Here is a 72,089-nt window from a genome sequence, read left to right as displayed (position 1 = left end):
CTGGCACTGGTGTGTAACATCCTTGTTTGAAAGAAGGGGCTCAATCCACAACCTCGGGGGAAACAACCATTACAACGCAGTCATTACAACGCACTACCTTGACAACGCGGCTGTTACAGCACAACTGCATTTACATCGTATGCCATTACAACGCAAACATTGCAACGCATGTCAGTACAATGCATGTCATTACAACGCATACCATTACAACACATGCTATTACAACGCATTATAAGGTAAGTAATGGAGTTTTCTTTAGTTTTAGGGTGGGTATGGGCTTGGGGGTACATGGGGATAGTAATTTTTACCCCTACACTATCCAACACTTACCCTACTATCTCACTCACTGGAGTGGGAATAGTCATTTTTACCCCTACACTATCCAACACTTACCCTACTGTTGCACTCACTGGAATGGGAATAGTAATTTTTACCCCTACACTATCTAACACTCTACTGTTGCCCTAAAAGTATTATACGTTGTAATGGTATGCGTTGTAATGGAATGCATTGTAAAGTTAGTTTCTAAAAATGTGTTGTAATGGTATGCGTTGTAAAGGTAGCTGCGATATAGAAAGCGTGTATTGTAAAGGCATGAATTGTAATTGTTTGCTTTGTAACGTCATATATTCCAACCTCGGGTGTCTTCCTCTCAACTCCCCATGCACCTCGATTTAAGTCACCAAGGCATTGGAACATTTGCACCCATCATATCTGCAGTTCATTGTCATGTTTGGTGGTAGGCCTGGCTGCAACTCTTCTACCACTAGAATTGACAGGGAGACACGCTCGAGTTTGTGATTGAGGGGCGACTCTGTTATCGGGCCGCAGATGCAGGGTCTGGAGGGATTGAACTCAGGCCCTTCCTTCCATTGTTAGATGCAAGTCTCATCACCGATGCTGTGTCTTTACACACCTGTATCCCTTGGACGGGTGAATGTGAAACTACTTCCTAGAGCTCCTAGCTCCACTCTGGACGCCCACCAAGCCTCCCAAAAATGTCCAGATGATCGAGAACAGAGTCATTATGTGTCTTCTTTGTAGACTGGATGCAGGTAATGCAGGCAGGTAAAGGGTGGCGCTTGACATTTTGACTCCATTAGTTATTCCTAAAGTATGTTACAACAACCGCTTCTGGTCACAGCTGCTTTCTAACAAAGCCTGGTAGGCAAGATGTCCCTCCTTGTCCCAACACTCCATGTCCCCCTTCCCTGAAAAGGTGACGAGCCCCTGTGGTGACTGTGTTGCATGTGTGTCTGTATGTGTGTTGGGGACAGGGGTTGGGTGATATGTGTGTCCGGCTATATGTGTGTGAGTGTACGTGCGTGTGTGTGGTACAGATTAGCATGTGTAACTAGGTGTGTGTGTGTGCATATGCTCTTTGTGTATGTCTGTGTGTCTTTGTACATGCCAGGAGTGCATGCATGTCTGTATATGTGCACATCTGTAAGCATTTGTGTCTGTGTGTGCATGTATGTGATGTGCATCTGTAGTCATTTCTGTGTATGTGTGTGTGTGTGCATCTGTAGGTGTGTGTGTGTGTGTGTATCTGTAGGCATTTGTGTGTATGTGTGCATGTGTGTGCATCTGTAAGCATTTGTGTCTGTATGTGCATCTGTAGGCATTTATGTGTGCGTTTGTGTGTGTGCATCAGTAGGTGTTTGTGTGGGTGTGAATCTGTAGGCATTTGTGTGTGTGTGTATGTGTGTGCATCTGTAGGCATTTGTGTGTGTGTGCATGTGTGTGTATGTGTGTGCATCTGAAGGCATTTGTGTGTGTGTGTGTGTGCATCTGTAGGCATTTGTGTGTGTGTGTGTCTGCATGTGTGTGTATGTATGTGCATCTGTAGGCATTTGTGTGTGTGTGCATGTGTGTGTGTATGTGTGTGCATCTGTAGGCATGTGTGTGTGTGTGTGCATGTATATGTATGTGTGCGCATCTGTAGGCATTTGTGTGTGTGTGTCTGCATGTGTTTGTATGTATGTGCATCTGTAGGCATTTGTGTGTGTGCATGTGTGTGTGTATGTGTGTGCATCTGTAGGCATTTGTGTGTGTGTGTGTGTCTGCATGTGTGTGTATGTATGTGCATCTGTAGGCATTTGTGTGTGCATGTGTGTGTGTATGTGTGTGCAACTGTAAGCATTTGTGTGTGTGTGCATGTGTGTGTATGTGTGCGCATCTGTAGGCATCTGTGTGTGTGTTTCTGCATGTCTTTGTATGTATGTGCATCTGTAGGCATTTGTGTGTGTGTGTGTGAGTGCATGCGCCTGTATGTTTGTGTATGCAATAATGACATTAAATGAGAATAAACGAGAGACATGATTATGTGTAGTGTTGCCCAGCTCATGTTGGGAGTTCTGCCTGTGGGTTTCACTGGTAACCCCTGTGTGTAAGATGTTGTCTGTGTGTTGGTTTGTCATCACTAGCCAGCATTAGCCGGATGCTGCTCATGAAACAGAGCTGTGACTTTCGGGACTCTTCACTGTGAACAATGGGCTCTGTCAGAGGTCCACAGACTGGCTGCAAAGCTTCTGCTGGGCAGTACCGCAGGCGCCGACATCCAGAACACGCACAATCGCCTGTTGTTTCCTATATGTCAGTATAACTCAGCCGCCATTTCCATTAAAACGATGTCAAGCATCAAGTCCTAACAGAGCGCACACTGGAATGTCTCTGAGCAAGGAAGTGTCTCAGCACTTGATTAAAAATATATATCAAACACGACGCGCGTGTCAGACCTCCGCGTGGCCTGTGACGGAGAGGCGCGAGCTGTTAAAGGCACTCATAGGAATGTGGAAGGTGCTTAGAAACCGGGGAGATGAGTTAAATCTGCTTATCAGGCTGCGGGTCCTCCGCAGTGCATCTCTCGGTGTAAGCCCTCTACCTCTGGCGTTTATCAAGAATCCCAGAATCCACTGGTACCGGAAGTTCAATCAGCATTAGTGAGGATATGGGTTCTACCGGGTAAATTACTAACCGTGAAATGCAGAAACCTCGCCCCTTATGTATCAATGTATTCCCCCACAGACACAAAGGGACGGATTTAAGAAAAACAACAAAAGTTCAGGGCCTGATTGGCCGTAGTGGGCACCTGGCGTTTTCCCGGTGGGCCGGAAGTATGGGGCCCGATTTTGGACCCCTGGGGGCTGGTTTTGCAGCAGTGCTGCAATATCCACCACCTGTAACAAAAGCGGGAGTGGTGCTTCACGCTACCCCCCACCCCCCCAACCACCAACCCGCACCGGGCCAGTAGAGCTGATTGGCAGGGCTGGTTTCAGTTCCCAGTCCAGCCGTGCTAAAGTTGCTGCAATGCGTTGTGTGGAAGAGAGAGAGCAGAACAGCGCCATGTCCTCTAAGATATGGTGCTACTCTGTGCTGGCATACTTTAGGCTGCTATGCGCCAAAGCACACATCCGTGCACCATAATGCAAGAGTGTGTGCATTCTGTAAGGAACAGTTTTTGTACTGGAAGGGAATGCTTGTAGGACAAAAACTACCCTTTAAGAATGTTCCTGTTCTGTATGTGTGCTGCACAGTGCAGCATGTAGGCAAAGAAGGAAAAAGAGTAGAAATTTAAACATTTCTCCTGGTTATGTCTGCCTCGAGGAGGCGTAAGATTTTGGCACAGTTCCCCGTCATGACAGTCTGTAGATAGGGATTTGCGTCAAAACCCTTTGGTTGGTGCATGGGAATGCCAATGTCCCACCTACAGAATGCCCTGGTGATGCAAAGTAATGCAAATGCAATAGCGCAACTTTGCAAAAGTAACACAAACGTGGCGCAAAGCATTATTAAATCTGGGCCAGAATATGCAAAATACTTTCATATGAGAAGCCCTTATATTCTAATCCTGGCGTAACACTTTACCGAAATAACTTTATGAATTTATGCAGGTCATTTTACCTGCGTCTGGAATTGTACACATATAAAACAGATTTTGCAGTGTGCAGTAAAGTCCCAGTTGCATGTTCCCAACCTTTGCCCATCACAACCTTGTTTCTGTAATCAGTCGTAGCTAAAATCCAATCACCATACTGGTTGGTATATTGTGCAACATGCCTCAGGTGCGCCTGCTACATTAAAATGTTCTTTCTAAGCACTCTGTTGTTCATTATATTATACTGTAATACTGTAATTGCATTTACATAGCACCTACTACCCCCGACTAGACATTAAAGCCATGTCGATAGTATATCAAATGTCTAAATGCATATATTCTTGAAAAATGTTTACAGCAGACACTGTGGTTCATACAGTGCAATTATTGACTAAACTTAAAGAGATAACCTATGGAGCATTAGAACATTGGAATGTTGAGTGCTCCATTGAAAACAATGGAGTGCTACTGGCTTCTAATGGCTGGTAGAAGCCCGGAGCATCAACGTTCGAATGTTTAACAAAGGCCTCACAGAGCCCGAGGGGATTTCAACCCCCTCGGGGTCTGTGAGGCCTTTGTTTTACAAATTAGAACATTCTGCCCTCTAAGGACGTAATGTTCTAATAGCCTTAGAGCCCTCCGTAGCTGGCTCTACCAGCCATTAAGGGCCAGCTCTCTTGCTAACGCTGGAGGGTGCCTTTAATGGCCGGTAGAGCCCACTACAGCGGGCTCCAAGGCTATATGAAGATGTTCCAAAGTATCCAAAAATCAATAGGTGAGTGGATCACTAGTCCCAAAGAACCAGGGTGTGCACGGGCAGTATAAGGTACTGTTAAAAAACCCTCAATCACGTTATACAGAGATCGATGTTAGCGGTATATTTTCATTCTCTGCTTCGTTATATGTAACGTGACAGCATCATCATTGGGTTTTGCTGTAATGCTTTCTCCACCTGGAGAACATACCACTGGTTATGTTGGTAGTGATCGTAGATAAAAAAGAGAGTGAGTTTTTGTGAAGTGATTAGTGGAGAAAAGGATATACTTAAAAGCCCACAGAGCCAGTAAAAAATCTTTAATCGTACGGGATGTAGGGGGATTCGTAGGTCTTTGATGTGCACTCAGGGGTGAATTAGGACCCTGTGCATTCTAAAAAAGTGTCCATAAAAAGGTCGACATGTTTCAGCCCTTCTTATGCCCCGAGGGGTCAAGCGGGCTTTCTTCAGGACCTAAGTAGTGAAAGACCTGAATATTCACAGGGTCTTTATGGTGAGGAGAGTTGGGTTAGATAGTCCCAAGAGTAACTGTTCAATGGAACCTGTATCCCCTGATTGCGGGCAACAGCGGGTGTTGTTAGGGCGGTCACTTACGCTCTCTTCGGCGCCGAACGTTGGTTCTGTGCTGACTCTGCCCTCGGTGACCCGGTACCCTGGTTCTTTGGGACTAGTGATCCACTCTCCTATTGATTTTTGGATACTTGAGACAAGGAAGTCGAGTGGATCAGAAGCCCTTCCTTCTCCCTCCTGATTGATTATTATAATAATGATGTTCCAAAGTAGCCACACTTCAGTGTACTAGGCATTATTGTCTGCAGAAGACACTCACTTCTGCCTCTTCCGATCTTATCACACTCTGCCTTCCCACCAGTTTTGCTTACCGGTTGAGATGTCCCAAGGTGACAGAGGGGTTGTTTTCGGGGTGGGGGAAGGGTTTAGTTAAATCCACCTAGTGGGGCATATTTGGGAAATATCGGCTCCCCTTGGTAGTCTTGCCAACTTTGCCAGAGGCGAAGTTTAAGCCACTCAGAAATCTCTGTCCTGGATTCCCTGATGCACAATGACCTATGTTTGGACATAATTCAGTAACGCAGGCCCATGAAGGGTGTGCAACAGAGGGGAGTCCCCACACCACAGGGCGTCCCATTCAGACCCAGGTCTATGATTTTATATGCGATATGCGAGCCTCAGGGGGCCATCACCACATTCTGCAGGGGGCCACATCATTTTGCATAATGTGGCTGCTGCAGACAGGTGAGATGTGCTGGGACACGAACACAGACTGGGAGGAGCCTGGGGCCTTAAGGAGCACTGTGAAAGAAGGAATGAGGGCGGGGCTATTCTGTGCTCCATGGGGCAAGCCTAGGAGCATGGTGCACTGGACCACTGCAGTACAGTAGGGGTCCACCTTCTGTCCTGTGCAGACCTTTCCCAATTGCAGGAAGGACTTCTCGCTGCTTCAACGAGCACTTTCATTTTGCACAACTTTTAAGATTTTTTTTTTAATTACATTGTTTTGCATTTGAGGACAGAAAAAGGATTATTTTTAATACAGAGGGCGACATAGTGGTTGAAGAAAGAAATGGCATTAGGCATCAATGGTGCGAGGCGGACGGGTGACGACTTAGCGGTAGAGCCACAAGAGACATCATCATACAGTATTGTAAGCTAATCATTCGAAGCAGAGCCGTTAGCCTCACTTGACTCCTTAGGGTTCTACTCATTTTTCGCCGCATAGTCAGGTCATCTCCCAACTTGGGGTCTATTCTTACAGCAGCCAAGCACATCTCCTCAGCAAACATCTACTCCAGCATATCTTTCTGCCACAGGTCGTACACAGGACTATTGTCTTGAACCCAATGGAATGCTGCATGACTCTTTCCTACTAATAGGCCTAATGCGCCCAAGCGACAACCCAGGCATCTGTTCCCGAGTTTTGATACAAGCCCAGCATCCAGTGCAAGGCATCCAAGCCAATCATACTACCCACAGCCCCGAGCGGCCAAGTCAACTCTTGTTTCCAATGGACCTCCATCACTACGCGTGTGCACAACATATACATCTAACCCACTTCAGTCTCTCCACATCTCTGGCATAAATCTTGGTGCATGTAGGACAGCAGGAGTGATGTACGCTAGGTGTAAAAATGTAATATGTATAGGACGAAACTGAGCATTGCTCATTGCATTCTTGGTGTTAGGCAGTGCTCTATACCACACCCAACCAGAAATCTGTAGACCACAATCCTGCCTCCATTTATTTTTAACACTCAATTCAAGACTTTGATCTTCCGCACATGCCACCACATTCATGGAAGCAACTGGGTGGCTACCTCAACCAAAGCTTGAACTAATTTATAAAGGAATCACAACTGGTGAGTCTAAGGAGGTCACAAACATGTTTCTGATAATGGCTGAAAAGTGTGAGCGAGAGACAGTGTAGGAAATGGACCCCGCATTCCTCTCTCACCCCATCAACACTATCTTACAACACGACTCTGGGAGGAGATATGAGTGAGGCACAAAGAGAGGGGGAAGCCTGCAGGCAAATGTGGGATGGAGGTGTGAAATAGGAAGTGACCTGAGAAATTGAAAACCGGCAGAGATACTTCTGGATGCAAACATAAAACTCCTACGGAACTTTTGTTTCCATTTACACTGTGCAATTAAGATATGTTTTGAAACGTGGAATCTCTATTTTGGGTAAATGGAGGCCATTGACGGGGAAGTGTTGCATATTTTGGAAACTGTGAGATGAACGTTTTGGGACAGCAATCAATGGTACCTTCATTCTTTCTGTGTCAACCACAATTAAATTAGCCATCCAACATTTTAAACTCTACGACCATGAAACGATCCTGAACTACTTGGACTTCACTGGACACCCATCACAATTTCCTGACTCGATGCCAGGTCAGTGGTGCATCCACTGTAGGTGCCTGTGTTTTACCTCAATGTCACAGGTTCAAATCCCGGTGGGTCCACTCAGCCTGTCATGCTTCTGAGGTCGATAAAATGAGTATCATTCATTTGGGTAACAATAAACATCTACTATTCAGCTCCAAGATACCTTGGGTTAAGAAGGTGTGCTTTACAAATACATGTTATGTTATGACTCCTGGAAACATGGAAGTGAGAGCGACTGGTTTGGCTATTTGTGGCTCAGTGGCAATGTCCTTACCTGCCTAGCTTTGAGGCAGTCTATATGTCTGAATGCCCTCATCCTATAGTATCTGGCTACATGACGAACCAATCGCTGTCTTGCTCTGCTGCATAGAAGACGACGAATAGAAGTGAACATGGAGACCACATCCTTGAGTAGATGTGGACTCCGCCTGTTTGCTGGCAACACGTGCTCTCTTCAAATTGTAACGTAACAAAACTCAAGTGCCAATGTATCATATAAGTTCTTAAGTAAAGCACTCTGACACCCATTGAGTCTAGTTCATGCTATTTAAAACTCAAATAAATAAATAAATAAATGAATAAAATTTTGCAGTCTTTTTCAGATATTTGGCACACACGGCTGGTAAACTGGACGTCCTGTCGTGTGTGGCACTGCAGGTTTCTTTTTCTGATTTACGGTTAAGTGGCGCAGTTTTCCTGTTATTTTCAGTCTAAAAACACAATTTCACAAATGCAAATGAAGTTACTAAAACGATATACTTTTTAAAATAGTTTTTTCAGATAAAGAGCCAGACCCCGTGTGCATTTAAGATATTGACATCCCTAACAAAGCTGTATGTGTGTAACATTCTTTTCACCTTTATCTTAAGATGCACAATTGCTACCTTCTTTTACTTGCCTATGTAATTAGTTAATTTATTCTTGTAATTGTTTCATATATTTCTGTTCTTCCTCATTGTACTTTATATTTGTGATCTGCTTTTTTTTAATTCTTACTTGGAATAAATGTATATTTGTGCTCTCTTTGGTGTAAAGTGCGCTGATGCCCATTTCAGTCTCATAAACCATATATAAAAACTTAAAAAACATAACTACTTCTTTCAGTGAATGAAGCGACATCTCAGATGCTGGTTACTTAGTCAAAGAAAAAATAATATATATTGATAAAAATAAAAGGCAGAGTAGAGTCCACAAACAAGCACAAAACACTGTGGCATTAACCGGCTGCTTTCTAAATTACATAAGCGTTCCGCCTAAAAGCTGAGCACTTTGGTCCTTATTGACTAAGGGATTCCTGTTATTTTGTGACCCATAATTGCTAAAAGCCTTAGCAAACACAGCCTTTTATTTAGAATGTATGCGGATTAGTATTGTTCCCCCTTGCTCGTGAACTTTCATGCAGCGTGCACTTGCAGGCCTCGCTGGAGCGAACAGTTACATTAGTGGCCTTTCAATTCAGCGACAGATCGCAATTTTGTTTCAGTGTATTTGACCCGTCCAAAATATCCATTTGCCCATTGTATTCATGAAGGCTACCGAGACAGAGCGCGGCCTACTGCCAGTCCTCTAAATATTGGGCCGCTCTGTTTGGAAAAGAGCGGGACCACCAAGGGCTACGCCGCGCGCCCCACCTAGACCATTGGCCTGGTATGCCGCCACTTGAAGTAGAAATACCCAAATACTACTTTCTCAGACAAAACAACCAATGTCATTAGCAGGACCCATTCCAATCAGCTCCATAAAATATTTGCCTCTGTTGCCTTTATAGAATTCCACAGCATGCGTCACTGAAAAAAGGCCAAAAGCTGTTGTCAGGGCCTCGGAAGCAGCGGAGTTGCCTTCGCCCCACTCCCGCGTGGTGAGAAAGACGCAGCTGTCATAGGAGTGAAAGCTTCCATCAGGGCCCATCCTTTCAAAATTCAGCGAAAACATTTCATCCCCAGTGAATGCCCCATTTGGATGATATTTAGCTGTTTGTCTTTCAGCCGGCCACTCAGCGGCCTTCTCTTCACCAATAATTACCGCCTGGTTGACTGGTTTGGGAGGTCTTCAAAAAGTGACACTCGACGAAGCCTACCCTTTCATGGGCTCTGAAAGGATGGGACTGGGGCTCCTTTCTTTCCAAGCACCACAAAGACACTCGAGCACAGAAGGATTTGAGGCACAACGGGCAGTCCATTTGAGCGAGTTCTAGGGGGGGATTGTTTAGGGATCATCATTCTGCTACCCAACCGCCAGTTCTTGAAAGCCGTTGAGCATGTTTACACCAAAACACAATATACATTCGGTAGCCATGAATAGCTAATCTACTCGAAGGCTCCTTAACCCGGCCAGTTCGAGAGGATAAGGCCGCCTTATTCCCGTTGCAACGTCATCGTCTTCCGCGTGCCAGATTTCAGCCCCATTCACAGTCACTTCAAACACTGCGCTGAAAAGTAGGCCGCGCGCTCGCTGTTTACCTCACGTGTGGAATTCGAAACGTTCCCGGTTCTGTCACAAGTTTAACTTCTGCCATTCTGTGTTCTTCTAGTGAGAAGGAGTTGCCGTGCGAGATATTTGCAATCACGTGCGCGCTTGGAACATAACTCGGTTCGAGCGAATTTAACAGACTTTCAGATTTCCAGTCATGGGGTTTGTGGCTGTGACTGGGAGTGATGTTCTAAACAGCATGTTCTTGGGGCTTCGACAGATATAAATATAGAAACTGTGAAAGTAAGAGAAGATTGCCAGGTACAGCCTGCTTAGCACTTCATCATCTGCAGTGCATTAGACCACACATTACCTCCATTTACCTCGAGTCCATTCTATACAGCAGCTGAAGTGGCAGTTATATATATATATATATATATATATATATATATATATATATATATATATATATATATATATATATATATATATATATCATTTTTTTTTCTTTCTATTCACTGAAAACTGAAAAAGCCAAAGGTTACAGGGACGTTATAGTAAGGAGGTAAAATAATAGAATAAAAAAAAAAACCTTAAAAATTCACTGAAAAAACAAAAGGCCTCATTTATGAAGTTTTGCCATAGGGCCGCGCCGCAGTCCTTCCTGCTGCGCATCCCTACGGCAAAAGAAAAGGGCAGGAATGTTCCTGCACAAAAAACAATCACAAGAGGCTTTTTCCTCTTTCTATGCGTGCTGCAATATTTCTCCTCATTGTGCCTCCCTTACGCCTCCTGTACGTTTTTGGCTCTGCCTCAGATTTATGATTGTTCGTAAATCTGCGGCAGTGTCAAAAAGCCATGGATGTTGCTGGGAACGCCCACAGCAACACCCATTTACGCCCCTTTAACGCAGAAAACTGTGTTAAAGGGAGCCATATTTACGAGGCAGCACTAAGCCAAAGAAAAGTGGCTTAGTGCTGCCTCGTAAATATAGAGCAGGCTCCTGCACCACGGAACGTCACAAAAAGTGACGTTCCGGCAGCTCAAGGGGTCTCATACTTGAGGCCCAAAGATTACCGGGGCGTTGCTGTTAGGCACAGATTGTACATGGACAAAATCATAGAAATTCAGCAATTATAGTTACCTGAGCTAACATGCGCTGCTTATGACCTCACATATTTCATCATTCATGAAATGATCAGTGATATCACTGAAGACATCATTGAATTCTATTTCCTAGGTATAATATCTGTGTAACCTTTGGTTTTTTTAGTGAATTTTTATGTCTAAAAAATAATATTTTGTGGTTGCATGAGTGTCTTAGTGAGTCTTTGATTGAGCGTGTGAGTGTCTGAATAGGTCTCTGAGTGGGTGCATGAGGGTTTCAGTAAGTGTGCCTCCCCATCAACATTATCATAGATTATCAAGGCCTCCCTGGTCTTGTCTGGCAAGCGTCTGAGCTCCAAGGAGTTAGCGTACATGGTGGTCAGCCTGGGGGCCAGCTGCGCAGCCCAAGTCTGATAGAGTTCAACCGGGCAAGTCATCCGCCCCGGGGATCTTTCCGTGTGTCAGGCCTTTGCTGGCCTTTCTGATTTCCAGCTCCAAGACAGGACCCCCGAACCACTTCTGAGCCCCTTCCAGCAGCTGCTGCGGCTGCACCCTTTCCAAGAAGCTGCCAAGAAGTCCAGCATCTTTGGAGTCTAGTTCTATACAGTTCCTGATAATGTATCGTAAAAACTTAATGAATCCCGGTTTGGGAGTAAATAATTTCCCCCATTGTACCAGCAATTTGGGTGTTGGGGATTCCTCTGCCCTCTAAGCAGGTCAGCCCTGTCCACAATCTGCCTGTGCGTCAGTCCTCCATATGCAGAGCTGCAGTATGTTCCCGTAAGGGACCAAGTTTTCCCAGTGCTGCAACATGCTTCTCTCACTCCTCCCACAAAAACTCTGTGACATCGGGGTAATCCAAGATTGTGGCTTCCAAGCAATGTATTTCAACATCTAAAGGAGTTAATTCAGCACAAATCGCCCACTCTATGCCCACCAACTGGCTGAGGCAGTACCCCCGTACCACAGCCTAAAAGGCATCACATTCGACATTCATATGGGACGCAGTCTGAACATTAGTATCAAAATAATCTACAATCCGGTCTCTCAGGGGGTATTGGAAGGTGGGTTCACATAAATAATTGGGTGAGAGCCTCCAGGTGAGGATTGGCGACATGCACACTCCCCATCAGGGCTCAGCTAAAAGGGGGTTATGGTCTGAGAGCATGTAGCCTAAATACTTCACAGGTGCAACCCTGGCCAATAAGCTCTGCTGAGCCCAATATTTTGTCTAACCGAACATGCAGATCATGCATTGGTGAATAGAAGGAAAATTCTCTACATTGTGTCATGTGAAGGTTTCCCGTGATGGTGACTGCCACAGCAACCATTGTGGAGGACTCACAGTCTCCATCTCACCTGACACAGGGTGATTAAGGATTGAAGTTGGTGCAGCAGGGCTGCCCTAGCTAATGGATGAGTTAGATGTGTGGGCATGTCCAAAGGTAGTAAGCTGGCCCGCAAGTGCAGGCAAAGTACCTCTGTTGGTGAGAAGCTAAGGTATAGCGGTCAAAAAGCAGAGAGGGGCCTCCCAAATCAAAGATCGCCCATCAACCTAGAGTTTATAGAAGGCTCTGATGTCAGGGTCTTCAGGTAGTGCATCAGAGTACAGGAACTCGGAGGCAGAGGGGAATCGGGTTGGCTTAGGGGAGGTCTCCAGCTGGGCCCTTAAAGAAGCTGCTGCATCTCACACGGCCGTCCTCTCTGTTTCATCTGTCCCCTTGTCTGGTGCACTCCATCAACACCTTCTCTCCATCCTCAATGGTGATGTTTCGGCTTAGGTGGTTGAAGGCTCCACCTTCCCCTAGTGCCCCCTTTAAATGTCTCTAACCAGTTTCATGATGCAGGTGGGTCATCAAAGGATATAGTTTGTCCTTCTACTATCCTTTTGAGACGGCAGGGAACATGAACATATGGCGCATTACTGCATCCGTCAGTTCCCTTTTAACAATGAGGTATGAGGCTCTCCTCTGCTGAACAGCCATTGTATAACCCAGAAATATGGTTACTGAAGCATTGTTGATATGGAAGAATTGGTTCCCCATGGCCTTCTGTAAGCTCAGGTCTCTATCCCAGTAGTTCAGCAGGTGGGCGTTCACAGGACGCGATGTCCCGCCTGGTGGGGGCAGCCAAGCAAGGACTCTGTGGGCTCTCTCCAAGGCAAAAATCGGTGAAAGACCCCAGGTTGCAACCTCCTCAGTCAACCAGCGTTCTATGTAGGCCATCATATCCAGCCACTCTGCCCCTACAGGAGGCCGACAATCCAAAAGTTATTTTGATAGCTTCTCCCCTCATCATCCTTTGCCCTCTGGTCCAGCAGGGCCAAGCGATGAAGCAAGTCAGATACTTTGTTCTGAAATCCTCAGATGGTGAATTACCTCCTCTAGTGTGTCTGTGTTGTGCTTCACCTTGTTTGCCAGTTTTCAGTGGTCTTCCCTGAGTATTCCAAGGTCCACTGATAGCTTGTCTGTCTTGCTCTACAGGACCTCATGAGGAGCATTCACCGCATTAAGGGTTAGGTCCAGCTTGTCAGTGCGGTCAGAGGGAGGCCATGTCTCTGCACCCTGCAACTCGCCTGGGGTGTCCTGGTGGTCCCCCACCGATGGGGTCTCTGACAGACCTAGAGCAGCCCATGGCACCTACCAAGCCCCGTGCTGATGAGTCATGCCTCGTTCAGCTGTGTATTAATCAACGGGGTAGGGGTGTCCCAGACAGGGCTCGGATGGAAATGGGGCTGCAGGTCACCCAGCCCCAATCACTACTGTAAAACAGCAGGGATGCCTCAAAGCAGAGTCCATCTCGAAACGCAGCTGCACAGCCAGTGTCAACACAGGGTCAGAGGTGCCACACACCGACCAGTCACTCAACATGCACCAGTCCACTGTGTCCCCACGACAGCAGAGGAGAGAAGTGTGATCCTGAGGAGTTGCAGGCTCGTCCTTCTCTTGTTGCAATCAGGCGGTCCCACTTGTACTTCACCAATGGTCATCTCCACACTGGACCGAGGGCCTCCAACTAGGACGGCCTTGGGACTCCGTTGTTAGTGGCGCACAGGGTCTCCCCAGCAGTCCAGGTTTAGCTGGGCCACTGCAGAATCATCTAGTCAACAGTCTATAATAACTTCTCCCTTCTCCTCTGTGCAGGCAAATCTTGCAGAGACAACTTCCTCCATGTGTGGGATGCCACCTTCCCCTGGGGCCAGACCCCCAATGCCACTGTAATGGCAGTGGGCTCCCGCACTGTATCCTAGAACCTCACTGTGAGGAGAAGCAGCTATCAATCACAGGCCGTGCTGGTGCCCACGGCTAGGCCAGACCGCCTCCCTCAATTTCCTCTGTCCCCCACGGCTGGTCCCGCATGCATCTGCTGGGCAGCCTAGGCAGAGCAGTCCGCTGTTCAGGATGGAAGGGGGCGGCCAGGCTTGTCAGAAAGAACAAGAACCAGGCCTCCGCCATCTTGTATGCTGCAGTGTGGCCAGGATTTGTTTTGGGCCAAATCAACACTCAGAACTTGGCCTGCTGCGCCCTGCAGAGCATGCTCATGACTGCCGGGAGCTCAGCCTGCCACGACATGTATGTAGGGCAGCACCAGACACTGGTATTGCACGAGCAGCAGAGGCGGCCAGTGGAGATCTCATAGATTACAGCCATCTTGCCATGCAGCAAATCACCCCACCCCCCACCCACAGCGCCATATCTTAGTCTGGAGCTGTTATTTTTTTCCCCCCTTGATGCAACCCAGCACAGCAACTTTAATTTCTGTGCGAAGTTGCTTCATATTTTAGTAAATCCACCCCTCCACCAGGGTCTACTGGCCTAGGGCTATGACAAAGAGCAGTCTGATTTGAAGCACAGACACTGAAGAAGCAAGCTGGAAAAATGCTTTGATTAAATATTGCTTGAAGTTCATAGCTGGCACACGGGAAAATAGAAGTGGCCATCTGAAGCTACAGTTTAGAAGCATTAGCAAACTTATTGATGTGTCTTGTGTCTTCTGCTTTATGTGATATTTGTGAATTTTTCTAAAAATTTGCATTATGGAATTTTGGCTGATAGCACCTTGTGTAGAAAATTACTTGCATAAGGGGTATTTTCTACGTAAAGCAGTACCTTGCCAGAATCTGCTCAACTTTTTTTTAAAGTATTCTCTTGCTTGCCATTTTCACTCATGATACTGGTAACCCAAATTTCATGCAATTTTGTTTAATATTAACAACCTTTTGTGTAATTTCCTGAAGAAAAATCATGATATTTTGCACACCTCTACTTGTGATGACAATGCTTCCCCATCTCATGTGCAGTCTGGATTCTTTCTTTGGGGCCTTTTCCCCTTGTAGACCTTTGATACTGGGTCTGCTTCATACATGTAAGTCAAGAGAATACATATAAGAGCTGTCTAGCAGGCTGCCAGAAGTACTTGCTGACTCCTCATTTACAAACTCCAGGTATGACATACGCTCTTCTCTTTATCACCTCTCATGCTGAGAGATCGACAACATTCCACATCCGATCCAACCAACAGCTAGCTTTTCGGAAGATTCTTTTAAGAACTACGGGGCATATTTACAAGGAGGCGATAATAAATTATCGCCGCTTTAGCGGCCGTTTTCGTCCGAAAAGCGGTGATAATTTTATCGCCTAATTAGCAAGGTCATGCTAACGCGTGAAACCTTGCTTTAGCGTGGGGATTCCTAACGCCCAGCTTTGCATCTCTAATGAGATGCAAAGTGGGCGTTCCTGACCTGACATGATAGGAGAAATGTCGCTAAGCGACATTTCTCCTATCATCAAGCCCCACGCTATGAAGAATAGCGGCAGGAAAAGTAGCGATAATCCCTGTTATCGCTACTTTCCTTACGGCTGCTTCAGGACTGACTTAGTCATGATATCCTATGGAAGGTGGATATCATGGCTAAATTTGTGAGTCCCTATAAACAAACTAATGTGAGATTATCGCTGGGTTTCCAGCGATAATCTCACGTTTAGTAGTTAGCGTGAGGATTTTTATCGCTTTTGAGAGAAGCGTTGCTCATAGCACACTATATCCGAGAGAAAAATCCACGCTAGCCGGCGATAATTATCCTAGCGCTAAGTGCGCTTAACGATAATTATCGCCGGTTGTTGTTGATATGCCCCTATCTACCTTCAGAGTCACAAGGCTAGAACTATCATGCCCAACCCTGTAAACTCATTTCCATGAATAATTAATATATATGTAATTTTAAATATGTTTACCTTTATTCATTTTATTCTATATTTAACTGTTTTTTAAAAACATTTTGGAGTTGGAATAGTAAATCTTACCCCTCTGAAGTCCCCCCTTTTCCCTCATGTTGCTCAGATTGGAGTAATTCTAACCCATCAAAAGTCTAACAAATTCCCTGCTTTGCTTACATTGGAGTCGAAACAGTAAATCAGATCCCTCCAAAGTCCAACACTTTCCCTACTGTTGCTAAGACTGTAGAGGGAATAGTGAATCTAACCCCTTAAAAGTCCTGCACTTTTCACGTTTTTGCTTACGATGTAGTGTGAATGGCAAATTTATCCCCTCCAAAAACCAGCGCATTCCCTTTTTCTGCTTACGTTGTAGTGGGATAGTACATTTGACTCCTCGAAACATTAACACTTTCTCTGCTTTTTTTACATTGTCCTGCGAACAGCAATCCAAAAGTCCAACACTTTCTCTACTGTTGCTTATGGTGGAGTTTGAATGGTAAATTTGACTCCTTCAAAGTGCAACACTTTCCTGCTCTTGTCTAGTTTGGATTGTTACTATTTATACATTTTTCTGTATTTTTACATTTTTTAATTATTCATAAAAATATATATTTTGTAGTTGTTATGATTTTTTTCATTTATGTTTTACTTTTGTTGGTCTTGTATTAATTTGTTTTATAATTTAAATTTGATGTATGATTTTGTATGTTTGTCATTTTGTTTGTCATTATTAATAATTTTAATGTATTTTTTAATTGTTTACATATTGGTTTTTATATATACATTTATATTTGTTTTACTTTATATTAATTGATATTTGTATATGTATTTTTAATTATATTATTTTTAGCGTTAATATTTTAGATACATTATATATACATATATTGATATATTTAACTTTTGTTTGATGATATGCGGGTCCACAAAATATTTTTTCAAATATTTTTGTAGTTTACACACATGGTACCTATAATAATCATTTTGTTCTCAATATGTTTAATGCAATTTTGGTGAATCACAATATTTTTGTCCCCAACATGTTTTCATGCAATTATTGCCAGTTATTTAGAACTAATGCCCACTTGGGTTTTAAAAACTCTTGGAAATAGTTAAGTCAGATACCTAGTTTTCATCATAGTTCTTAGATTCCAGTGAGAAGCAAATAATTTCTACTTAGATCTCAATGGTTTTTGCAACTGTGTACAAATACATGACAACAGTTTATTTTGCCTCTTTCAGGCTGGCAGTTGTAAACCTTTTTTTTTTGCATTTTTGGAGATGATGTTCACTGGCTGCATAATGGTGTGATTCATTCTGAAAATTCCTTGAGGCATATTCCAAATATTCTGACTTCTTGGACACTGAAGCCCTAACTAATTATGGTGTATCACTGCAGTCACATATATTGAATTGAAATTGTGGTTTGTGCATTGCTATGCCGCTTTAATGACCCTTGTTATGTCGACAGCAGTAAAGACTGTAATAGGCAAGATGGGATCGAGTCTAATGGCTTTATTATTTGCTGTTAATCTTAAATACAATGTGTTTTCTCTTCTAGTTTGTTACTGTCTGCCAACGAGCAACAGTACTGAGTTATGTAGGAAGGAGTGGTGCAAGGAAGAGTTGTGCAGATTGCATTCTATTTCTTTACATTTCATTTCAGTAACAGGAGGACTTGCTAACAGGTTAGCAAACGTTTTACCTTTGCCCTAAAAGTGTAGAAAACTTGAAACCTTTTGATATGCAAAGCAAAACTAGTTTTCCAATTCTTCACAACCATGCTAAATGCAATCTTGTCCTGCCTTGGGCCCAGTCACAGGAAATTCATTCCATGACTGGAAAACAGCTCCAGGGTGAAGTATTCACAGGGACAGCTGATGGGGTCAGTGAAATGACAATCTGGAATCACGTCAGGGGGGGGGGCTCAACCTGGACCAATGGGGACCTTGCCCAAGAGGAAGGCCAGTGTGGAGTTGCAAGTGGTAGCAAGAGATATGTCGAGGTAGGGGCCTTGATGGGGGACTTTACCTCAGAATTAATTCACCCACGACCACTTGGAGCCGCAGTTACTTTCATTCAACAGCACAAAAGGCTGTTGAATCTGACTCTCTGGGGCAGATTTATAAGCCCCTTGCACCGTCAGTGCGTCACGTTGCGTGACGCACCGGCGGCGCAACCTACTGAGTGAGATTTACAAGCACAGGTAAAGCCACCCTGCGGGACTTTACCTGTGCTTGTAAATATCGCCCCTTTTCACACAACACTTTGCGTGTTAGGGGCGAGATATGGGTGTTGCTGTGGGTGTTCCCACGCAACACCAATGTCTACTGATGCATTTCCAGATTACCAGCAATCGTAAATCTGGAAATGCGTCAGAATGCTACGCCACCCTAGTGGTGGCGTAACAAGGTGCAACCAGGAGAAATGTTTTAATTTCTCCACGTTTTTTCCTCTTTCAATGCGTGCTGCATTCTACAGCACGCATTGGAAGAGGAAATCACCTCAATTGATTGTTTTTGTGCAGGAAGGTGCACCTTCCTGCACAAAAACAATCTCCCCCTCATGATGCAGGCATCTCCGCACCATGGTGCAAGGGTGCCTGCACTGGCACGGGGAAGCACAGAGATGCGACGTATTGTTGTAAATATGTTGCATCCCTGTGCTTCGAAACTAATGCAGCACGGCGCAGCAAAATGACTTGCAGCACCGCGGTGCGTTCATTTCTTGTAAATCTGCCCCTTTTTTTTTTTTAAGAACTTTGGGAAATTTGCATTATTTAACAGCTTGAAATGATTACAAAATAATATACCGAGGCCATGGGCTTTTCAATTTCCCATACACCTAGTGAGTACTAAAGGGGTTAGTAAGTCAGAGTAGAAAGTCAATAGCCTGAAAACACTTTTAACAGTGTAATGAAGATTACAGGCACATTAGCGTACATTATATGGCAAGGTCTTTAAAAGGCAGTTTTATTACATTCAAAAACTCAAAGACAAGGGTATAATCTTACAACTCATCGAGCATGTGTTTATTGGCATTTTGGACCAGTTACATCTCATAATTGATCAACAATACTGCAAGATTATGGTTTGAAATTTTATCTCTTGTGAATCTGGGCATGTATACTCAGTGACATTTTTTTTTAACATATTGTGAGCTCTGACTGGTCACTTATGTTATACTCGTTGTCAAGAGAACATTGGAAGTTTTGCTGTAAAAGGTTCAACATATACACTGCTGGAGAAAGTTGTTTTAGTACCAACATTACTTTTTTAGGTCTCGCCTGACCCAGCGCATGCGCTGATCTGGCGAGACTTATTAAGAGGGCTCCAAAAAGTGCTACCAGGCCAGCCTAGAGCTGCAGTGCATGTGCGCGGCGCGCGCGCCCGCGCTTTACCGCGATTACTTTCATTTTCGCGGCCGCGCGACCGCTTTGATGTTTGATCGTGATCGTGATCACTTTCACTTTCACGGCCGCTTTGCATAGTCAATAGGTCTCGCTTTTGGGACCTTATAAGTATTTAGTTATGCAACTGTTGCATGGCTAAACACTTATAAGGTCTCAAAGGCGAGACCTATTGGTTATGCCAATGCTTGTTTAACATTTCTTACTGGGGCATTTCTTGCAGCTTGCATTTGTAACGTGTATTTTACTGAATGGATGTTACAATAATTGAACATTTTAAACAATTATTTATTTTCAAACTTTGTTTTATGATGAAAGATTTGCAGTTTCACCACCGCAGACCTCTGCAAAGTTGCCACATTGCATATTCTGGCATACATTCCTAAATTTTGCATTATGCGAATTGTGCAAAATTTTCTCAGCTTCAGGCAACACAAAGTGTTGCATAATTTGTACTTGCCAAGAGATATTTCCTTCTCAGACAAGACATTTTCTCCTAAAACCAGTCTATGCTGGCATCTTGCATGACTTTTGTGTGCTAGGTGTAACCCAGACAAAAAAGTTGAGATGCCAGCAAAATGTTTGTTGCTCAAACATCGCGGAGGGAAAGAATGCTAATTTTGCGCTCCCCCAGTCCTTAATGGTATTTAATTATATATGTTAAAGGGTAATTTGAAATGCCGCTGAGAATATCAGGCAGGTACTTAAGAGATGAAACTTGGAATCATGTATATATTGGCCAGCGCTATATAAAACTTCATAATAAATAATAAATAAATACATTTTGCAAAATGCATTTATTGGACTGACTAAAAACGGTTTCAAACTTATGCGAACTTTTCTCTTCACAAACCTATTTTGCAGGAACATTCATATACAATAAGCTATCTTGATAGTTTCATTTTTTCTGTGAAATAAGTCAAAATACCTTCTGGGGAAGTTTAAACTGTTGGACTCCTCAAAATGGGAAATTACTGTGTTATTTGTCCAGTAAAACAACTTTTCTCTTTCAGTTTAAAAAAAAAAGATTTTTCCCATACAACCGATAGGGAAGTTGTGGAAATTTCCAGTGTCTGGATGATGGAAATCTTCCAACTGCCCTGAGGAAAAATTCCAACAGATTCCAGTTTGGGCTGATCCAGCTACAATCACTGTTTGGTCAATGTATTTGCGATGGAGTTTGTGGGCCTTTTGGTTTTACTAGTGCAGCTTCCATTTATTTTGCCTATGGATACACCTGGTGCAAACTCAAAAACACATATATGATCTAGTCTCAACCAGTTGTAAATGGGCAATTGGAATTTTCGGCAATTGTTCACAGAGAAACAGTAGCCGTCTTTAGGTCCTCCCTGAGACAGAGCATGCGCTTGTGAGGCATTTTGTTTACTAAAAGGGTCTTGGAGCCAGCCCATTACTTACTATCTATTGACTCATTATCACTCTTATTTGCTGCTTCCTAATTGGCCAGTGCCTGCCGATTTCACGTCCTCTTCTTTTGTTCGAAATTTGAACCAAGTACTGATTGATTCATCTGGATTTGTGTCCTTCTGCTGCTGTGATTGAGGTACTATTTTCTCTTTTCTTCCCCTCGTGTTGCTTCTTTCTTCTTCCTCCCAAGTTGCTTCTTCCCGTGTTGATTCTTACCTTCCACCCTCCCGTTGTTTGTTTGACTTCTTGCCTCCCACCTCCCATTTTCTTTGTTCTTCCTGTTGCTTCTTACCTTGTTGCTTTTTGCATCCCACCCTCCCATTGTCTATTTTGTTTCTTCCCCCCACATCTTATTTTCTTTCTTTCTGCCACCCGTGTTGCTTCTTGCTTCTTTCTTTGTGCTGGCCACATCATTGCGCTTTTTGTCTAACTTTTAGTCATGCTGCACAGAAAGCTGCAGTACAACATGTATCAGAGGCGCAACTAGAGCTATGTATGCTGACAAAGGGCCAGATGTAGGTGGCTAAATACCAGTCGGTAACCCCGAAATTCGGTAAATTTCAGGGTTACCGACCGGTATTTAGCTATTCCTAATGTAGGTGATGATTCGGTAAATACCGAATCTGTATTTACCGAATCTGTATTTACTGAATCGGTATTTACCGATTCGTTAAATGCAATGTAGAAAGCACATAAAAGAGTGCTTATGTGCTTTAAGAATTCGTTAATTACCAACAACTTCAAGTTGGTGGTAATTAACGAATTCCTTTAAAAATTCACTTTTGAGTTTTTATTTAAGTGCCATGTGGCACACATCCATGCCCTTAGGGCATGTATGTGCGCCACATGTGCACACAGGCACATTTCAGGGGTGCAACAGGGTGTCCTTTGGACACCCTGGCACCCTTGAAATACCTCCCGGTATTACCAATTTGGTAATACCGTACCGCTAATACAGAATGGCTTAAGATTCATTCCTATGGGCCTCCAAGCCCATAGGAATGAATGGGTAGGTATTCCTTATTACCGAATCGGTATTATCGATTCGGTAATAAGGAATATTAAGGAATCTGTATTTTTTACCGATTCATTACCTACATAAGAAATACCGATTTCTTAATACCAAATCGGTAAAATTTGGTATTAAGAATTCGGTATTTGTGGATTACCTACATCTGGCCCAAAGTCTTTTATACATGTCAGGCGTGCAACACCCATTGGACTCAAAGGGCTTCAGCCCCCCTTGTCGTGTGTGGCAGCCCGGGATGAGACAACTTCCCGGACACACACACAGCCGCACCCGAGTACTTCACAGGTTTTTAAAAGACCATTTACTTGTTGATGAGGCTTTGTCAGCATAAGCAAGACCTATTGGATTTGCCGATGCTTGTTTGCATTTCAATTATCCTTCTAATCATTTATTTCTAAATATCACAGTAAACCAAACATATTCCTATTCGGAAGCGTGTTACTTCACTTTGGAAATGTCAGATAAGCATCATAAAAGTCTGCACAATCATCTATTAAGCAAATTACTGTCCCTCCTAAATATACCATAGGGTCATACCAGATAATATTGTATCTGGGGAAAACAAGTCCAGAGACACTGACTAGACTAAACTAGAACCCAGCTTAGCTGTTCCACAGGTTGTTTCCCTTTGGACAGATCAGGTTGTGCTGCTGTTGTTTGTTTCAGTTCATTGTCCTTCGACACTGTCAATATCACTACTAACATAGCATTCTTTTGTATTTTTGTACTCATGGGAATGTTTTCCCTTTTTTGTTTGTGCATTATTTCATTAAAAATCCAATAGAAAGCCATTAAAACAGAATAAATGGGGAAAAAAGCCAGACAGACATTTTTCCTTCTACAAACATGAAAGCAAGGCACATAAATAGCTTTCTTTATATCATTCGCTGGGGCTAAGTGAAGTAAGTGCCAGCATGCACCTTGCTTATGAACTCCCCTGATGGCACGAGAAAAAGCACAGCAGGAAGGAGACTTCCTGGAAAATCAGCACTGGCTACATTTACTGCAGATGTAGATGGTGGTACTGAGCGCACTGTTTCAGATCAGCGCTAAGGGCTCCAGTCTGACTCAGGCGTAGTTCTGCGTGGAACTGTGTAAGAATAGTTGTGCTGTAACAGGGACGGCTTTGGGGGGTGTGCGGCCCATGCAGCCGCATCTGGTGCTGACTTCGGTGGGGGGCACTGTGTTTAAAAATAACTTCTGGGTTTAAAAGTAAGTGAACTTGCTTGTGTGTCCAGCAGCTTTCCGGCAACAATAAAAATGTGAAAGTAACTCTGGTGATTAATGTTCCTACTGGTCAGAGATCAGAATTTTGTCTAGTGGCAATTTCAACTCGTCATAAAGTAGTGCAGGCAGTTAATGTGCCTGCTGCGAAGAACGTGTAACATAAGGATCAAAGAACTGAGTGTGAGTGAACTACAAAGAGCGCTATAAAAAATAAAATGTGTGTCAGAGGGGGTCTATAGAGAGATGAGGATCTCTTTGGGGGAGTGGTAGTGAGGGAATTAGGGGTCAAGGAGGTCATGGGGGTCGCCAAAAAAGATTGTTGCACCGGGTGCCCTGTGCTGTGCTGTGTGCTGTGATGTAAACTGCATGAAGACATGCTTGTTGGCCTAGTAACTAGTGACGGCTCTTCCACTAAGGCGGAGGAGCATCGCCCCTCTGCTTTTAAGCAGTGTCACCAAAGGAAAAATAAAATCATAATTACTCTAAGTTATTATCATTTTATTTTATCCCTGTTGCGGCAGCTTTGCGTGCAGAGAGGGGTGGGGCTGCTCTTCTGACAGAGCAGGGGAGGGGAGGAGTGGTTTGCACTCCCTAAAGTGTGCATGAATGTTTGGCCAGTCCTCTGGGGCCGGCCAAACATTCATGCGCACTTTGCATGTTCTCCATGCAGGCTGGAGAAGATGCCCAGTCTCCCATTCTCTGGCTGAGCACAGATCAACGGTGCTCAGACCAATCACAACGCTGCATTGCAGCATTGTGATTGGCCATCGGGAGGCTGGGAGCCTGGTTCATCCTGCTTCTTGCCCTGGAATCGGGGAAGAGGAGCCAGAGGAGGCGATGGCCTGCGGCAGCGGCAAACAGGTAAGTCTGTATTCTTTTTTAATATCATTCCCTCCTCCCCCATGCCCCCGCGACCTGCCCCCCACCGCCTTCAAATACCAGCCGCCATTGCTAGTAACCAGAAGCTCCAGCTTCGCAGCACCACAGGCCTTCTAACCCGGCTCATGAAGCGTGAGTTGACTGTGTTTGTGGAAGCCTAATTTCTGTGTACATAGCTTTGAAAACCACCTTCTCTGTTTCATATCATACTTGTGGTTGTGTGTCAGACTATCATACACAGAAATATCGTCATATTTCACTTATAAAAACATTGCTCCTTTGGGTGTAGATTTTCTACTAACAGCAATGGGGCTGTTTGTTTAATCTATATTTAGGACACAATATTTATGTCCGACCATATTCTGCCACCACATCATACTTGCACCTGCCTACTTGAAAACTGAAACATAAAACCATGTGCAGCAATTTTTGAAGCTTCATAATATGTGTAGACATGTGTACCATTCTCTGCACAGGGAGTTCCTTTTCTTGGTGAATGCTGGACTCATACCTCTCTGATTTGTTTTGTGATCACTACTTTAAAAACAAAATGCTGTCTTAACCTAAACACTTAGCACAAAAACTTTCTTTGTCAGTATCCTCCCACCACCAGAGTCGCCAATACCAGCAGCATTGGAAACTAGGTAACAGAAATACTCCAGATTACAGGATTTTAGGGGAATAACAAGGACCAATCAGTGTTTCTGCACCAATTCCCACTTACTTTTGCCCAGTATTTCATCTGTAGATCCAAGACTCCTGAAAGAAGCCAAAGTCTCTGAGTGAAACATTCCATCTTGTAATACCCTTAGGACTGGTGAAGGTGCTGGGGTCTCTTTTGTCATTTACTCTAGAACCCTCGGCGGATGGACCGTTACTACATCTCCCAGGTGCCTCGGCGCATACACCGGAAGCAGCCCTGATTGCCTTCGCGCCTGGCGGCGCTTGATAAGCGGACATCCATACGGGGGAGTGGGTGCTTGCAGTGACAGCGCCTAACCTTGCGTTTTCCACTCACCTCACCTCCCAACTTGCTGGCTGGTTCCTCCGCCCTGGTGCTTCTCCCTCCCGCCGCCGCGTTGGTCTCTTTAGTGGCCGCAGTGGGGAGGGAGCCGACTACATCTCCCAGGTGCCTCAGCGCACACACCGGAAGCAGCCCTGATTGCCTTCGCGCCTGGCGGCGCTTGATAAGCGGACATCCATACGGGGGAGCGGGTGCTTGCAGTGACAGCGCCTAACCTTGCGTTTTCCACTCACCTCACCTCCCAACTTGCTGGCTGGTTCCTCCGCCCTGGTGCTTCTCCCTCCCGCCGCCGCGTTGGTCTCTTTAGCGGCCGCAGTGGGGAGGGAGCCGACTACATCTCCCAGGTGCCTCGGCGCACACACCGGAAGCAGCCCTGATTGCCTTCGCGCCTGGCGGCGCTTGATAAGCGGACATCCATACGGGGGAGCGGGTGCTTGCAGTGACAGCGCCTAACCTTGCATTTTCCACTCACCTCACCTCCCAACTTGCTGGTTGGTTCCTCCGCCCTGGTGCTTCTCCCTCCCGCCGCCGCGTTGGTCTCTTTAGCGGCCGCAGTGGGGAGGGAGCCGACTACATCTCCCAGGTGCCTCGGCGCACACACCGGAAGCAGCCCTGATTGCCTTCGCGCCTGGCGGCGCTTGATAAGCGGACATCCATACGGGGGAGCGGGTGCTTGCAGTGACAGCGCCTAACCTTGCGTTTTCCACTCACCTCACCTCCCAACTTGCGGGCTGGTTCCTCCGCCCTGGTGCTTCTCCCTCCCGCCGCCGCGTTGGTCTCTTTAGCGGCCGCAGTGGGGAGGGAGCCGACTACATCTCCCAGGTGCCTCGGCGCACACACCGGAAGCAGCCCTGATTGCCTTCGCGCCTGGCGGCGCTTGATAAGCGGATATCCATACCGCGTCGCGGGACCGCGCGCGGGCGGCGCCGGGCTAAGCCCGGGCAAAGGGCGGGCCCTCTGTGGCCCTCAGAGGCCTGAGGAGCCTGGACTGGACCAGGGATCCTGCTGCTGCCTCACCCCTACATTGTAGATTGTTTGTGACTCTACATTTGGTTTGGCTATTTGAGGGAGCTATTTTCGCTGCCTCTTCGTGGCCCTAGAGGGTCTGCAGTAATCTTTGACCACTAGCGTCCCCGATCTATAACTGTAACAGTGGTTGGCAAATAAATTGGCCTGATGTCTAAGGGTAAAGACGAGAAGTTCTTGCATGGGATGGGCCCTATGGATAATTATCTCATTAAAAAGGTCAACCAGATTAACTCCGATAGAAGGGCTTCCTTGGGTAAGGTGAGTCCCATTATGTTGTCCGAAGAAACATCCTCCCCACCGGTTGTGACATCCACGGCCAGTAATATCATGTGTGGAGTGAATAAAGTTATTGTGACCTCTGCCCACGTACATGATGAAAGGCCTGCTGGCTCCCCAGTTAATCCCAGGATTGCCTCACAGCAAGCCCCGCTATCTGCTAAACTGCCCAGAAAATACAAAAAAGTAAAACGCAGACATAGGGGGAAGTTTGTTCAAAAAAGGCTAATAACATCTAATCAAAAAAACCGTCCCCCAACGCAGTCACTTTCGGGTAAAAGTCCCGACCTGGGGAAATTGGGGTCGGCATCATTTTCTATGTTTAATTCAAATAATTTACCATTAGTTCCTATTACATCACATATTACCGATTTTGAGGAACTCACAGGGGCAGCCCCGGCCAACTCCTGTGTTTCTGATTCCCCTTTAAATACGCCCATCAACGCTTGCGAACCCTTGTTGAGCTTTTGTGCCAGTAGCGTTGATGAAGGGTCTCCGAATCTTCTTAGCTTTTCACCTGCTTCGCCCCTTATTTCACTTAATGAGGATCCTATAGGGACTAACTGTCAGAAAAGATTGGTAGGACTAACTTTAAAATGGTTAACTGAGAACCTGCAGAAGATCATAGCCCCTATTTTGAGGGATGCGATGGTTCAATTGTCCACCCTTAGGATGTCCTTAGAGACCAACCACTGTTCTACCACTGAGAGAGATATTTTGGCCAAGATTGATCATGTGGTGAAATCCTTAATACAGCCCCTCTTGGATAACATCCCAACAACTAATATGCGATTGGATTCAATTGAGAAAAAGCTGGCAGATAATAATCCTGCATCTTCTGGTCTGGTGATAGGCTCAAAAAATAATAGTTCCAGTAATTCATCTGCCAAAATTTTGGCAAATACTATTTCTGGTCCATTAAGCCATTCTACTACTCCAATAATCACTCAGACTAGACAATTGCCATCCTGCCCCCCATCAATTAAAATGCTAACAACGCCCTTACCAACGAATAAAATCGCACATAGTGAAGTAACTGATATTATGAATAACAATCTGACCTTAGACTTAAAATCAGTCCCATTACAAAAAACTGATAACCCAGCTATTAGGGATAATGGGCCTGGAAATAATTGTAATAGGGACTGGCAATCCCACACTATAGTGGACCTTCCTCCGGAAGCTGCTCCTTATGCAATTGTTTTAGCCGGCGTCCCTGAGCTCCCTACTGGGATCAGGGAAGACTACCAAGGTCTTCGGAATAAAGTTATTTATTGGCTATGTAAGAATAGACCTTTGCCCGCCTATATTAATGGGGAAATATTGCATGTTAGGCGTTGTGAATGGGTAGGGCTGCGTCCCAAAGATAAAAAAGGGGATGTAATTATTGTGAATTTCAAAGACCATAGAGCAGTTAGGCACATTGGGGATTGGTACGTCCACAGTAGCAGTGATATCATCTCCACACACTACCTCAATTATTTTTATCCATACGCACCAACACAACCCTGTATAAATCAGGAGAACAGATGGCAGACTGTTAACAGGCCTGTCTCTAATCATTATGGTCATAGTCGGACTTCCTTTGTACAACCATGTGGCCCATTTAATCATTATCTTAGACAGTCCCATTTTTCGACCAGAGGCCCGAATAACCATACATGGGAAAATAGAGGCATAGCTTTGCCTATCTATAATCTACCTACTCAAAACCGGTTTGACGTTTTCTCTGGTCTGGAATGTGTGGATTGACATAAGAAAGCTACCTGTAATAATTTATTTACTAGTTTAGGGGCAAAGCATGATAAAATCCTGGAGAACCCTAATGAAAAGGTTTCTCTACACTGCATTGAGGATACTATGCATGTGCAAACCACCTGTAGCACGACCTATGCTAATAAAAGGAAGGTCAGCCGTAAGAACAGTCATAAGGCCTCATTTAAATTTAATCTAAATGATGAAGGATCTATTGGTGCCCATGATCATGACCGATCTGAGGAAGCAAGGGCACTTTGTCCTCGAACCAATCGGGGTACAAAAGTAATTAGGAAAACCTGCACATTTTTATTTTGGAACGTGGCCGGCCTAAGGGAGAAAATTAATAATCCATCCTGGGGTACTATCATTGATGGTCACGATATCCTGGCTTTCCAGGAAACCTGGTCCTTAGACCCGGTGAATGTTAATGGGTATAGAAGTTTTTTTACCCCGGCAGTGGGGGGTACCCATGGAAGAGCCAAAGGTGGCCTTCTAACCCTTGTTTCTAACCAGCTTAAATATGATGGAATTTGGTTTTCCCCTAAATCAAGTTTTTATCAATTAATTATTTTAAGGAATAAGAAGGGACTAAATGTCGTTGTTATCAACTTTTATAATAATATATCTAGGAAAGAAATCCCCAGCGTTTTAACTATGCTGAGGGAGGATATACATTATGAAATAGACAAAACCGATAGAGAAGTTATGTTTGTTTGGGGGGGGGATTTTAATTGCAAACTCTGTATTAAAGGCAAACAGGGTTTATGTGGGTTAACGACAGAGCAGGAAATAAATCTAACTCATTTTGAACATTCTCTGACTGGGGATTTATTAAACGATATATTGTTCATGTACGACTTAGGATTTGTAAATGAAATCGCCCAAAAACCCTCCACTTTCGTTCCTACATTTATTGGTAGAGGCGTACTGTCTACCATTGACTTCATTATCGTTTCAAATAGCTGCAGCCATAAATTCATTAAGTCTAGTATCATGGACCAGCCAGTGAGTGATCACTTGCCTCAGATTTTGGAGGTCGAAGATCTTTTTTCTGATCGACAAGTGGACGTGCTTTCTACACATATAGCTCCGGATGTGGTCCTTGGCAGACAAAACGGGTATTCTCTAAAATGGGACAAGGTTGTCCCGGAAAGGTTCTTAGAAAAATTATTGAATGCTTGCCCCAGTAGTTTTTCCACCTGCTTGGATGATAAATCCAGTAGTGATCTGATAATCGAACACTTTAACCTAATAGCCTCCACCATTAAGAAAAACTTGTGGGTGGTGGCTAATGACAGGGCAAAGGGCAAAAAAAGCTGGTTCGATAACGCCTGTACCAGTTCTCTAACTATTTTGAAAAGAGCCATTCATAGAATACCACGTAACCCTATTGAAATAAGTAGCTGCAGGAAAAAATATAATGAAGCCCTAAAAAATAGGAAATTGGTTATAAAAAAGGAGGCCCTGGAAGTGTTATGCGAAGCTTCACAACAGAAGGATGCATCTGCTGACTGGAAAGCTGTTAATACTCCTTTTCTTTATGATGACACTAAGGCGTGTATAGAGATTGCCATTACTGAGGAGGATTGGGTGGCACACTTTTCTAGTCTTTACAGTTCGTAAGACAATCCCCATATTACTGACTCTGTTCCCGGGGACTATGCAGGTGACGAGGTAGATAAATTGGTAGTAACCTTGGAGGAAGTTAACCTGGGTTTGAACGCAACAAAGGGCGGTAAGGCTGCAGGGCCTGATGGGATCGCTGCTGACCTGTACAAAGGAAATATTGAGCTCTGGGGTCCCATGCTGGTGCAACTATTTAATGCTGCTCTGGCTAGGGGCTTAAACCCGTCTTGGTTCACCTCGGTTATTGTACCCATTTACAAGAAGGGAGACAGGCAAAGTTGTGCCTGTTATAGACCAATCTCCCTATTGGACTCGTCTGTTAAAATCCTCGGGAGAATTATCCTGGCTAGATTACAAAGCTGGGCAGCAGAGAATGAAATATTGAGTGACTTACAATATGGTTTAAAAAGGGTATTGGTACCGTGGAACAGTGTTTAAACCTAATGATCATACAATCAAAATATTTGAGGATAAAGGGCGAGCGCCTGTACCTCATCTTCGTCGACCTTTCGTCGGCATTTGATTGTGTATCCCATGTCAAATTATGGGCAATTTTAAAAGAGAGAGGTGTGGAAGATCCTATTGTTTGCTTTTTGAAAGATCTTTATTCAGGTGCCACAGCCGCGGTTCGCTATGGCAGTGGGGGCCAATGTACCAGGTCATTCCAGGTCGGCCGGGGCGTGCGCCAGGGTTGCGTCCTGGCACCCTTTTTATTCCTGGTGTACATTAACGGTCTTGAACGTCATCTTCTGCGTGAGTGCGGGGACATGCCTAGGGTTGGGGGGAGGTCTGTCCCCGCGCTCCTGTATGCGGATGACGCAGTCTTAATGGCTCGCACCCCCGTGGCACTACAAAACTTGATACAATCTTTTGAGTGCTTCATGTCCAGTTTAGATTTAAAAGTTAACTGTAGCAAAACCTTTTCAATGAACTGTGGTAAAAAACCCGGTAAGCATACAAAAAGAATGTTTTTAAATAATGTTCCCCTAGAATCTACTTCTACTTTCCCTTATCTCGGTATTTTGTTCCACGAAACTGGGACGTGGTCCCATGCGGTAAAGGCTAGAACTCTTTTGTTTCAAAAAACTATAACGGCCCTAAAGAACTTCATTAAAAAACTGGGAAAGAAACCAATTAAAGAAATTTTAACTTTTTATAATGCTACATGCACATCGGTTGCTATGTATGGCTCGGCTCTCTGGGGCTATACTAATATTGATTTAATTCAGAAAGCTGAGAATAGGTTCCTGAGGTACGTCCTGACAGTCCCCCAAAGTGTTGCGACCTATATTTGTCACACCGAACTTGGTTTAACTTATATATCTGATTTAATCAGAATTCAACCTATTCTTTTGTGGCATAGGGTCTGGACAACTGATGAGTGTACTATGAATCAGGCCATCCTTCAGGATGTTTTAAAACTGGAAAATGTGGGTCGTTCAGATTGGCTAAATTATGTTAAAACATTCCTTGGCAAAATTGGTTGTCAACAATACTTTGTAGACCCACCTTCAATGGATGGCGTTTCCAGGAACTTTCTGTCTAAGCTATCCCTGGATTATCTTATAGCAAACAGAAGGCAAGAGGAAATGAAGAAAAAATCTGTATCCTTGCATTTTTCTCTGTTAACTAGTAATAATTTGCAGCCATACTTAACTTTGTCGATGTCTAACTATGATCGTTTTATTCTGACCCGTTTTAGAATGTCCATTGTTTTTAGACTATTGTCTTTCCCAGTAATGAACTCCTGGTTGCCGAAACTGCCTTTTTGTCCGTGTGATGATTCTTCATCCCAGTCAGATATCCATATCCTTTTTTTCTGTACATTTTATACCATACCACGTAAGACGTACATTATCCCACTCCTTAAAGAATGGAAAATTGATAAATGTCGTCCAGCTTTTTTAGAATTTCAGAGAATGGATACTGTTTTTACAGTTACCACAGTTTTAACCTACTTTAAAAATGTTTTTAAATTCAGGAAAACATTGGGTTTTGATGAATTTTAATTTAGACCCTACTCCTTCTTATATTTTATGTCTGAACATTGTTATTGTAATTTAATGCTGTAACTTTCATGGTTTTTGTCTTTTAAACCGAATAAAGTATTCTTGACTTGACTTGACTGCCTGTGGAGGGGAGAAACAATTTTTCAGGTCAAAACCCCAATGCTTTATGATTCTGAAGAATCACTGACTGCAGCTTCTAAGTTTAAAAAGTTTATTACAAGGATAAAAATAACTGGACAAAAATAAACACCTCAAGATGAGGTTGTAGAAATACATCGTAACTAATACAAAACCAAACCTACGAGCAAAGTTAAAGTTCTGGAGCATAAAAAGAATGACAGATTCCAGAACCAGCACACAGGCAATAAGTGCCCCCACGTCTAGATCATTCTTCATTGGAAGTTCGTAAGAAAAAAGCATTAGTCTGTCCCTACCCTACCACTGATGTGACATCCATACTTAGCATTCCCCAGGTAAGTCTGGAAAAGGTGTCAGCGTGTGAAGACTTCCTAAGAAGTACACTCATGTTATATGGGTCAAGTAGCCAAAGGCTACAGAGCTCATTCTAAGATGCTCCTTCTCTTCTCATTGGTCTCCTCTCATCTCCTACCTCAACCCCCGGGGCACTGTCCCTAATTCAAACATCAAAATCACAGAACACGCCCACTGCTTGTCTTCCAATCACCTCATTCAGCTGGGCACTCCTCCTAGGTGATTGTCCATTTAGTTTCGATACTCCCAGCTCCTGGCTCGATGACCTTGATTCCCAGGCCTACTCCAGTGAGAATGAACACTGTCTCACTTCATCAGGGCCTCTTGGGTAAATGTATTCATACCTCCAATGAGCCTAACTCTTAAAACAAAAGCATTTTTTTTAACAAAGACGGGATTCTCCACCTGCAACAGAAATATGAAGAAGGAACAAATCCATCTTGCTCATGAAATTAAACTATTAGCTCTTTAACACACCAGCACCAGGGAGAATGCATTTCAGACCTACAGAAGTAGGCCAACATAGGAGAATAGCACATAAGCCACTTGAATTTACATATAAATGCACTCTTTTACTGGGGGTTTCTAATTCAACCCATTACATGGGCACATCAAATGCGTAAATAAGTGCAAGCATCTAGCACCATTTTACATGTTAGTGTTTTCAGATAAACAGTAAACACACATATACTGCAAAGCTAAATTGTTCACGTTTTATATGGAAAAATATACCTTGCACATCACATAGCATATTATTACCATACATCTTCTACTATCACAGGTTAATACAACAAAAGATCAAATGTAGGTGCGAGCTACTCATGATTTTAATGCACCCCTACAAATAAGGAGCACCATCGTGCTCTATCAGTCGTGACTCCTCTGATTAGCCCAGATCGAGACGACTAGGCCACTCAGAATGAAAGCCTGAATCTGATATTGGCATGAGATATCTGATTCTTTAAAAATGAGTGGATCAATGAGTCGCAGGCATTTATAAACAGTTTTTTAATCCTACCCAGAAATCTATGAAAATTGAGAAATTCCAGGCACTCCTTTGTTTCCTTCCTACATGCCTCCAGACTGTGACATAACTGGATCCTGGAAAACCACAGGATCACTGTCAAGGGAAATGTTCAATTGCATAATGCCTTTTCCTTTTTTTCTCAACATGGAAACATTCTCCTTGTACAGAAATCACTTCCCTTTACCAATACAAAACATGGGAATAAGTTGCCACCTCTATCACACTTCATTCATTTATTTTTTATTTTTTGCAGTAGTTTTAGTTGTGAATTTAGTTTGAGACCTGCCTTTGGGAATGCTGAGAATACCCACAAAGTTTCAACTTTGTTGGTGTTATCAACATACTGAATAGCTGATTATCCTATCCTTCAAGCCACCATTTTCGAACCACTTCATCATCGTCAGGAGTCCAGTAAATTGAAGAACTTGGCAGATCATCATTATTTGCAAGTTACCCCAACTTCCATCAATGGCCACACTTTTTGATTCACTAAACCAGGTTCTGGCTTTTGTAGATGCAGCTTAAACTTATTTTACTCCTAAATTTGCACAATAAGATGTGTGTATCAGACCCTTAGCAAGGAATGTTCATTTGATTTCCAAACCAAAACATCTAGATGTTTTCTAACTTGTTTACCTGGCTTACATCCAAGGCCTGGTTTGAGGATTCTTGTTATCCCTGAGTCTATCAGCACATATTTATTCCCCGAATCGGGAATGACAAGACTTGCTGGAGCTGGGTATTTTTGAAGTGTTTCCTATGCTAGCATTTGACAAGCTAAAACCCAGGGACCTGTCTTTATGGGACATGGCTGAAAAACGGGGAATTACAGATGGAATCAGGTGCTACAGCTCCCACTGAATTTCCAACATTTATGGACACTTTCTAGGTCAAACTTGGAATGCAACAATATTTGCACTTCTCAAAATTATCATTGGTATTGATACTTTTTGGAGCGTGGAATAACACACTGGTATTCTCGACCCTGTAAGAATGAGGCTCCAAGAGATATGAAAGTGAACAGACTTAGGGGTTTCTGGCCTCCTGCCCACAGTGTGCACTTGGGGGCAGATTTACCATAACTGACGCATCCCTGCATATCAGCAGGGATGCGCCAGTTATTGTGCGTCACGGCTCTGCCACCATGGATGCACCTCATTTACAATGCGGCGCACCATGGGGCAAAAAAAAGACAGATGCGTGACGCATCTGTGCCGTAAAGGCAGCGCATTGCTGGAGTTGCGTCGCAAGCGCGATGCAGCTCCAGCAAAGCTCTGGGGTGCCCTATCTTCATAATGCTGCGTCAATCCTTACGCCTGCTTCAAGCAGGCGCAGGGTTTTGACGCAGCATGGGCTCAAAAGTGACTGAGTGAAATCTTGTAGATTTCACTCAGCCACTTTTAAGAGGCGTTCCTGCGATGGAATGCTCCCCCCCCCCCTGCGCAGGAACGCCTACTTCTGGCGCAGGGCTTTACAACGTGACGTTGTAAATACCCCGCAGCATGGCGCTGGTTTTGTGCCGCCGCTGCGTTACAAAAGTGACGCAACGGCGGAGTAAAAGAGGCGCAAGGGGCTTGTAAATCTGCCCCTTGGTGTCCATCTTCTGGACATTGCTTGGTGCATTTCTTTAGGGGACAAAGAACCCACATATATTTATCTATGCCTCACTCCCCTCATATTTGATAGACATGAAGGTGTCAACTACTGCATCATGTATGACTGCACCAGTTTTGCTTTTACTTCGCCCAATATATATCCGCATGTCTGAAAACCAGTCTTTGCAGGACTGAAAACTATCATCGCCTGGAGGAGTCAACGCCCTTTAGTCTCCGTCTCACTCAAGTGAGACTGTTCTTTCAACACTCAGCATCCGTCACACTTCTGCTTATACCCCCTTCATTCAGCTAAGTTTCCCTGCTGTCTGTTTTTACACCCATCACCTCACACAACCAGTAGTGCTTCCGTTCATGGGGTCACTCCTATTCCTGGGTCTACTCAGATCCGTGTTCCTGCACCTACTCAGCTTTCTGTTCTCTTCCCATAACGATCGGATTAATCAGGTTTAACTTCTTGACACCCTCACACTTTCCTACATTGTTTAATTCTTTTTTTTCCATAAAAGTGAGTGCCCTCGTCAAATGTGCTGGAGAGATGTACAAATCATTAAAAACCAGAGCTGTAACTAATAGAAATGTAGTAGAAAGCACAAGGTTACATAAATGTTGAAAACAAAACATTAAATCCAGTGTGACAATTGTAGAACGATGCAGAAACCACTAAACTCATGGAGAAAGATGTTGTCCCACTGGGTCTTTAATTGTTTCAGAACCTGAATAGGCAGCCCAAGGTCAGCGGTTCTAATGGTGCTTTATGCAGAATAGCTGACAGGCAAGAGAAAGGCTAAGAAAGAGGGTTCAATGTTATCACGTTTGAGTCTAATAGTGAATGAAGTCTGTCTCTGACAACACAAGAGCCTGGACTATCGACTGAAAGTGACTACATGTAATAAAATGCAGTCTTGCACTGACATTTCCAAATTACGTAAAGGCAGTGATACCAATGCAAATTGTGGCACCATTTGCACTGACACTTGGCCTGAACGACTAGTGCAATATCTCATATTTGCAAAGTGCACGTAGTTAAAGGTATTTTTCAACGTGAAAGATGACACAGTTGATGCAAAATTCCAACAGCACCATTGCAATCTATGTATTCCAGAAACACTGGGTACGTCATATTGTACTTGTTAGGTGGTCAAGTGGTGTTCCCATCTTGTCCAGCACCAGTGTAGTTTGTGAACAAACCCAACGGGGATGCATGGTAAGTAACCCCGCTCTGAGAAGTAACTTCTCAAGTTTCAGCAACTAACTCCCCTTCACTGCCCTTCCTCTGTTTAAAGAACTCAAGAACAGCCTAAACAAGGACAAGTAAACATGTACATCTTCCCTTCTCATTAAGTTAGTAGGAAATAGCAGGGATGCAGCTCGGCCCATTTTTAACAACCTCCAACTCTTGCTTCCTCAATAAATTAGTGTGACTCAGGTCAGGTAAAATATGGAATCTCCCACCATAAAAGGTCAAAATCCTCTTTTCTGCTGTGACTCAGGACGTGAGTACCCACAGTCCCTGCCCGCCAGTACCCACACTATAGACACCTTAAACGAAGGATCTTTCATTGGCAAACTGGAGGTACAAAGACCCTCAATGATAGTGGCAAGAGCCCCTCCAAAAAGCATTGGTACTGGACGCATTGTAAAGAGTTACTTGCATGATCATGGAAGCATTTGCAGGGTTTTCAAGGATTTCTTCCTAGTTGGAAAATGGATGCTATTGCACAGTCCTCAAAATGCTACCACCTCCTAGATTCACTCTTGCTCCCATCTATCTCCTTCATAGCACCCACCTTTCTAGCCAGAGAATTATTTGTTTGTGGCAAGGATTCCAGTTATTAACCTGTAAGCACCAACAGCATTGCTTCACCGCTTGTCAGGTAAGCTCAGAGGGCTGGTTGGCATCAGGAACATCAACAGCCATATGTTCCTTGGAGTTTTCAGCCTTTCCTTTAGTGCTTTTTTTGCCTGCTGTTATTTGGTGGCATGATGGTGTCAATGGGCCAGCGTCACTCAGTCCTCAGGGCAACCTACCGCTGAAGGAATTAAAAACATGTGAAATAAGCCGGCCGCATGACCTGGCGGTAAAGAATGCGCCCTACTGAATGAAACCCCTGGTGAGGGGAAGATCAAAGTCAAGCTGAGCTTCTGATATGCTATAGTGTAACGGGGTCAGCCAGATGGAGGTGGTGGGTTGATTAGGGATGTTTTTGAATTTTAATGTTGCATATGGTCATTGACTGACAATTAACCTACGATAGATCCTCAGTCGCTTTTGGATGCCACAATATTAATGTCTTGCATAGGCAGTCGCCTAGTTCTTGAATGTATCTTATTTGAATTGAGAAGTCTCTGCTACCATTTTCATGCCCACACGAGATGCAGCACTTTGTAAAATCAATGAATTATGTTTTTTTTTTTAAAACACATGTGAAACAATCCTTGGTGCAGCATCCTCTTCACTGTAGAGCCCTTTGCCACAAGCACTAATTACAAAGCTTCAACTGAAAGCTGCTGATGCCCACTATTCTGTCACTGCTGATGACTCCCTTGATCTGCCTGATGCTACCTCTGCAGCAGAAAAACAGTGTCTTCCCTTGCAGCTGTAGTATACACCATCGCCAAGCTCTACACCCTCAACGCCACAACAAACACTGCCACTGTGCCGGCTTATGCTCCACAGTAGGGCCTTTCACCTGCACTCCCTGCCACTTCACCTACAACAGCACTCACACCAGCCCACCGATCAGCCCCACCCCGAACACACCACAGACACACCGAACAAAAACACCAACTGGCAATGCGGCTTTCTCAACACATGCTTAGTATGCAAACATACCACTGGGATTTGGGTCTTTATCTCTACCCTCACACCTGACCTCCTCTTCCTCACTGAGGCGTGGCTCAGCCCCACTTTGATGCCCGACATCGCCACCGCAATACCCGAAGGATACAAGATAAATCACCACAACCGCATCAACAAGCCTGGTGGAGGGATCATCGTCTTGTACAAGGAGTCCATCCAATGCACCACCACAAACATCACCCCAGCCATGGAACACCTCAGCTTCTGACTCCAAACAGACAGCAAAACCACAATGAGGGGCACCCTCACCTACCGTCCTCCAGGATGAACGTCCAGTCGTTTGCAAGTTCATTGCCAACTTCATCGGCCCCCTTGTCATAGACTCAAACAACTACATTTTCCTCTGCAACCTAAACTTCTGTCTCGATAATCACAATAGCATCAACACCACCAACCTCTTCAACAGCATGAACAATATTGGACTCACCCAACTCGACCATGACCCCATGCACACCACAGGCCACACACTAGACCCTATCTTCACCTCAGCAATTGCATCAGGTGCAGCCACACCACGGAACTCACCAGGAGCGACCACTCCCACGTCCACTTCAATATCACCAGCTCACAGACCTCCACCCCCACCGCAGCTGGAGCAGAGTCATAGAGAACACATGGATCAATGTCCTCAATACCACCCACCCTATCCCCTCCAACAATCCTAGACTAGAACATCAGAAATTTCAACAATTGGCTCACCAACTGTGCTGTCAGCGCCGCTCCCATAGGACACAACACCCACAGACGGTCCACCATGCCAGCTATCTAGTACACTGAAGATCTCAGAAGCGCTAAAAGACACTGTAAACAACTGGAAAGGAGATGGCACACCAGCAAGGACATGACTGACAAGACTGCCTTCAAGACATCCCTCAGCCTCTACCACAGACAGTTGAGAGAATCAAAGAAAAAGGCCTTAGCCTCACGCATCGTCAAGCTCCAAAAACAGCAAAGAACTCTTCAATATCGTTAAAGGATTCTCCAACCCCTCATGTGCAACAAACAACATAACCCCCTCACAGAAATTCTACGACAACCTTGTAAGCTTCTACGACAAGATCGCCAACATCTACAGAAACATCAAATCCCAGCCCACAGCTACCGACTTCTTCAAGCAACACAACAACCCAGCTACCACCACAGACATCCAACTAGCCGAATGGAGCCAGCTTACCCCACAGGACACTCGGTCTACTCAGGGACCCAACCAACCCATGCCCTCACTACATCTTCAATGCCCTACCAAAGAAACCATTGTTAGACCACAGCGAACTCAGCAACTATCGACGATTTCCCTGCTCCCGTTCCCGGACAAAGTATTAGAAAAAGCCATCAACCAATAACTCTCCTCACATCTAGAACAGAACTTCCTACTCAACACCTCCCAATCCGAATACCGCAGCAACCACAGCACGGAGACAGCCCTCATCGTGGATATCGACAACATCCGAGACCTACTCGCCAGAGGAGAGGCTGTGGCTGTGATCCTCCTAGACTTCCTGTCAGAATTTGATATGGTCTCTCACCACATGCTCACCATAAGGCTGCACAACATAGGCATCCGAGAGCCACTTTCCTCATCAAACGAATGCAAAATGTCTGCCTCCCCCCTGCACCTCCAAACTCAAGGAAATCATCTGTGAAGTACCCCAAGGATCCTTCCTCTGCACCACCCCATGGACTCAACATCATGTCCTACACCGATGACACATAACTCATCCTCTCCCTCTCCGAAGACACCACCAAGACCAACTTTAAAAACTGCTTGACAGACGTCGCCAACTGGACGAAGTCCAACTGCCTGAAGCTCAAATCGGACAAAACTGAGATACTGATTTTCAGAAACTAAAGCACCTGATGGGATGCACCCTGGTGGCCCTCAGAACTCGGACCTACTCCTACCCCCACTGACCACTCTAGGAACCTTGGCATTATTCTGGGCAACAAGCTAACCATGACGACTCAGGTCAACTCTGTCTCTTCCTCCTGCTTCTTCATCCTCTGCATGATTTGTAAGATATTCAAAAGGGTACCCCAAAGCTCAAGACGCACCATCACCCAGGCCCTCATTTACAGCCAACTGGACTACAGCAATACTATCTATGCAGGGATCGCGGCTCCCCGCCTCCAATTACTACAGTTCATTCAGAGCACCGCAGCCAGAGTTGACCTGGATCTCCCTAGATTAACTTACATCAACTCCTACCTCAGGGAACTCCAAATGGCTCCCGATACAGAAAAGATGCCAGTTTAAGCTCATGACCCATGCATACAAGGCCCAAAACAACTGTTGACCCGCCTACTTAAACCATCACCTGAACTTCCATCAGCCCATCAGACACCTCCGCTCCACGTCCCTTTTCTCTAACTCTCACCCCTCGCATCCGACATAGCAGATGTGGAGGTCGCTCCTTGTCCTACCTAGCAGCAAAGACATAGAACGAGCTACCCTTGTATCTTCCCACCTCCCCATCTCTTCCAATGTTCCAAAAGTCCCTGAAGACCTGGCTATTCTGGTAATCAACTGGACTCTGCCAGCGCCTCAAAACCCTCATGGGTGACAATTAGTGCTCTACAAATCTACTGATTGATTGCTTTCCAACGTCACTCTACGACAATCTAGTCTATGACACTCCACTTTACAACCCTTCACAACACTCTTTGCCATGCTATGCTACTCCACTCTACAACACAGTACGTCACTTTACTCCTTTCTACACCACTCCACTTTATGACATTTTACTCCACTTTACCTTATGCTACTCCACTCTACTCCACTGGACAGCACTTCATTCTTCTCCGCTCTGTGACATTTCACTCCACTCTATGCTAAGCCACTCTATGCCCCATCACTCTACTCCTCTCCACTCTACTTTACTCCACTGTAAGCCACCGAACGCCACTCTACGACACTCTATGCCACTCCATTCCACTCTATGCAACTCCACTGTACGCCACTCCATTCTGCATCTCTCCATAACATTCCACTCTACGCCACTCCATGACACTCTCTGCTACTCCGCTCTATTCCACTACACTCTGTGGCACTCTTCGCCACTCTACGCACCTCCGCTCTATGACACTCTACTCCCCGCTATGCCACAACACTCTACTCCACTATACACCCCTCCACTCTACACCCTTCCACTCTATGTCCCTCCATTCCACACCCCTCACTCTGTGCCACTCTGCTCTATTCAACACCAATCTAATCCACAACAGTCCACTCTACTCAATGCCACTCCACTCTATCCCACTCTTCTCTACACCACAAATCTTTAGCCATGCTGAAAAGCAGCCACACTGGTGTACAACATGGATAAAACACCTTGGCAAAGCGAATTGCTCTTGCATAGGAAATACCTATTGGATTTGCCAATGCTTGTTTACATAGGGATCACAATTATAAGTGGTGCAACGTTACTCGCACCTGGTTATTACTTGGTGCAATAAAGTTCTCACACATATTACATTTTGGAAGTTCAAATTTGCTGGAATTTAACGGGTGAAAATACCCAGTAAATAACAGGACCGTCAGTCCACAGTATAATCTGCAAACTATATTCCATTTTTAGGGGACAACTTGGGATAGGCAATAATTATCAAACCTGATGAATTCCCAAAACACCAAGGTGTTGGATTTTATTGGATGTGATAATTATTTATCACATCCAACACATGGGCTCTTGAAATTAGGCCCTTGGGAAGTGGCTGACCACATATGTCCTACAAATAGTTTAGTTACTTCAATTATTCTGTGCTACCACTTACCAGGCCACAAATACTTAACTATCTTAATTTTTGTGAGCATGTGTTTCCCATTACCACAATGGTTTGATGAGACACAGAAGAAAATCTCTATACAAGTTAATCTCCAAACTAGTTTATTCCCCAACAGACAGAAGAAACAATTTCCTCTCAACACGGTCTGTTACTAGCCGTCACCAGCCGACCACTCTGGAATTCCAACAATGCACCCCACTTTCCATTACGTAGAAACACCAGGATACCCCAAAACACTTGTTTCTTTTGCCTGTAACAGACACTATAGAAAACAAATAGAGTCATAGTGCTGAAGAACTGTATTTCTCTGTGAAAGATAACCTATGAAGATGACTATGTCACTCCATGGTACAATCAATAAAAAATAATGTTCACCTAATTTGCTTTTGTACTGGGCAGTGTTTTGTTTTCCTTCCAAAATGTATTGTTTTGGCTGTCTTCTTTTATAGATTTAGAATGTTGTCATCTTTCTACACCCCAAGGCCCAATGTGAGACACCACTATTGGGTTTGGTCTTACAGGTTGAGATCTGATCAAAGTTAATCTTATGTTCTACAAAGGAAATGTAGGTCGTCCTTAAGATTGGGTGCATGCTCCTTGTCTCAGTTCTCCTGCAGGACCAGTCGTGACTCAGTGAACATAATCAAAGGATACCTCAAAATTCATGTGTGCAGTGCCAAAATCAGATCATTTGCGTTGGTGTGTCTAAAATGGTCTTCTGAATCCCTTGGATGAAAGGGAGAGAGAAAAAGTGTGTGATATTTACCAAGATAATTCTTTCTCCATGCTCTGGCACACCTTTGTCTGCCAGGCACCAACATACACACCTTTGTGCCTTGGTACATGGTTGTGTGCATTCTCTAGAGTGTAGGTTTGGTACTGAATGACCTCACTTCCAGTACAAAAACTATCCTTTAGGACTTCTCACACTTTGTATGTGTGCTGTAAAATGAAAATGTTTTGCTTGTTACACTGTCTCAAAGAGGCGTAAGGTTTTGGTGCAAATTCTGTCAACAATTGTTAATGGAGAGGGCCTTGTGTCAAAACTCATGGATGGTTGCAGAGGAACGCCCATATACCACCTATGGAATGCCCCCTTGAGGCAACGTAGTGGAAAGTAGCACACGGCACAACTTTGTGTTACGTTGGGGAACTTTCCAACTAAAATCCTGGTTTGCGTTATCTAGTAAATCCAGCCCCAACACTTTGCACTAGGTTTGCCTCACTTTTGCCATGCAAACCTTTGCCAAAACATTAGTAAATCTGGGACTAAATCTTCAAGTCCTCTTTGTAGCATGATTTAATGTGCATGAGTGAAAAGAATCTTGTTCTTCTCGTTGATGCCAGAATTGCCAGCATTGCTTTGTAAAGCTTGACCAACACTAGAGAAAATGGCATATTGGTTACGCATGTTGCTTTGACACTCGGGTGTACACTTTATTATCACAGCACATCTGATATATTCTTCTGTCACATGTGCTGTTACTTTCACTCTCAGAAGAAAGGCTTTAGATGGGCCCAGCATGAGCTTAGTGGCGTATCTAGACCTTATGCCGCACGTGGCGGTAACTGATTTTGTCCCCCCACCGCCGGGAAGAGGGGGGGTGCTGGCGATTCCTGCGTGACCCACGACGGCCGCAGGTAAGAGCGGGACAGTGCTTGTGATTCCTGCACCACCCGCGATAGGCGCAGGTAAGAGCAGGGGGAGGGGGCTGCAGCCCCAAAAACTTGTGCCACCCAGGGCTGACCGCCCCTCCGTCCCCCTTGCTACGCCACTGCATGAGCTACAGTGATAGGTATTGAACTCCATATCCAGGAAATCTCTTCTGAATTAAAGATTTTTTGAAAGAATTCGGAGGTGCAGCAAAGCAGGTTCGTTTGTACCTAAATGCAGAAGATCCATAAATTATCTTAGGGTGTAGAGGTCCCACTTACAAACTCCAGGTAACAAAGGATCATATTGAACTACATGATCTTGGCTGGATAAGTGTTCATTGCAGAAACAGAAGAACCTCCAACCCTAGTGCTCTGGCTGCATGAAATGATGGCTACTAAAACATTAGCACAGATAACCTCTTCCCTTAGGTGCGGTCATGAACACTTCACTAAGATATACAAACTAGTATTTGAGCTCACTTGGTTGCTTAAAGACAGACTACCAGCCTTCTAAGATATGAACCAGATTTTTTTCATGTAACATTTAAAGCAAGACAGAAGTCCCTTTATTTTTTCTAGATTGTTTGAATTTCACATAAGGTGGTTATATATCTTTAAAAAAGTAAGCTATCAACCTCCTACTAACAAGCTTCTTATATTACGTACAATTAAATGTTTCTTATGAGTATTAGAAACTTCCATATTTTTGTTAATTTCTGGGAAAGGTTTGGACTAGTTCCCTGTATGTCTCTGCATAAAATCACGATTGAAAAGTGTTCTTTCAAATGTTTTATAGAAATACATTATTGTATGAATACATGAATATTAATCATGCATCTGGGGGCAAAAGTACTGACGTATTTTGTGGTCACTTACATTCTGCTTTGCAAAATCGAAGTCTTTGTGACAGCAAAATAGGTATTTCTGTGTGAAACCAAATCTAGAAGTTGGTAAACTTTTACCAACTCCTAAATTGAATTTCCGAACGGTTGCCAATTTACAATTTGAAAGTGCTTGTTGAGGGCCCCCCTTCCACATTGTGAATTCGTCCCATAAGTATTAATGGCTTGTGACCAGATTTCCCATTGCAAATCAATGGAATGTTACTGACTCAAAATTTGGGGCTGTCCCTAGTCTAGAATGGCAGGAATCCCATTAGGACCCCTTCCTCTTTGTTAATTCACTTGTGCAACGCACCTTGCCTGGGTCGCACCATGTTTCCCAGTCTGCCTCACTCTAGCGTATTGATGCAGAATGCCATGGCACCCGTCTATTGGCTTCTGCCAGGGGCAGACTTTACACCCCTTTTTCAGGAAGGAGAACACAGGCAGGAACAGAAAACGCCTCAGCAATTATACTGATGATATCTTCTCCAATCTCACCATGCCAGAATGCCACAAATTCAAAACAACACTCAACACACTGCTAGTGGTTGAATGAAAGAGCTATTTCTTGCACGTGCCCCGAAGCATATCACTGCTCAGCATCTGTGTGATGTTAGTGCATGGATTTCTAGGCCTTTTGAAGATTGCTGAAACTGAGCGCTGGAAACACTCAAAACAGATGTCCCCCCTCAGTGTGGTGGATGGTGCTGCATGCATCATCCCTGCTAAGGCAGGCATCCTTGCTAAGCCTGGGCCAGACATATTTTCCTGGTGAACAAATCTCTCTTTTCAGGAACAGTGGCCAGGAGGTAAAGGCGAGGTCACCTTTTGACGACCACTTTGTCAAGCTAATGCTGATTTAGCCATGCCGCGGGCTCACTAAATCACTCCCTCGCCTGCAGCGCTAGCACAGGCCTGCACTTGTCTCAAGAGGAGCATAACATCATTAAACATGTCTGGTAAATATTTTAATTTTTGGTCCAGACTACCCAGAGTGACACACTTGTTCCACGAAAGCCTTCGTGCTGTACAGTAGGGACACTACAGTACTATTTTTGTAAAAGCAGAGTTTACGCCAATAGGTTTCAACAGTGAGAAAATGGCATTTGTGTCTATTAAATATTTCTCTGTAACTCACCAGCAGCAACGCTCATTGTTGTCCTTTGTCAGTTTTGCCATCTCACTACCCATTCTTCATATCAAGGAATAGGCCTCACATCAGTAGGTTTGAACTTTATGGTTGACTCCCTTGGACTTCTTCCTCAGGCTGGTTTGGCCATGAACGTCACATTTCCCATTGGATTCATTGGTGTAAATTGGCCCAAACAGGGAATTTAGGGGCACATGCATCAAGCTAATTTGCGATCGCAAACAGTGTGATTCGCAAAAATCACCCATTTGCGATCGGAAAATGCCTGTTCCTAATGCATGAAAGGTTTTTTGATTCGCAATTTAGGGAATCACACATTTTTGAGATTCCCTAAATTGCAAATGCAAATAGGGTATCGCAATTTGCAAATCCCTATTGCACATGCAAAAAGCCTTTCCTAAATGCGAACTGTGCATTTAGGAAATGCTAATTACCATCAACTTCAAGTTGATGGCAACCGTGTGCATATTCTAAAAAATGCACAACAATTTATTTTTCAATGTGCCATATAGCACACACATGCCCCTAGGACATGTGTGCTTTACATGTGCACACTTTCTTTTTGTAAGGTGTTTCGGGGGGGCCTTAGGCCCCCAGGCACCCTTGGCTTTCCATTTGGTGATTGAGATTACCAATTTGGTAATCGCAAATTAGCAAAAGCAAAACCATTCGCCCATAGGAATGAATGGAGTTATATTACCTAATAGCGATTCGCTATTTACCGAATCGATAATAGGTAATATTAAGGAATCACAAAATATTTTGCAATTCCTACCTGCATTGCATTTTGCGATTCCAAAATAGCAATTCAGTATAAAGCGCTATTTCAGAATCGCAAAATGTATGTTTGATGCATCTGGTCCATAGGGCTTTCAGCACAGGCACAACCACATGATCTATATTTTTCTATCCTTATCACCACTATCACAATTGTGTGAGAAAGAAAACATTTTTGCATAATTCCTGAGCTGGTGCCGCTGCGCGGCATTTGGCGTGGGGGTCGAGGCTGCAGGAGCGCCGGAGAGCACCCGGAAGGAGGAGGGAACAACAGCGTGAGGTAACTGAGGGCGCGTGCTGCAGGGACTCTCTAGACCAGGAGTCCCTGCGCTGCACAGGTGTGCACGGCCGCGCCCCCAGCAAGACACGCCCCCGGCCGACCAAGCTCTTAAGTGTGAAGACTTCCTGAGTGCAGTGGGACCCTTATTTGTGAGGAACTTTACCTGGACGCCGCCACTTGCCGACTAAGTGAACTGGGAAACCGCCAACTCATCTTGTAGCCTCCCCGTGTCCCTGGAGGGATTGACCGCCATATCGCCGTTTAACAACTTGCAGCATCCGCTTCGCGGGTGCCGCTGCGCGGCATTTGGCGTGGGGTCGAGGCTGCAGGAGCACCGGAGAGCACCCGGAAGGAGGAGGGAACAACAGCGTGAGGTAACTGAGGGCGCGTGCTGCAGGGACTCTCTAGACCAGGAGTCCCTGCGCTGCACAGGTGAGCACGGCCGCGCCCCCAGCAAGACACGCCCCCGGCCGACCAAGCTCTTAAGTGTGAAGACTTCCTGAGTGCAGTGGGACCCTTATTTGTGAAGAACTTTACCTGGACGCCGCCACTTGCCGACTAAGTGAACTGGGAAACCGCCAACTCATCTTGTAGCCTCCCCGTGTCCCTGGAGGGATTGACCGCCATATCGCCGTTTAACAATTTGCAGCACCCGCTTCGCGGGTGCCGCTGAGCGGCATTTGGCGTGGGGTCGAGGCTGCAGGAGCGCCGGAGAGCACCCGGAAGGAGGAGGGAACAACAGCGTGAGGTAACTGAGGGCGCGTGCTGCAGGGACTCTCTAGACCAGGAGTCCCTGCGCTGCACAGGTGTGCACGGCCGCGCCCCCAGCAAGACACGCCCCCGGCCGACCAAGCTCTTAAGTGTGAAGACTTCCTGAGTGCAGTGGGACCCTTATTTGTGAGGAACTTTACCTGGACGCCGCCACTTGCCGACTAAGTGAACTGGGAAACCGCCAACTCATCTTGTAGCCTCCCCGTGTCCCTGGAGGGATTGACCGCCATATCGCCGTTTAACAATTTGCAGCACCCGCTTCGCGGGTGCCGCTGCGCGGCATTTGGCGTGGGGTCGAGGCTGCAGGAGCGCCGGAGAGCACCCGGAAGGAGGAGGGAACAACAGCGTGAGGTAACTGAGGGCGCGTGCTGCAGGGACTCTCTAGACCAGGAGTCCCTGCGCTGCACAGGTGTGCACGGCCGCGCCCCCAGCAAGACACGCCCCCGGCCGACCAAGCTCTTAAGTGTGAAGACTTCCTGAGTGCAGTGGGACCCTTATTTGAGAGGAACTTTACCTGGACGCCGCCACTTGCCGACTAAGTGAACTGGGAAACCGCCAACTCATCTTGTAGCCTCCCCGTGTCCCTGGAGGGATTGACCGCCATATCGCCGTTTAACAACTTGCAGCACCCGCTTCGCGGGTGCCGCTGCGTGGCATTTGGCGTGGGGTCGAGGCTGCAGGAGCGCTGGAGAGCACCCGGAAGGAGGAGGGAACAACAGCGTGAGGTAACTGAGGGCGCGTGCTGCAGGGACTCTCTAGACCAGGAGTCCCTGCGCTGCACAGGTGTGCACGGCCGCGCCCCCAGCAAGACACGCCCCCGGCCGCAACGCCTCCTTTAAGAACAGCGCTCTTCCGCTCAGCGGGACGCGAGCGGGACGCCGAGCGAAGCCCGGGCAAAGGGCGGGCCCTCTGTGGCCCTCAGAGGCCAGAAGAGGCTGGACTGGGCCACAAACCCTGGTCGGTTACACTTAGCTCCTTTTTGCTACTACTGCTAGGAAATACGGGTTATGAACTGTCGCGAAACTAGAAGTATGGCCGCTGTAGGAGCTAAAAAACTCACTGGAACTCTGGACGATTTTATCACCCGCACTCATGCGTTAATCGACGAGGGAATAATACTAATGGATAGGAGAGTGTCCCAAGACTTGGCCATGGCCAAGCGATCCTCCCTGGGCCTTATTGCACAGGCACAGACACCTAACATTGACTCTCGGACAGATATACAGGCCCTAGTACATAGCACTGGAGAGACTGGGGATCTTGATGCTTCAAACACTTTACAGGATCTGGAGGCTTCTCCTAACCTTCATCTCCTAACAGAGAGTGGAGCGCAACAAAGTGAGTCAAACACCTCTAACACCATATCCGCTACAAAAGAAAGGGGCCGGATAGAAGGGGCAATCCCCAAGCAAAATCGAAAGGCCAATAAACCATCCATTCCTAAAGGAAAGAAGGTTCGAATTCCCCCTAACCTCCCTAACATGGATAAATTGCCAGTAGTTTTACCTAGTCCCACAGGGGGACCGCATTCTATTAAGAGTGGTTTACCCTTGAGCCTTCCAGACGACACTATCATCGACCAAAGTCTGGAGGAAATTCTGGAGCTGAGCGGGGAAGTTGGTAATTTAGCAAAATCACCATCACAGGAGGGGAATGGTTCAAGCATAAATAACAGAGAATGTGGTGGGGAGTGTCACCTTCCCACTGGAACAAGTGCGCTCTATAAACAATGAAACACTACGGTTTCTTCTCACAGTTCGATAAATTTATTTGAGCAAGGAGATTTGATCAATGAATTTAGTTTCAAATACTCGTTGAACACTTCAAAATCGTGTCAATAGTCCACTTCGTGTAGAACAAACGTTATATTCAAAATGATATATCCACCCAATGCATTTCGGGTCGCATAACTGACCCTTCTTCAGGGGTCTAAAATGAAATGAAAGAGGGACCATTAAGTTCACAGCACTTAATAAAACTGAATTGCCAATGAACGCACAAATGGAATATAAGATCGAACATCATCAAAGAAAGAATGCTAAACAGATATATAAAACACATAATGTATCGGAAAATACAGTTCATGCACATTTAAGTTGGAGTGAATGGGAGACAATACCAGAAAATGCCATAACGGAATCGAAAAGGAATAACAATGTTAGGTAGTATATGATAGCGTGTGGGGAAAACAACCTCGGATAACTAAAAGCAAGGAACGCAAAATGAGCGCGGGGTAATGCATTGTCTAAACTATGAAAGATGAATTAATGTTATGCGCTTATAACCATAATGTTACACTTACTGTGGACCGGCGGGTCTCGATTGCCGTTGAGGTTCTGCGGTCAAAGTTGAATTACGCGCTAGCGGTTGTAACGAAAAATGTGATAGGTCTAATAGTTTCGAGAGATCATGATCACCTGATGTGGGAGGAGGAACGTAATCATGACGTGTGGATGAAGGACCAATGAGAGTGTATCCTATGTGAACGAGAAAGTCACATGGTCGGGAAGAGAAGAGCTACGAGAAATGTTGCCGTGATACATTGAATAAAGAGTTGAAAAAAAAAAAAAAAAAAAAGAGGTTGAAAGAGTAAGGGGTGGGAACAAAAATGAGAAAGTTCAATTGAAGCATAAATAACACCACTATTTTTAATATGTTAAAAGTATTGCTGGAACCCATAGAGGCTAGATTACGCTGCCTGGAAACTGTCCTAAAAAACATACATAAGGATATAAGTGCCCCTAGTTTTACCTTGAACAACAAAACCGCCCAGGTCACCATCCCACCTAAAACGGCCAACAAGCCTTCGGTGGCTGTTAACAGAACGTTGGAGACCAAAAATGTGGCCCCCAAGAAACCTAGTAACACTCCAAACCAGGTTGGCACCAAAACAAAGCCCTCTGTAATTGACCAAACTCAGAAAACAGATCAAACCCAGAAAACAATTAAAATTAATCCAACCCCTCTGGCTACATCAAGTGATTGCTTATCACAGCCTCTAAATCTTGATGCACCCGACAGAGCCAAGGGCATGGCCCGCAGAAATATTCACCTTCCCCCTGATGCCTGTCCCTACGTGATCATTCTCACTGGTGTTACTAAAATCCCTCCATCAGAAGTAGAATCGTACCAGGCTCTTAAAAACAAAGTATGTCACTGGCTATCCAAAAATTATCCCCTCCCGCCAAACATACCGAGCAATATTCTAATGATAGAGAGAGTTCCGTGGGTGGGAGGCAACAGAAAAAACCTACAAGGGGACTGCGTAGTGGTCACGTTTGAGAATACGGAGGTTGTAGATTTTATTTGTAGTAGTGGATCCCCTAGATATCAGGCGAGCACGGTGACTGCTAGACCTCTTTCCTACTTTTATCTACCACAAAATCAAGCTGATAATCGATGGAGCTGGTTAAAAGGTCCACATGACCGTAAATCCAGACAGAGACTTAATCCCCCCTGGGAAATACAATCGCTTGGGTGGGAGGAGGGGTGGGATGCGGGATGGAACCTGGCAAGGAGCAGAAGAGGTAGACCGCGCCAAGGCGGTCCTCTTGTTGGTCCACATCACATCCAACCTTATTATTACCACCAGCTTACAAATGGTCTAGACAATCCCTTGCACTTTCCAATAGCCAATCGCTTTGAATGCCTGTCAACCACAGACTGGGTTGACTGACAAACACAGGGCTCGTCAATTGGACGGAGTTATCAGATTATTCCTATTCAACCATGTAAGGATGTTGCTACGGAGGACTTGATTAAATTAAACTTATCTCCTACGCCTGACAAAGGCCCGGCGGAGGGCGAGTGCCGGGGAGCGCTTACCCCTCCTAACGTAGATTCACTATATTGTAAATTTCTCACCTGGAATGTGGCTGGTTTAATTGTAAAGGCTCTAGATCCCATATGGCAAGGGTTCGTAAAACAATACGACATCCTGGCAATCCAGGAAACATGGGACACCACCACAAGTTTTTCATTGGATGGTTTCCGCAGTTTTTCTACTCCAGCAGTTCCAGGAGCAAGAGGGAGAGCAAAGGGTGGCCTACTCACACTGTGTTCTCTGGACTTGGTGGGGGTTTTTAAAAAACTAGATTCCGCACCCATGAACACGTTAGTTGTGGAGTGGACTCTACCTGATTCAAAAAATGTTTTGCTTATTAATTTCTATAATTCCAAGGAGGTTTCCTACGCGAATGAGCATTTGACCTCCCTGTTAGACTTCCTGTCAGTCTATAGACAAGATTGCATTTCCGTCCCAGAGATGGTAATCCTGGGTGATTTTAACATTCACCCTTGTGAGGGAGATTGCTATAACGATAGATATGGGGGTTTACCGACCGAGGGCATTCCCCATTTCGAACACACGAACGAGGGTGAGTGTCTTGAGACTTTCCTTGCGAACTTAAACCTATTTGAATTTGATCAGGGCAAAAATGAACCCAGAGCCCCAACCTTTATTGGGAGAGACGCCAACACCGTCATAGACTATATTTTTGTATCAACCGGGGTCCTGTTAAAGGCATGTGAGTATAGGGTTGTTACTGCTAGTTTCAGTGATCATCATCCTGTCCTCCTAATGCTGGACCTAGACTGTTTCCGGACCAGTAGATTGACAGGCGTGGCAGCTTCAAAAGACTTGACGACTAAGGACCAGGGAAGGCGTCTAAAATGGGGGATGATTGTCCCTGATCAATTCTTCCAAACATTAGCCCAAGAGTCGGAGGCTAATATGGCAGTGTGCTTAGATCCAACCGCCCTGGGCTCCGATGTAGTGGCTGCATATGAGGAGATATGTGTAAGGATCTCTAAGAACCTGGAGCCAAGGCCAGGCGCACAAAGGAATAAGAAGATTTACAAATGGTTTAACAAGGAATGCTCGCTAAAACACAGTGCCCTGCTGAAAGCACTAAAATATAAACCCAGAGACAGGCCCTTAGTGGCTAACCTAAGGAAGGAATACAAAATTGCAGTTATTAATCGCAAAACCCAAATTAAGGAGGAAGCTTGGGATAGTTTACTATCCATTGATGTATTGAGAGACAGCAAAAAGTTTTGGGCCACTGTGAACCAGCCTTTTTTTTCCGAGGATGGGAAAACTGATATGGACTGTGTGATCGAAGACGATAGATGGCTAGGCCACTTCAAACAGATTTATGAATCCACAGCATTAACTTCACCAGTCAGTGCCCATGCTTCATCCCACCTGGTTATGGAGTTTAACACCACCGAGGTTGAAAGGGCGATTAAAGACACAAGTAAACACAAGGCCCCGGGACCTGATGGGGTCCCCGCAGATCTCTACATCCAGTATCCGCAATTTTGGTCAAAAATATTAACCAATGTTTTCAATGCGATACCTGCAGCTGGTTTTCCTTCCTCCTGGTCTACCTCTATTATTGTGCCCATCTTCAAGAAAAGGAACAGGGGGGACCCTGCCTGCTACAGGCCAATCTCCCTGTTGGACTCTGCCGTTAAGATCCTGGGCAGAGTCATTCTGCAAAGACTGGGGGATTGGCTTGTGGAGAGCGGGATCCTTTCAGAACTACAGTATGGTTTCAGAGCACATAGAGGGACCATGGACCAATGTTTAAACCTTCACCTCATTATTAGCAAATACACCGTGGTGAAGGGGGGGCTTCTTTACTTGGGATTTATGGACTTATCTTCTGCTTTTGATTTGGTTAACCGTTCAAAATTGTGGATTATTTTGCGTGACTTGGGTTTGGACACTACTTTGGTTAATTTTTTGCACGACCTCCATCAAAACTTGTCCGCCTCTGCTAGGGTAACAAGGGAAGGAAGATGCACGGCGAAGTTTAGGTCAGGGAGAGGGGTCAGACAAGGCTGCATCCTGGCCCCTCTCCTCTTCACACTGTATATTAACTCCTTGGGGAAATCCCTGAACTCAGCTACCTTGGACATGCCGCGTATGGGGGGGCTACCTATTCCGGTCCTCCTATACGCGGACGATGCTGTCCTTATAGCTCGGACTGGTACGGGCCTGCAAAGACTATTAGATCACTTTGGTGGTTTTATGGAAGCCTTGGACCTAAAGATTAACACTGCTAAATCTCATGTTATGGTTACAGGTTCACGGAAGAAAAATATGAAGGTTAGGTCCTTCAGCTGTAACAGTTCTCCAATTTTGAGGGTACCCTTCTTTTGCTATTTGGGAGTCACCTTTGACGAGAAAGGAACTTGGGGTGCCCAACTGAAACTAAAGGAGAATGGAGTTAGCAGATCCACCACAGCTCTTATGCATTTCTCCAAAAGATTGGGTTCGAGACCCATGGAAGCCATGACTCGTATTTATAGAGCCAAATGTGTGGCAATTGCATCCTATGGGGCAGATATTTGGGGCTACGTTTCAGCCCCAGGCATCCAAATTGCAGAAAACAATTTTATACGAGCCTTGTTATCACTCCCGAAATCATCTCCTACATATTCAATCCATAACGAAATAGGCTTGGGACATGTCACTGATCTCTTAAAAATGTCCCCACTGTTATGTTGGATTAAAACCTGGACAAATGAGGAGATCACATTGAATCATTGCATTCTCAAAGATTGTATGACTCTGGATAAAGCAGACAGCATACCGTGGCTGGCGTATGTTAGAGCGGCATGCGCTAGGCTAGGGCGCCCGGATATGTACTCTTTTCCACAGAATCTTAAGAAAGAGGATGTAAGGTGGGTCAAGCAGCACTTTCGAAATATGTTGGAGGCTGAGAGGGAAACGGTTGAGCTTTGTAAACCAATGGTAAGATCATTTTACCAACTTTCGTCGTCCATGGCTATGGAACCTTATTTAAAATATGTAACCAAACCATATCATCGTTTCCTACTTATAAGGTTCAGGTTCAACCTGATACATCTTGTGCTTGGCTCGTACACAAAGTGGGGTACTCCAGAAGATTCCCCACCCTGCAACTGCGATTTTTTTTCCACACAGGACACTCTGCACCTAGTTATGCTTTGTGAACATTATTTGGTGGCCCGTAAAAAATGTATTTTCCCTATCTTGAAAGACTTAAACTTTGCTCAGGTACGGCCGGCTCTATTATACCTACAGATGTTGAACTCGGTACAGGTCACATATGGTGTAGCTTGTTTTTTGGTAGCAGCCGTTAGACAAAATAAAACAAGACTTGTCCCAAAAATCAACCACCAAACCTGACACTTGCAAAAAAAAAAAAAAAAAAAATGTTTGGGTGGGAATGTTTAAAATATACTGAAATGGGTACTCCCTATATCTATTTTTTAAACTTGTTCTTGTAAATCCTTTTTTAACATGTTTTTTATCCAGGATTGGCAATCACCTTTAAACTTGTTTAATTGTATTTTACCCTTGTTTTATGTACTATGTATTGCTTTTATGGTTTTAATTAACCGAATAAAGTTCTTTGACTGACTGACTGACTGAGCTGAATGTGCAATAGCTAATTTCCCATGCAGTGAAACTGTATATTTTTGGGAGACGCATGTGGAGTACTTGGAATATCCCTACTAGAGTATCTCACCACTGTATAGAAGTAATCAGCATTTTTCGAATTATATATATGAAGACCTATTGAGGTCACGGGAAATGGACTTTTAGGAAAAAACGTCTTTACCTAGGCCTTCGAAGGAACACATTGCACGTTCGCATTATAAAGATGAAGCAACATAAATGGTCATATTGTGTGATGCCAGCAATCAATTCATCTTTTTTGCTATTCCCATTATTTTCTGACTCTTTAGTTATTTCCAAGCTTTTTTGGGGTGTTTCATGAATGCTAACATTCACCACGTTTTAGCAGCTGGCATTTATCAGTGCAACTACCATATCTTTCGGAATCTTTGGGAATAATGTACATTTCCAAGCAGTATATGCAAATTACCCATAAATACCAGAATTGAATTTACATGCGGTAGCTTAATTTCTACAGGTTTAAACCCCTCTTCTCTGAAGGAAGTTCTTCATTTAACTCATCCAGTGCTGCTTTCACCCAAATGTTGGATGTTGTGGAACTGGCCTCCCACACTGCCAATGACATCACTTGAGAAGACATTGCACATCCTTTTATCCCATATGGAGGCCAAAATGCCCATGCCTTTTACAACATTTGTTAAAAATGTCCGGTGCCATTAGTCAGATGGGTTGCAAAGAAGCCAAAACGAAAGAAAGCCAGTCAGTCAGTCAAAAAAGCTTTATTTCGACCATAAAGGCCATAAAAGCACATAGAAAAGACAATGCAATACAATTAAGTTTTTAAAAAAACAATACAATATTTCATCATAAAATGTATGTACATTAATTCTGTATTTAAAATGAAAACATTACAAAATTGTGCAGACATTTTTAGCACATTCTTGAGTTCACTCCCTCATAGCAACTCATAGTACTGTGGTTGTGTACGGTACAATATACAACAGGGTTTATAGTTGCTACATTGAGTGCAAGGGAGGATAGAGTGTTTCTCATTTTAACAAGTAACTAATTCATTAATAAATAAGACACCTGTCGGTTGTTAAAAGCTTTTGACTTTATCTGATAGATATATGTGGCAGTGTTAAAAAGGTCCAAGTTAAACCAAATAAAATGATACAACTAAAAAGCCTAGAGGGAGGGTAATTACAGTAGGGATAATCATACAATAGATGTGTGCAAACATAGCATAGGATGGCGTGTGTAAAGAAAGCAGCAACACAGCCCACATGAGACACCAAATAAAAATGTGGTACGCACAGGTGGTATTACCTCTAACTTACCAGGCTGATTACTGGCAGTTTTAACCCATTTTCTATAGTGAGCAAGTTCAATACGCGGTTTGACGTGTGACTTCCCGGTTAGAGACTCTCCTTTAGTAATACTGGGTGGTATTCTGCAGCTGGTGAGACTTGTAACCACGTGGAGTGGTATTTCCAGTGAAAAGCTTGGTGGAATACCACACATCACACCTCACAATGAGATCCTTTGTCTCACCAAACGTGGGGCTTTCAAACTTGGCCACAAACATATGTACTTCATTCATTACAAGCCATATTGTTCTCATTTGTTTTTTATCTCAGTATCATGGCGGTTCATTCATTCTGGATTCCTTTGGTGAGGGACTTGACACATTGCTTCTTAAATTCAGGCAGGAGCAGTGACGTTTTCCCTCAAGACCATCTTTGATTGGATGCCTTCAGCAGGTATTAACAAAACTGGAAGATGGTATGTTTGGGCTCTGCTTTGACACATGTTCTCTAATAACTCAGTGATATGTGCACAGTCTAACTTTATACACATGTGTTTGCATTTGGAGAGTTGAATTGAGATCTGCCCTCATAATCGTTGTGTTAATAAATTGCTACTTGAATTGTGTTACAAGTAGGCATGACGCCTCTTTGAATCCATCTGCAGTAAATATTTAGTGGCTACTAATTACTCATCCTGGCAGGTCCACTCTGCCTTTCATCCTTCTGAGGTCGATAAAATTGAGTTGGGTAACAATAACATCTGTTATTAAGCGCCATGATACCCTTAGGTGAACGTAACAAATACTCGTTATGTAGATTAGAGTACTTTTTTTTCCATGGCACCCACTCCAGAAATGGCATGTCTCAGAGTTTAGCCTAGAGATACTACCACTCATGTATTGGGCCTCTAACTCAACGCCTGGTGTTTTAAGGAAAACAGGCAATGATGCTGCGGTTCCCATGCAGATGAATCCTGAAAGTCAGCCAAAAGAGGTCGTTTTCGTGCGGATGCATACAGACAAACAAGATACTGTGAAAACCAAGAGGACATGCCACCTGTAGTAACTTGAAAGTTATGCTCTTGTAACTAATGTAACTATGCAAGAACTGTATTCATGTAAAGCGCTCTGATACCTCTGGGTCTAGCCAGCGCTATATAAAACTCTGCAAATAAATAAATAAATAAATACATTCTCATCCCAGTCATTACACTCTGAGGCCAGTCCATACTCCATAAGACAAGCACTCTGCCTTCCCTCTTTACATACCTCTTTAACATTATATACTGGCCTCAATAGTTGCCCCAGTTTTTGGCTGTTACCTCTCAGACAGCAGTCTCGAAGGACCTTTCAAAGGTCAGGATATTTCTAGGGGTGTGAGAAATTGTGAAATTTTTCCACACAATTTCAATAAATTCCAATAATTTCTTTAAAAAATGAAGCTTTTAGAGGGAAATGTGGGTTGCCAGTATCTCGCATGAGTTATTTCACGCAAGCGCGCCTTTGCATAAAAGTCTTGGCAGGAGACTGATTAGTGAAACATTTTCTGTGCAAAATGCCAGATGCCAGAAAATACACCAAAATGCATAATGTGAAATTTGAAGAAATGGCATGGGTTTCATAGACTGCAAAATTGGAAAATTATGTGAATTTCACCTTCCTAATTAACATTTTGTGCAGGACTAGATATTTCCTTTCCTATACTTGTTCAGATCCATGGATTATCAGCCAAGAAGTTGTGTTACATTATGTTGAGCACTCATACAAATGCATTTACATACAGTATCACACGCCTTCTCCACTTGAAACATTCCAAAGATTTGCAAGGAGAAAAGAACATGGTGGCTGCCAAGAGATAGAAATAAAATATTAACATATTTACCAGATGTGTTCCTCCTGAGGTGACAGGCGGTATAATGAATAATTCTAGGATTTTGAGTTGTGGACTATCCAATGCCCCCCCCCCAAAAAAAAGGGTGGAACTTCCCCTTTTAAATGGTTTCTGTACATTATTCATTGATTTCATGCTGAAAAAGAATATATATTCTACCAGAAGATAGACAACAAATTGGACAACATTAAGGAGCATGGCATTGCATACTCTTTGAGTGTGGATGCCATTTAGGGAGTAGCCAGACTTACCGGCGTTAGCAAGTGGCTTTCTCAATGGTGCCGCTATCACAACCCTAGCCTCCCCTGGTCTAAGGTATATTGAAGAAAGCAGCAGGTAAAGAAAACAACTTTGAGATCCAAGTTTACCTACTTAAGTTTCTAGTCTGGAATTAATCGAAAGGCCTTGTGGTGTTTCATTCCAATATTCAGAGTAGCTTGCTGTAGTCATCCATGTCGAAGACGGCTGATAGGTCCAGCATTTCAAGCAAGAAGGTGTGCATGTCTCTTGTACACTGGACACTTCACACTCTTTTTCTACACTGCATTGCTGACCTTTAGGTTTTTTAGGTCTCGCCTGACCCAGCGCATGCGCGGGTCTGGCGAGACTTATTGAGAGGGCTCCAAAAAGTGCTACCAGGCCAGCCTAGAGCTAGAGTGCATGTGCGCGGGCGCCGTGTTTTACCGCGATTACTTTCACTTTTGCGGCTGCATGGCCGCTTTGATGTTTGATCGTGATCGCGACCACTTTCGCGGCCGCATGGCCACTTTGCATAGCCAATAGGTCTCACTTTTGGGACCTTATAAGTATTTAGTTATGCAACTGTTGCATGGCTAAACACTTATAAGGTCCCAAATGCGAGACCTATTGGCTATGCCAATGCTTGTCTTTATTTGTTCTACAGATCCACTTTGCTCACAGAGGTTTGTGCCACACGACTTTAGCTCGTTACGCTGTGACACACTGGCCACAATCTTGCTTGTCCTTCTACATTATTCTGAAATTACCACAGTTCCAAGCCATGCAATTAGTGCCCATAACCTTAGCAGAACAAGCTTCTGTTTCATAGACCTCTCCGCCTATTCTCTGTTCAACCAGCCAAACATGCTTTATTATCCATTCTCATGGATACAATGAGGTTCTTCTGCTTCTCCTCTGTCCCTTAAAGGCCTTCATCTTTGCTCAATATTCTGTAGGACTAGGAGGAATGAGCTAAGGGAGGAATGTGTGATACAAATGCAGTGCATTGTAATGTATACAACACAAAGAATCTCCCTAAGATTGGTGGGACCAAAGCCCCTGCTGCTGTCTCTGTAGGAATCCTTTACCCCTCCTTTGTCCTGAGCTGACACTTTCAAGATAGGGCCAAGGAGGGGAATGGGTTTTCAGTGCTGCTGTCTCATTTCTGACTGTTCTGCTTGTGTAGAGGCTTTGGACTTCAGAGGGGAATAACAGTGATGGCTGTTGGACCTGGGATGTTCTGGGTCAGCCTCATCAGCTGCATGCATCCCTAGCTAGAGCGCCTGGCAGGAACCCATCATTGATGTTCAAAGAAGGAGCTTATCAACATTAATACCATTCAGGAGTCAGCAGGGAGAGACCTCAGAGGGACGCCTGTTTATAGCAAATGACCTCTAACACTTTTCCTGGTGGAAAGGCGGGCAACCGCACATGTTGCATGTGAAACCACAGTACAAGTAAGAGGTGACCTGTAAAGAGGCATAGTTACCACTAGAGCACTAACAGAACGCCATACAGAGTTGCAGAAACACTAGAGCAAGAAAGAAAACCTTGAGGTCAAATCATGGTTGGGTAGTAACTGTAATTCTGCCAACTTGAGAAAAATGTGTAAGTCCACAGTTGGAGGATGAGAAGAGGTGGGAAGAGGTGGGAAGAGGTGTGGCACAGCGGCCAGGGTGACTGACGCTGGTTCGATCACCGGCGGCATGTCAGCCCAGCACCATGTGACTCTGGGAAATAGCTCGCTCAATCTTCCTGACGGCCCCCAGCGCCGGGATGCCTACGGGTAGCTGTGAGCTTTACAAATACTGGATTTATTTATTTTTTATTTAGGATTCTGTTCTGTTGACAAACCCTCAGGTATCAAGAGCACCCTGGCCAGAGGGTTAGTATGCCTGAATTCATCCCTCCGATGAATTCTCAACTAGCGGGGCGTCCTCCAGGAGCAGAGGAGTGATATTCCCTCTACAAACTGGAATGTTCATTCACCGTTACCACCTACCTTGACTCCGCCCTAAAGCATGGTTGTGTGTTATAAATATTGGCAGCATTTGAGAGTTTCAAGAGCCCATGCATCCTCTTTCTGCTCTCACTTTGTACATATGTGTGTATGCATATATCCAGGCATGCATGCATGTTTCTGTCTGTATGTAAAGAGAAGATAGCTAGTCCACTTCTAACAAAGACTCAATGAATGGGCTTCAAACTTGATCAACGTTTTCATAGGCATATCTGTAAAATGAAACAAATCTTTATTTTTGATGGGGAGAAGGGTGGGGGGGTGGTGCATCGAGTAAAAAAAGAGGCTAGCGCTCTTGAAAGGTACAAGTCAATTCAGCGCATGCTTGATTAGAGATTGCAAATCCCTTTTATGAATATCTTATCAAATATACACTTTGGGGTCATGTAGCTGGAGAAAGGAACATCAGCCATGCTGCTGTATTAACCCATGATGATTTTTTTTTCTTTAATTTCCTCACTTTTTCCCAACATTAGTTAAGGTAAACACTTTAGTCTACCCAATTCCAAAGGGAGGGCTAGCGTTTTAGAAAAGCGAGTAGTCACATTACAATGAAATACACATCTCAAGTTTTTTTTTTTGTTGCTGACTCTCGTAGATCGAAGCTTTCATCACTTCTAAGAGCAGAGGAGATGCATCCCCTGTGAACACAGCACTTCTAACAAAAATGTGCCCTTTATCTAAAAGAAAGGGACAGACAAAGAGGTAATCTGGCGCCTATCATGTTCCTGTCTATGGTACTTAGCATAACAGGCTCCCCCTTTTATCATGTGTTTATCTAAACAAAGGCGGGGAGAAGAAAGGAGCTCAGCTTCATTCTGCATGCCTCCTTTCATATAAACCTTATCATGAAAAGCACTCAAAGCCATATGGATCTGCAGCAGTGCTCGGATAATATGAGATCTGCTTAGTTAAGTGACGCTTATTCTATTGAAAATAAAGGGAAACAAATTTAAGATAAGTCAGTTGTTGACAGTAACGCGTAGGGAAGGTGGCGGCAGAAGAGATGTTGTTTATAGAGGCTTCTCAGCAATGCCTTTTGTGAGGTTTTGTTAGGGGCCTTTGTTGACAGTGCAGGAAGCTGATGCTCTCCAGTGATAAATGCACAGTCAGCAGTAAGGTCATTCTGAAGTGCTTTCCTAAAGTACTCTCCCACCCCACACATGGAGGATTTGTAGTACTCACAAACTATGCATCAGGGAATGGGTCATCTGTCCTGTTATGGGCATAATCAGAGCGACTATAGATTGGCAAAAATCCCTGTACATGGGATCACCCTATTGTGTGTGTGTGAGGGGGTTAACTAACCCTGCCTCCATCTTTAAGTGCCTGCTCACAGGGACCCACTTATTTTGAAAAGATAGTGCAAGGACCCTAGACAGGCTTTAAAAAATGGCAGGGTAATCATACTGGGGAATTGGGATACTGGCCCTGGGTCACAGAACCATCCTTGCTCGATCGTCAATTTGTGCTGTGGCCCATTCGGATAGACTACTATACCTCCATAACTGCCCACGGCTTATCGGTGATAGTCCCCTTTATGGCTCCTCTTACAGCATCACCCACAGGTTAGTGATGCTTGCGTTATTAAGTAGTTCATCTGCCCCAACTACATCCCTGGCTTTGCAACTGCAGATTCCCCTAGTAATGGGCCTCACACCCCAGGACTGGCGTCAAGTAAAATCACCCACTATTTTTGTCCAATAATACTTGTTGCTTTGCTCGCCCAGCTATGGAACTTGTGCAATGTCCACATGTTGTCATGGACCATCAGTGCCTATGGGCCATTTTGCTGTAAAGACTTGTTATTAATTTTCCCAACAAAACAAAAAAGTATATAGGACAGACATAAACAAAGCTATACAGTGGTAGATGCATGGTAGGGTCATATGAAATGGTGTCATTATCTCACACAGGTGGGCTTGTTAACTTCAATGTTTTTGTTAAAGGGCCTAAATAAGTGAACCTACCAGGGGTCACATATCTTCCTTAATTTTGTCAGGCAGCACCTTGCCTGATACATCATTTTCTCCATGATTGCACAATGGTCTATCCCCGCAACCGTTTTGCATGAGGTGGAGCCTTGCCTGATGCCCAGGAGCACACAATATCCCTTTTAGCAAACCCAATCCCAGCCGGATGAGGTTGTGTAATGAGTACTCCCACTCACCCATGATACCCGCGAGGCACAATGTGGGTGAGAGATCCATGAAGCACCCCAGTACACTGGCCGTTGTTAAGCTTATCACTCGCTAATAGTTTTGGATCAAGCCACATGGAGATGGTCAACCTTCTCTGCTCCAGACCATGAGCAAGCAAGAGAGATGTCATGCCCATCTTCCATAGGCTACTGGGAGGCGGAAGGGTATAACAGTATCTGTGGAGGTATTTGAATTGAATGAGAAACAGACGTGCGAGGATGGCAAGTTTGAAGGTTGCTATTTGGCCTTAGTTCCTTCTTCATCGTCTAGCACAGGTGGTCCACAATGCTGAGAACTTGTCCAGTGCCCTAATCTTTATGAAATCTTTAATTCCCTAAAAGATATTGATTGACTTTTTGACCCAAAGTTGTCCTTATCTGTTAATGTTATCCCAGTTTATCCTACCATTGAAATGCCGAATACCACAGAAAGACTGTTTGAGATTCACTATCAAGAACCAGGAAGATTCTAGCGTGAAAACTCCAAATATAATTTCAGTACAAGTATCGGATACTGTCGATATCCCGGAAATGACACCCACAACGTGCAACTGTCCAAACGTTACTAATGAGAAAGTCCTTTGTAACTTGGTGTCCTGGAATGTTGCTGGCTTGCGCTCAAAGTTGAGTGAGCCCATTTGGTGTGAGTTTCTACTACATCATGACCTCCTTTGTCTCATGGAGACATGGGCTAGAGATGTGATTCACATCAATGGGTTTAAAACCTTCCATACTAGGGCAATTGATGGACACAGAGGAAGACCTAAAGGTGGGCTCTGTACCTACATATCCAATAGTTGAAATATTGATGCTGACCTTTATATAGAGGATAAGATTGAACTAGATAGTAAGCAACGTTTGATTTTGATTAATTTTTATAACAATATCCCAGCGCTTAGCATAGATCATGTTATTAAAAGCTATGTAGTGATGTACAATCTTTATGGGGGAAATCTGCCAAAGAAACGGTTGTTATCTTGGGTGGGGATTTTAACTGTGTTTTATGCTCGCATTCTGAAAGTAAAATCTGTGGCCGTGAAGTTGAATAGGGGTTTAGTAGTACCCATTTTTGTCATTCTAGTCAGAGGGAGATATTTAACGAAATGTTGTGTCTTCTAGATTTAGGTTTTGTAAATGATATGTGCCCAAATCCTGCTGTAATGGGCCACACTTTTAATGGTAGGTGCTTGTGCTCTACTATAGATTTTATACTCATGTCAAATAATTATTCTTCAAGAATCCGTTCTTTTTTCATTGATAATATCTCCTTGAGTGACCATTTTCCACAATGTTTGATAGTCACTTTGTGGTTGAATCACCCAATTAATAGTAATAAATGTGACCAGATTTTAGACTCAATTGTTCTTGATAAGCACAATGGTTACACGTTGAAATGGTCCATGGTTGATCCCGAATGTGTTATCAAACAGGTAGTAGATAATTGCAAAAACGCACTTGAAGTCTGCTTGAGTGAGACATCAACTCCCACGAATATCCTGGATTCTTTTTCATTCATATCCAGCTCGGTGAGGGAGGTATTGTTTGTACAGAAATCAAGTAAAGTTAATTCATCTGCATGGTTCAATTCAAAGTGTACTAAAGCTTATTCAAACTTAAAAAATGCCCTCCTCACTAACCCTAAAAATCAGGATGTTATAGGACATGCTAGAGGGATGTATAAATCAGCAATTAAGGAAAGGAAAATTATCCTGAGAAATGAAGCGTGAGATTCACTTCATATGGCTACTTTAAACCGAGATAGCAGCGCTTTCTGGAAAGCAGTTAGAGCTCCTTTTCTGAAGTCGGAAGGAGGTCCGACATTAGAGATTGCTATTATGGAGGATCAGTGGATACAACACTTTACCAAGATCTTTAACGGGGAAGGCAACTCTAATAATAACTCAGATGACATTTTGTCAGCCAACAAAACCCAATACTCCGACCTCCAATTTACATTGGAGGAGGTGATAAGGGCCATTTCAGCTACATTAGGAGGAAAAGCTCCAGGAACTGACTGTGTTCCAGTAGATCTATTCAAATCAAATATGGATTTATGGGGACCAGTGGTTACACAGGTAGTTAATGCAAGCTGTTCTGTATCTTTTTTGCCTACCTGGGTAGAGTCAATTATCGTCTCCATTTTTAAAAAGGGTAAACGTCAGGACCCTGGATGCTATAGACCAATCTCGCTGTTGGACTCACTGACCAAAGTAGTGGGCCACATAATTTTAGCGCGCCTAAATGTTTGGGCACAGGATAACAATGTACTTTGAGATCTTCAATTTGTGTTCCCAGAAGGTGTGGAAACCACTGAACAGGGCTTACATTTAGCCCTATTGGTGGGAAAAAACACACGCGTTAAAGAAGGAAGATTATTTTTAGCTTTTGTAGACCTCACCGCTGCATTTGACTCAGTTAGACACGCTAAACTCTGGGAGATTTTAGACAAGATAGGTGTAGATCCACATGTCATCCATTTTCTGAGACATTTTTATTGTAATGCTAAGACGAGAGTACGATTTGGCATCAGCGTCGGTTGTGCCGCCCCGATCCCAATTCGAAGGGGGATCAGGCAATGTTGTGTCTTGGCCCCCTTTCTTTTTAATCTTTATATAAATGGTTTTTGTCAGCCAACAATACCCAATACTCCGACCTCCAATTTACATTGGAGGAGGTGATAAGGGCCATTTCAGTTATATTAGGAGGAAAAGCTCCAGGACCTGACTGTGTTCCAGTAGATCTATTCAAATCAAATATGGATTTATGGGGACCAGTGGTTACACAGGTAGTTAATGCAAGCTGTTCTGTATCTTTTTTGCCTACCTGGGTAGAGTCAATTATTGTCCCCATTTTTAAAAAGGGTAAACGTTAGGACCCTGGATGCTATAGACCAATCTCGCAGTTGGACTCACTGACCAAAGTAGTTGGCCACATAATTTTAGAGCGCCTAAATGTTTGGGCACAGGATAACAATGTTCTTTGAGATCTTCAATTTGTGTTCCCAGAAGGTGTGGAAACCACTGAACAGGGCTTAAATTTAGCCCTATTGGTGGGAAAAAACACGCGTAAAAGAAGGAAGATTATTTTTAGCTTTTGTAGACCTCACCGCTGCATTTGACTCAGTTAGACACGCTAAACTGTGGGAGATTTTAGACAAGATAGGTGTAGATCCACATGTCATCCATTTTCTGAGACATTTTTATTGTAATGCTAAGACGAGAGTACGTTTTGGCATCAGCGTCGGTTGTACCGCCCCAATCCCAATTCGAAGGGGGGTCAGGAAAGGTTGTGTCTTGGCCCCCTTTCTTTATAATCTTTATATAAATGGTTTGGAAGTCGCATTGGTTAAGGAACAGAATGATTACCCTCGGGTAAACGGGCCTCCGATACCTGCCCTTCTCTATGCCGATGACGCGGTGCTAATGTCACGGACACAAATAGGCTTACAAAAGGTTTTAAATGGTTTTACTGATTTTATGATTGATTTAGGACTCCTCGTGAATACCTCTAAGACACTTGTAATGAGATGTGGCAGAGGGAGCCGAAAGCGCCTGGATATGTTCATGGATGGCAAAGAAATAGAGGTAACTAAGACATTTTCGTATCTAGGAATATTATTCCACGAGGATGACTTGTGGACCCAGGCCGTCAAAAAAGTTAGCCTACTTAAGAACTATCACCGCACTTGCCCAGTTCTCGAAAACATTAGGGAGAAAACCCCCGGTGGAGCTTTCGCGGATTTATCAGGCAAAAATTATCCCGACAGCAATGTATGGAGCAGGGGTTTGGGGTCTGGCTAATACTCAACCACTTCAGATTGTGGAAAACAATTTCTTGAGATACATTTTATCAGTACCTAGAAGTACCTGGTCATTTGTTTGCCATGCAGAACTGGGCTTACCACACTTGTCAGATCTTATAAATCTTGAGCCGGGTCTCTTATGGCATCGGGTATGGACCAAGAAGGAGACCAAATTAAACAGGGATATTTTAACTGATATTTTGAAGATGGAAAAGGTTTTTATGATTCCTTGGGTCAGATATGTCCGTGATTTTATGCAGAATCTAGGCCACCCAGAGTATTTCACCGAACCAACCACTATGCGAGAGGTACGTAAGAAAGATCTAAAAAAGGAAGGTTTAATGTTCTTGGATTTGTCACGGCTGACTACAGAGATTTTGAAATCCACTGTACAAGAAAATCAACTTATTTTAAGTGTTTTTAGCATTCAACCATATTTAGCAGTTGTACCTGGAGGCTATGACAGATTTCGACTAACAAGATTCAGGCTGGGAATATTGCATAGAATTGTAAGTTTTCCCACTATGAATGACTGATCACGAACAATGACTCCGTGTCCCTGTGACATTTCCACCAAACAACCTACCATCCATGTTGGTTTTTTTCTGTAGATTTTATTGTCACATACGGAAAGTGTGGATTCTCCCTATCTTGAAATCTATGGGGATCAGACAGTGCCGCCCAGCGTTCATTGCACTACAAACTTTGGATAACGTGCATTTAATGTGGAGAGTAGCAATGTTTTTTTTAAAAGTGGTTAGCTTCAGAAAATCTATTGTTAATTAACTGATTTACGCAGCATCTTCTTGGCATGCTCTAAATGTGCACAATGTGCTACGATTTTATTCTGTTTTAACCCAATTTTTAATTTTGATGGGCATTAATAACTTATCTTAAGCATGGGCTTGATGATGAATTAAATTTGTAATTGTGAGATGTTTACTGCAATCATGTTTTTGTAATGCTTTTATGATTGTATTGCATAACAATCGAATAAAGCTGTTCTTTGACTTTGACTTAGTGAGTAATTCATTCATGAGATTACAGGCTACTAATGGTCCTATTGTTATTTTAGCGTCAAATAGGTTGAATTTCTGAAGCGGAGATAACTCAGCCCAGTATTAATCGAAGGTATGCCGCAATTGCAGGTATCTGTAGACTTACTATTAGTATACCCCATACTCCTCACGGAGGATCCCAAAAGATTTTGAGTGGCTCGGTTCTCATACGTCTACTAATTTGGAAATACCTATAAGGTCCCACCATTAGACTCTCCTTGGTTTCGTCACTTGCTCCAGTACCATACATTCACACAACTGGGTCTTGCGTATTATCTTTCCACCTTAGCCTATCCAGTGCTAAGCCTTTTGCCAGGAGTTGAGTAGCTGAGATTAATTCAAGCATACCATCCGACACTTTTTTGTATTCTTCAGTGTGACAATCCCAAATGCAACAGGCATGCCCTGACATTAGTCCTGCACTCACTTTGCCACTCGAAACAAGCAGTACCCTACTGAAGAGGCCCAAATAGGCTAAAACCGGCCTGGAAATGCTTGTGTTGCAGTTCGTAGGGGACCTGACTTGGCACTACATGCTAGACTCTTCTTATTGGAGCAGGGCACATGCTAATTTGCATATGGCTGGTTTCTGTCTGAGGTGGCAGGTTGGGCAAATAAACCATGGACATGGATGCTGACCAAGTATATACCAGTAGCTGAAATTAATCCTAGCATTACACCAGTCACTTTTGTGTATTCTTCAGTACAATGCCCTAACTGCAACTGGTATGCCTAGATGTGGGCCCCATGATCACTGTGCCACTCGAACTAAGTTGCACCCTACTGAAGAAGCCAAAATAAACGAAAAAAGGTCTGGGTTTACTTGTGCTCTAGTTCGGAGGGGACCTGGCCACTTGAAGTGGCCAACTGTTCCTATTGGAGCAGGACCAAGGCTGATGTATTTATGGCTGGTTACTGTATGAGAAAAATGGTGGGCACAAAAACAAAGGACTGGGATGCCGTACCAACACAATATCAGTGGGCAAGATTAATTCAAGCATTTCACCCATCACTTTTTTTATATTTACCTTTCGCAAGAAGTTCAGAACGGCTTTAGCAGGCACTAGCAGAGGATAGGGGATATAGGAGTGAAATAAGTAGCTTAATAGGGACATCCATTCAAACAAGCTCCACAAATTCTGTTATGTCTGACTCCAGAGAGCCAATCATTTTTATAATACAGCCAAATATCAGGCTTGCCCAGTTGGCCTTTAAAACAGATTCAATATGTTTACCCCATGAGGTGCATGGTGATTTCCAACCCCACATGAAACAGAACATAGCCATACGATTGTAAAAACATTGGTCTGAATTCCCTTGTGGATAATTCTTGACTGCATATAAGAACCCCAGGCAGAGACGCCATCCCAGAGTATTAATCAGTTAAACATCCCAAGACAAAAGATTCCTCTGCAATTTGGTTATGTGGGGACCATTTTGATTTCCCAGCTCAACAAAAGGTAAGCGGAGATGTACAGTCCTAAATATTGTAAGCCCACACGGAAAAAATGGCGAATTTGTCCCATTTCACTGCCATACAGGATGCCTTCCTTAACTATCAAGGATCTTCATCAACCTTTCCCCAATTCCTATGCATAGTGGGGAAAGAGCAGCTGTCGTCTACAAACAATGATACCTGGTCTTCCAGCTCACCCTCCCATTGGAAGCCCTGCACCAGGCCATCCATTCTCATCCAGGCCACTAGCAGCTCGTTCCCCAGTGCGAAGAGCAATGGCAAGAGTTTTCACACATGGCTAGTACTTCTCTAGATGGGAAGTGAGCACATAGAACTAAATTCACCCTTACCTTGATTAAAGAGCTGTTATACAGGACGAGCACAACAGCCATAAATGCTGCCCCAAAGTTTCAAAATTAAATGTTTAATATGGACCACCAATATATTTGTGCCTCATGCCCAACCAAATTAAAAAACCCTGTTTCTCTAAAACCTTATTCAAGAGTAGAAAGTTTGATGTGGAACCCCCATTACTCCAGGAGACCTGGAAAACCTGAAAAGTCATGGTGGGCGCCCATATGACAAATGTAAAAACAGGATGAATATTTATGTGATTGAGTAGAAACCTGGTGGACAATATCCAGATATAGCTTTCAGTTTCTGTGACCCTCCTGGTTCCTCTTCCATTCTCCCAGTGTGGAAATATTGCCAGAATTGTGCAGCCAGTTATCTTAGTGCTATGACAGTTTTGCCCCTGAGTCCAATTATTGATTTTGAGCCAGAGATATTTTCGATCTTCAACATGACCAAACAGAAACTGAAATTTATAAGATATATTTGTGCAGTGACCGATCAAGTGGTGTCCATAAATATCATATTGGCATTCCTCCACAGCTCGATCAGCAACCCTGATGATCTGCACCTAATTCTAATACCACACTTGGGGATGTGCCAAGATGGATCTTTTGGACTATGTATCCCTCTGTTTAAGGCACCCGTGATTTTTAACCCTGGTTATGGGTCAAAGTGAGAAGAATGTAATAAACTTGGCTTTTGTAATGTGTTATTACATGTAAATGTTCACAATTTCAGGAATTAAGGTAGCCTCAATTGAGTTGGAAAGCGGACTATTGACTTTGGCCGTATTTGTATCGAGGTCTTATGGAAGAGCACCCCATACAAGTAATCTGTGAGGAGCGTCACTTTGTCCCTGGGAAGCTTTAGGTTCACAGAAATAGAACATATCTGGAAAGCTGTGATTTTTAGCAAATTGGGGGATGAAGAATCAATTTTCACTGATTGATCATAAAATCCAAACATTGCAGAAGTTGCATAATCAAGGTCACTGTAAAAATGCCCAGCTGATTCGGCATACGGCGGGAGTTTCGTTCCCCGCACGCCGCTGGATGACTACGGCCGCTGCGGTTTATGCCTCCCTCCGGATGTACTTTGAACTCTACTGAACACGCGTCATTGAGCAATAGCCTCTTGGAGGTTGAATTAATTAAAATTCTTCGCATTTCAAACTATTAATATGTGGATTCATTTGACCTGCTTACCTGACCTCATCACAGCTGTATTTATTTAAGTATCTTGACCCTGCTTTTGAGCCTTTTATCATTCCACTTTGTTACCGCTTGTGGCTTGTTTAGAAGCTCTAAATCCAGGCGCATCTATTCTTGTGTCCCACATTTGATTTGCCCGCCCTGATAAAGGTGTGACCTATATCGGGTTAGACACCAAAACGCGCGTTGGCACTGCAGAACCACGTGCCTCCGTTTGTTTCCAACTTCCCTAATAAGAAGATATTTGAATGACTACTGATTACTTGATGCCCATCATTTATCTTGTATCATGAAGGTTGATCAATTAGAATTTTGACAATGTTGCATATGTTGAACTCTTCTTGAGTTTTCAGAGTGTTTGAGTATGTCTGGATTTGTGGTTGTTAGTGTGTATTGAGTGTATGAGTGTGGGACCTCCTGTATATTTATGTATGTTGGAATGGTATGTCATATGTCACTTTTTATAAATTTTGATAAAATATTATAAATAAAGACTGTATATTTTCTCTATTCTCTTTTTCCTACTCTTTTTGGGGGAATTTCTCTGTTTGTATGGCGATGCCTTAATGTATTAGTGACTTTGTTAGCACCCAATTAACTTGGTTCAGCCAGTTCGGGTCCCTTCAGACTGTATTTGGTTTTCTCCCCTGTTCGATCTGCCTGTTATCTGCGTTCAGGGGCCCCCTTCTGTGTGAGCGGTCACTGTAAAAATGTTGTCCGTTCTAAAACTGATCAAGGCATTGGTTAGATGATAAATAATGAAACACAAGATCCATTTCTTTGTTCGTGCTGTGCAGTTTAATAATAGGTTCAAAACAGATCTCAATTTTGAATACTCAGGAAATAGAATGCTGCCTATGGACAGAGCAAGTAACTTATTTCTGCCCTTATTAGTCTACATGACATCGATGTGTATGTGGACTTCGTTGTCACATGTTGAGGAGCATGGCCAGCAATCAGATTGGGCATTTCTCTGTGCCAGGTACAGATGGTGTTGTGGTGGCCATGGAAATGGCTAGATATACCCTCCCACTGTGGAGAGAAATGAAGAGTTGGAGTCTCTCTGGCTTCATGGGAGCATGTGGACTGGTCCACTACATGGAAGGGACCAATTAGGTCTTAAAAGTGTTACATTTGGGCAAACTCCATGGAATCTGTGTACCTTTTAAGATGCAAGATACCACATAGTACCTCAGATGGAAACCATCTGAGCGTAAAACAAAATGTAGGTGTTTCCTGAGTCCACGCTTTCCTAATAAATCTGTTAGACCTGTCAGTCTTAGGGTAGTCTTACCGCAAACATTTTGCCTTCACCCTTCCGATTATTTGCTAGTCTCGTTTTTGTTGGCCTTAGGACTCTGCTCTTTACCACCTCTAACCAGTGCTAATATGCTTGAGCTCTCTCCTTAAAGCATGGTAGAATTGGCATACACCCAATTGGCATCCTTAATTTACTTGTAAGTCCCTAATAAATTGGTACGTACGTTCCCAGAGCCTTTAAATTAAATGCTACTAGTGGACCTGCAGTGCTTATTATGCCACCCACTTAAGTAGCACTGCAAGCATGTCTCAGGCCTGCCATTGCAAGCAGTATGTGCAGTTTTAGCTTACCATTTCGACCTGGCAAAATAAACTTTTTGCTGGGCCTAAACCTTCCTATTTAATACATATATCACCACTAGGGTAGGCCCTAAATAGCCCACAGGGCACAGTGCAGTGTATATAAAAACTTGGACATGTGTTTTTAAGTTTTACATGTCCTGGTAGTGAAAACCCTTTAATTTGTTTCCCATAGGATATCATGGGGTGTCCTTATTACATTTAATAAGTGATAACTTTCAATTGGGAGCAGGTAA

This window comes from Triturus cristatus, chromosome 10, assembly GCF_964204655.1.
Source record: "Triturus cristatus chromosome 10, aTriCri1.1, whole genome shotgun sequence".
NCBI lineage: Eukaryota > Metazoa > Chordata > Amphibia > Caudata > Salamandridae > Triturus > Triturus cristatus.
This window is presented reverse-complemented; position numbering follows the sequence as displayed.